The sequence below is a fragment of the Oryctolagus cuniculus genome, chromosome 1 (assembly GCF_051225735.1).
Source record: "Oryctolagus cuniculus isolate XC-2025 breed Fujian yellow rabbit chromosome 1, ASM5122573v1, whole genome shotgun sequence".
NCBI lineage: Eukaryota > Metazoa > Chordata > Mammalia > Lagomorpha > Leporidae > Oryctolagus > Oryctolagus cuniculus.
In genome coordinates this window covers 13291589-13351150 of record NC_142867.1, presented here as the reverse complement: position 1 = coordinate 13351150, position 59562 = coordinate 13291589, and the positions used below count along the sequence as shown (strand labels likewise).

Here is a 59562-nt window from a genome sequence, read left to right as displayed (position 1 = left end):
TTCCATCTGAATTCACTGATTCTGATCAACAAATTTATAAGGTCAACTAGTTTCTCCTTTAATTTAGATTGTGAGGCACCTGAGAATGAGGAATGTATTTTTGTTATAGAAGTATTCCTTGGCTTGCCAGGCTTTGGACACAGATAATATGGTCACCAAGTCCAGTAGTCTGTAACTCCAATTACAATCCATCACTGTTTTTATTGACCAAAACTCATTGTTTGGATTTTCACAGCAAATTTACTGAAAAATAAATGGATAGTGTCTTTGGTGGAATAATGGGGAGTATATAATCAACAAAATATATTCTGAGTATAGCCAATGTACTGACTATGGAACTTGAGCTCTGGGGAGAGGTGCAAGTCAACCAAATATTAAAATGTAGGCCCTAAACTAACAGTCTTGGTTTGGATTTTCTTCATCTACCCAATGAAGGTGATAATGAGATCTATCTACCTTAAGGTATTATTGTAGGAGTTAAATGAGACAACACATTAGAAAAACAGACTGGATGTTTAACATGTCCTGTCGGAGGATAATTATACTACTGTTATTAATATGGCAGGATGGTCCATAAGCAGTTAGAAAGATAAATGGCAACATGTAGGATTTAAGGTGTGCTTGAGGTTCAAATCTGAACCCTCAATCTTCAGTTGCATTTTTTTTGCACACAAAGTCCAATGATATTTTATGTGCCCTCTAATAATTCATGCTCTGTGTTCTTTCCATATGACAGACTGTTCTTTCCACCCTATGTGCTACTCTTTTGAGAAGACTTTCCTTGAAATGTGGATTTTAGCTTGCCTTCAAAGGATATCTTGATTTTTTTCATCCCATTATGTTATCACACATATCAAGAGTTAAAATTCCAGTTTTGGGTTCCCTTTAGCCTACAGATCTGTTTTGTGGGAAATCCAGAGTTGAAAATTTTTTACTTGAATCCCTCTAGTGTCAGAATAGTACTTTAAATTATTTTTATTTTAATATTTTGTTACCTCTGGGAGCATGTCTATCCTCTACTGACTGCTCTTTGTTCTACAACATGTGATATGAACACTATACATTAATAGTTATGTGATTGTATGTGTGCCTGTCTTTGTATGAGATGGATATTATTATTTCTTATTATCATTAAGACAAATTGATGATATGTGCAGTTCAGTGATAGTCTACAATTCCTCACAGCTGTATGTGGAAGCGAAAGACTCAGTATTTAAGCCCAGTTCCATTCTAATCTGAAGTGTGTGCTTTTGAATACATTACTGCTTACCTGTACGTGTATATCAATAATAAAAAAGATGAGATTATGGGATCTGAGGGGAAATATTGAAGTGTAATTCAGAACTTTAGGTACTTTTCTAGTTTAAAGAATGGTGACTAAAAATCCTGTTTGTGTGTGTGTAGACACACACAATGGAATATTATTCAACTACTAACAACACAAATTCTTCCATTTTCATCAAAATGGATGCAACTGTAGGACATCATGTTAAGTGAAATAAGCTGGACACAGAAAGAAATAGTCTAGTTTTTAAATCTTTGACTAGAAGCTAACAGACAAGGAATAAAATGAAAACATCACCTGGTCAATAAGGCCTCACTTATGACATCTTTCTGTCAATATTTTTAGGAGAAAACATGATGATGTTTCATAATCATGACCAAACACTCTACTGATGTGATTTTAATAGTTATTATTCTACTTCGCTTCAGTGTTTTATAACAATGTTGCAAATTTATGTTTCTGTTCTCAAATTGTAGTAAGCATGCTGCCTCACTATTCTAGCATCAATTACACATTTCACTAAAATGTATCTTCAATAATACACTTACCTTGGTCTTTGAAAACAAATGACAGTCAATCCTGAATAGTAAGTCAGATATTCATTAAGGGAATAAAGCATAAATATTCCAGAGAAATTCTCCTGCAGGTAGTGGTTAAAAGATTCTGAAGTGTCTAAGGCAATAAGTATGAAGGTAAAGACACTATTAGGAATTCATGTCATGAATTATTTTGGTATCCCTAGAGTAGTCTTTTGCCTTCTCATTATTAAAATTAAAAATTATAAGATTTTCTCTCCTACTTAGTTCACAGAACTGAGTTTTAAAATAGCAAAGAAAAGAAGGTATACAAAACAACTTGCTAGCAGATTACTACTTTAAGACACTCAATAGTTTCTGGCTTAGATATTTTCCCTGACTATGGTTGTAGACACCTAGAAAATCTTTGAGATGAAGGCCTGTGTTCAATAACAAATATTAAGATTAATAGGAAGAAATGATGACCAAAAGGCCCAGCGTGCAGTCTGGTCCTTCTAAAATGAAATCACCTAGAATCATGTTGGGCTTCAAAAAGTAATGCATGTGAACCATTAGGGAATTGTAGAGACATGGAGCTCTCTGGGGACGTCTCCTGTGAGGACATCTACAGCTTCTCATACCACTTTTCTAGGAAAGAAGCAATTAAACTACCTGTTGTATCTACAATCAGTATATCAAGTGTGCAAGCATATGTTTGTGTTATTTATATTATTTCTTATTCTTTTATTTCTAATTAACATATATTTTACTTATTTAGTAATATACATCCTTTTTAGTGCATAGCTCCTAAAATTTGGTCAAATATATTTTTATGTTGCTGCCATGACCACCAGTAATTAATGTCTTTAAACTTCTTTGTTATCAACCTCTTCTTTCACCCATTGCTCTTGAAAAACACTAAATTCATTTTATTCATATAATTTTGTCTTTGCAAGAATGTCCTGAACCAGAATTCTAGAACATACAGTCTGATTCTGGTTATTTTACTCAGCATAGTGTATTTGAGGTCCATTGCCACTTTTCCTCCATCAACAGTAATACATTTTTATTTTTAAGCTTTATTTCTTTACATGAACTTCACCTGTTGTTTCTTTCCATCCCCCAGCTGAGAAATATTTATGTTGTTTCCTCTGTTTATTGATAACAAATAACACTGATTTCGTTACACTTTTCTCCAAAGTTCTTTGTGTGAATGTAGACTTACATTTCATTTGGCTAACTGCTTATGAAATATTTCTTAGCATATTTTGCAAAGCCAAAACTATGTATACTGAAAGTTAAATAAAAACATTAAGGAAGGAAAACCATAGACCAGTATCCAACTTGAATATGCCAAAAACTGCTAACAAAGCAAATCAGTTGAACACATTAGCACACCTGTAAACCATGAATGTGGATAACTTATTCCAAGTGTGTAAAGGCACTTCAATAAGAGAAAGCAACCAATGTAATAAAACAAATTAATATGATGAAGGAAAACACTAATACCAAAAAATGTGTTGTATATGAACAAAGTTGACATTCTGAGATTTGATTATTGTTCACAGCTCTTTTCTATACTGTTGAGGTATAGTGTTTTTTTTCTCATTATTATTTCTTGAAATTTTTACTTAGTGGAGGGTTAAGCTTATGATTATAAAATAATCTGAAAGTACATCATTGTAAAAATTAAAATAAAAATAAGAAAGGAAGCAAGTTCAGATAAAAATTAAAATAAAAATAAGAAAGGAAGCAAGAGGGAGAGTGGGAGCATGGTGGGAGGAGAGTAGGATAGGAAATATCACTATGCTCTTAAACCTGCACATATTAAATAAATGAAATTTGTTTATCTCATATAAAGAAAAAATGGAAAAATGTAAACTGGAAACAATTATAAAGCTATTTAAAAATTTTAAAAATGGACAAAGGATTCAAGTAGATGCTTCTTGAAGAATATTTACAAAAATTCATTAGGCATATGAAAAGATGCACTACATCATTGAAAATTATGGAAATTCAAATAAAAACACAATAATCTAATACTTTACAATTACTAAAATGGCTATAATGAAAAACACTGAAGTCTATTGATAAAGATATGAAATTAGAAATCTGGTAGGAATGTAAAATGGTAAAGCACCTGTGAAAAATGGTTTGGCTTTTTTTTTATTTAGTTAAATTAACATGATTCAGACATACCAGTATTAATTATATACTCAAAGATTTGAAAGCAAGTACTCAAATATTTGTATATGATTTTCATAGAAATATTATTTACAACTGCCAAAAGTATAAGTAATCCGAAATTGTTAATAATGAATGAATAAAATATGGTGTATTCATCCAATGGAGCATGACTCAGCCATAAAAGAAATACAATGCTGATTTGTTCTACACTATTGGTGAGACTTGAAATCATTATAAATAAAGGTAGCCAGGCAAAGAAAGCCACATCTTTTTACAACAATTTTTATAAAAAATATTTAGAAGAGGTAAATTGACAGATATGAGCAAATCAGTGAAGACTGGGGATACGAAGCGGGGGAAATGGAGAGTTACTGTGTAGTGTTTAAAGATCTCTTTGAGGTAGGTGGTGACATAATTTTTCACACGTGTTGTGTATGCACTTCTTTAACTCATGTATTTGCTTCTCAGTGCTTTTGAGTAATCATTGTTTTGAATTACCTTTCAGGCATTTCATCACCTCTCCATCTTCACACTCTAATACTGAAGTGCTGTTGTGCTCCATTTGGGGAGTCATATTTTCTTCCTAGTTCATGTTTCTTGCATTTCTGCATTTTTAAGGCATTTATTTTTAGGCATTTGTGAAGACAACTGTTTGTTTTCTCCTCTGATGATTTTCATATTTGAACTATGCCTCTGTAGCTTAATGGAGTGTCTGCTCCTTCAGTGGACATACAGAGGCATGTGCTGGTTGGGGCCAGAGAGCTGCAGTCAGTGCTCAAGGGTGTTGGCAAGTGTCCAGTGTGACACACAAATTGGTCATGGTAAATCTCTATTGTCAGCAGGGGGATGTTATGATCACATTGGCTGTGTGATCACGGTCTCACCTAATCTCTGCGAAGACGATCAGTGTCTGGGGAGAGTTCACAGTGGCTACACATGCCACCTATGCAGGCCCTTGAACCATGCAAAGGATCTGTGCAGTCCTCACTGTGAACACAGACCCCTCTGCAATGGCGCACCCTAGCCACTCAGAGAACTCTGAGCCTCTAAAGCCAGACACAATAATTACCCAGAGACCCAGCTACACACTATGCCTTATCCTGCAGTCACAGAATTCCCAAAATTGTAGCACACAGGGCTCCCACAGTCACAGAGAGCAGGGGCTTCATTCTCAGCTCCATGACCCTGCTCCACCGATGGAGAGAGCCTCCACAGCAATCTCAATGTTAGTGGGGTCCTTAGATTTATACTGATAAAATCCTGTAGTTGCACATCCTCCAGTCACAGCAGTCTGTGCCTTATTAAGATGGCATTTCCTCCTTGTTAATCTCTGGGTGTCCTTGTTGGGAAGAAACAATATGCTCTCCCTTCACAGGCTTAGGGGAGCACTCTGTGCCTCCCTGGCACTCCAGACTGGGTTCAAAGTCAGTGTGGTCTGCAAGGTTCTCCCTCCAGCAATATCACCAGTGAAACAGGCTGCCACAGACTCCTCTCAGCTCACTGCAAGATGGCATTTCCCCCAGCCCTGAAACACATGTGGCTCCATGGCATCTCTCTTCTTTCCATAGAATTTCCACTGCAAACTTCTCTCCAACTCTCTCCTGGGAATGCAGTTATTCTATTTTTCTTCTGTTATCCCCCTGTGGTCAAATCAGCACGTGTTTTCCTTGTTCAGCCATCTTAGATACCTTAAAATTTATCTTTAATTAAAAACCGACCACACTCCTCTTACTTCTGACAAATTCCTCACATTCATGTGCTCTCTCCATGGGATTGTTTGTGTCCTTGTTTTATGCAAATGTCTGCATTGGCACATCACAGGAAAAATGTAGTGGGACAAATGAATAAAAGTATGCAATTTAAAAGATTTTGAGACAAAGGACCCAAAACTTTCTATACAGTTATCTTCATTCATGTATTACATTTCTGGACTCATTTTCATCTTACTAGCTAGCTGACTGTTGTAATGGTAAGACTGTGCTATGCTCTGGCCTCAGAATCAGCCCTTAAGGCATTTGGATCTGGCTAAAAAGCCATGAGTTTTTCAGGCATGGAAAGCCAAGACACTGTGGCAAAAAAAAAAAAATGTCCTAAATGAAAGATTTCTGTTCGTGAGATCCCAGCAGAAAGAATGGGCCATCAAAGAAGGAGGTACCTTTCTCTGAAGAAAGGAGAGAATTTCCACTTTGACTATGCCCTTGTCTAAATAAGGTCGGAGTTGGTGAACTCAACAGGCTTCCGTAGCCTTGGCAGCTCATGACAAGAGCCTCAGGTGATTACTGATGCCATAAATAAGAAAGTCAGTTGTTAAAACAACAACAGGAGTCACTGTGCACTTGCTCCCCATGTAGGATCTCTGTCCTTAATGTGTTGTATTATGCGAATTAACAGTAAAACTAGTATTCAAACAGTGCTTTATACTTTGTGTGTCTGTGTGGGTGCAAACTGTTGAAATTTTCTGTATATAAAATAATTAAAAATGAATCTTAATGAAGAATGGGATGGGAGAGGAGTAGGAGATGGGATGGTTTGTGGGTGGGAGGGAGGCTATGGGGGGAAGAACCACTATAATCCAAAAGTTGTACTTATGAAATTTATATTTATTAAATAAAAGAAAAAAATAGATTGTGCTATAAAAATTTAAATGCACTGTGAGTACATACTAGTACATTAAGATCACAATCCTAGAGACAATGTTTTTCCAGTGTTAAGAGAAATACTTAGGAAACTAAAGACACAGAAGCCTATAGCCAGACATGTCCACATACTTTTGAAAATGTTGGCAATGGAAGGGTTCATAAAGCAGTCACAGGCCATTGAGGTCAAGCAGTAACTTTAGACAGTGTCAGAGACTGGGAAAAACTCCTTTGCAGTACATGTATTTGAGAAGATGACATCTATACTCTATCAACAACCTAATACAACCATTGAAGTGATTGTTGAGGGATCAGAAAAGTCCATCAGTAATGGATTACTGAAGAAAAGTTCATGGGTTTGTGGAGACAAGATTCTAGCAAGCTCAAAATTCGCATTTCTAGGTTCTCGAATGATGTGTAGATAAGGAGAACCTGAAGTTCTGGCACTTCAGTTACTTCCAGCATGATGAGTGCACTCATCTATGAATAAGGAATCTTCAAAAAAATCAAGGAAAATTCAATTTATGAAAAAAAGCCACACAAGGAATTTAGTATTTTTACAACAAAATAAACTTGCTCTAACTTGATATTATATGTCTGAGCAGGATGTAATTTGAGGCACTAAGAACAATAAGACACCACTTTGAAAAGAGATCCCATCAGAGCAATATGAATGCTGCTAAAACTGAAGAACAAACATCAGATTTGTAGTGAAACTTGAAAGGGAGAATGGCAAAATCCTTAATGCTTTAGAAGTTATTGAGAACAACGCCTCCAGAGAAATCAATAATTAACACATGGATAACTTGTTTTAACAATTGATGAAAGGATATTAAAGATGAAGCTAACAGAAGCTGACCACTCACACTAATTTACAAGGAAAAAATAGTTTTTTTCATGTCCAATGAATTAAATTAATATCAGAAACAAGTCAAACTGTAGACATCTCAATTGGTTCAGTTTACACAATTATGACTGAAAAATTTAAGTGGAGCAAACTTTCTCCTTGATAAGTGCCAAAACTCTTGTGCCTACTGCATCTGAGGGCCGAAGTTTCCATGGAAAATTTTTTTTTTTAACTTTTATTTAATGAATATACGTTTCCAAAGTACGAATAATGGATTACTATGGCTTCCCCCCCATACCGTCCCTCCCACCCACAACCCTCCCCTTTCCCACTCCCTCTCCCCTTCCATTCACATCAAGATTCATTTTCGATTATCTTAATATACAGAAGATCAGCTTAGTATACATTAAGTAAGGATTTCAACAGTTTGCTCCCACACAGAAACATAAAGTGAAAAATAATAGATGATTTTTTTTAATGATGATGAAATCAGATCAGACCTATTGTCATGTTTAATCCCAGTGAGAGTCAAGTTGGGAGTTGATAGTTTCTATTCTTTTCTTTTTTTTCTTTTCTTTCTTTTTTTTTTTTTTACAGAGGATCAGTTTAGTATGCATTAAGTAAAGATTTCAACAGTTTGCACCCCCATAGAAACACAAAGTGAAATATATTATTTGAGTACTCGTTATAGCATTAAATCTCAATGCACAGCACATTAATGACAGAGATCCTACATGAGGAGTAAGTGCACAGTGACTCCTGTTGTTGACTTTACCAATTGACACTCCTGTTTATGGCATCAGTAATCTCCCTATGCTCCAGTCATGAGTTTCCAAGGCTATGGAAGCCCCTTGAGTTCTCCGACTCTTATCTTGTTTAGACAAGGTCATAGTCAAAGTGGAGGTTCTCTCCTCCCTTCAGAGAAAGGTACCTCCTTCTTTGAAGACCTGTTCTTTTCACTGAGATCTCACTCACAGAGATCTTTTGCCAGAGTGTCTTGGCTTTCCATGCCTGAAATACTCTCATGGGCTTTTCAGCCAGATCTGAATGCCTTTAGGGCTGATTCTGAGGCCAGAGTGCTATTTAGGGCATCTGCCATTCTATGAGTCTGCTGAGTATCTCACTTCCCATGTTGGATCACTCTCCCCTTTATTTATTCTATCGGTTAGTGTTAGCAGGTACTAGACTTGCTTATGTGCTCCCTTTGACTCTTAGTCCTTTCATTATGATCAATTGCGAACTGAAATTGATCACTTGGACTAGTGAGATGGCATTGGTACATGCCACCTTGATGGGATTAAATTGGAGTCCCCTGGTATGTTTCTAACTCTACCATTTGGGGCAAGTCAGCTTGAGCATGTTCCAAATTATATATCTCTTCCCTCTCTTATTCCTACTCTTATGTTTAACAGGGATCACATTTCAGTTAAATTTCAACACTTAAGAATAACTGTGTATTAATTACAGAATTAAATCAGTCATATTAAGTAGAACAGACAAAAAAACTACTAAGAGGGATAATGTATTAAGTTGTTCATTAACAGTCAGGGCTATGCTGATCAAGTCACCGTTTCCCATAGTGTCCCTTTCACTTCAACAAGTTTCCTTTTTGGTGTTCAGTCAGTTGTCACCGATCAGGGAGAACATATGGTATTTGTCCCTTTGGGACTGGCTTATTTCACTCAGCATGATGTGTTCCAGATTCCTCCATTTTGTTGCAAATGACTGGATTTCGTTGTTTCTTACTGCAGTATAGTATTCTAAAGAGTGCATATCCCATAATTTCTTTATCCAGTCTACCGTTGATGGGCATTTAGGTTGGTTCCAGGTCTTAGCTATTGTGAATTGAGCTGCAATAAACATTAGGCTGCAGACCGCTTTTTTGTTTGCCAATTTAAATTCCTTTGGGTAAATTCCAAGGAGTGGGATGGCTGGGTCGAACGGTAGGGTTATCTTCAGGTTTCTGAGGAATCTCCAGACTGATTTCCATAGTGGCTTGACCAGTTTGCATTCCCACCAACAGTGGGTTAGTGTCCCTTTTTCCCCACATCCTCGCCAGCATCTGTTGTTGGTAGATTTCTGAATGTGAGCCATTCTAACCGGGGTGAGGTGGAACCTTATTGTGGTTTTGATTTGCATTTCTCTGATTGCTAATGACCTTGAACATTTTTTCATGTGCCTGTTGGCCATTTGGATTTCCTCTTTTGAAAAATGTCTATTGAGGTCCTTGGCCCATCTCTTAATTGGGTTGTTGGTTTTGTTTTTGTGGAGTTTCTTGATCTCTTTGTAGATTCTGGTTATTAACCCTTTATCTGTTGCATAGTTTGCAAATATTTTTTCCCATTCTGTCGGTTGTCTCTTCACTCTCCTGACTGTTTCTTTTGCAGTACAGAAACTTCTCAATTTGATGCAATCCCAATAGTTAATTTTGGCTTTGACTGCGTGTGCCTCCCGGGTCTTTTCCAGAAACTCTTTGCCTGTGCCAATATCTTGAAGGGTTTCTCCAATGTTCTCTAGTAACTTGATGGTGTCAGGTCGTAGATTTAGGTCTTTAATCCATGTTGAGTGGATTTTTGTGTAAGGTGTAAGGTAGGGGTCTTGCTTCATGATTCTGCACGTGGAAATCCAATTTTCCCAGCACCATTTATTGAATAGACTGTCCTTGCTCAAGGAATTAGTTTTAGATCCTTGATCAAATATAAGTTGGCTGTAGATGTTTGGGTTGATTTCTGGTATTTCAATTCTGTTCCATTGGTCTATCCTTCTGTTTCTGTACCAGTACCATGCTGTTTTGATTACAACTGCCCTGTAGTATGTCCTGAAATCTGGTATTGTGATGCCTCCGGCTTTGTTTTTGTTGTACAAGATTGCTTTAGCTATTCGAGGTCTCTTGTGCCTCCATATAAATTTCAGCACCAATTTTTCCAGATCTGAGAAGAAGGTCTTCGGTATCTTGATTGGTATTGCATTGAATCTATAAATTGCTTTTGGGAGAATGGACATTTTGATGATATTGATTCTTCCAATCCATGAGCATGGAAGATTTTTCCATTTCTTGGTATCCTCTTCTATTTCTTTCTTTAAGGTTTTGTAATTTTCATCGTAGAGATCTTTAACGTCCTTGGTTAAGTTTATTCCAAGGTATTTGATTGTTTTTGTAGCTATTGTGAATGGGATTGATCTTAGAATTTCTTCCTCAGCCATGGCATTGTCTGTGTATACAAAGGCTGTTGATTTTTGTGCATTGATTTTATACCCTGCTACTTTGCCAAACTCTTCTATGAGTTCCAATAGTCTCTTGGTAGAGTTCTTTGGGTCCCCTAAATAAAGAATCATGTCATCTGCAAAGAGGGATAGTTTGAGTTCTTCCTTCCCAATTTGTATCCCTTTAATTTCTTTTTCTTGCCTAATAGCTCTGGCTAGAACCTCCAGAACTATATTGAATAGCAGTGGTGAGAGTGGACATCCCTGTCTGGTCCCAGATCTCAGTGGAAATGCTTCCAACTTTTCCCCATTCAATAGGATGTTGGCTGTGGGTTTTTCATAGATTGCTTTGATTGTATTGAGGAATGTTCCTTCCAAACCCAGTTTGCTTAGAGTTTTCATCATGAAAGGGTGTTGTATTTTATCAAATGCTTTCTCGGCATCTATTGAGAGAATCATATGGTTTTTCTTCTGCAGTCTGTTAATGTGGTGTATCACATTGATTGTCTTGCGCACATTAAACCATCCCTGCATACCAGGGATAAATCCCACTTGGTCTGGGTGGATGATCTTTCTGATGTGTTGTTGCATTCTATTGGTGAGAATTTTATTGAGGATTTTTGCATCTATGTTCATCAGGGATATTGGTCTGTAATTCTCTTTCAGTGCTGCATCTTTTCCCGGCTTAGGAATTAAGGTGATGCTGGCTTCATAGAAAGAATTTGGGAGGATTCCCTCTTCTTCAATTGTTCTGAATAGTTTGAGAAGAATTGGAGTTAGTTCTTCTTTAAATGTCTGGTAGAATTCGGCAGTGAATCCATCTGGTCCTGGGCTTTTCTTTGTTGGGAGGGCCTTTATTACTGTTTCAATTTCTGTCTCAGTTATGGGTCTGTTTAGGTTTTCGATGTCTTCCTGGTTCAATTTAGGTAGGTTGCATGTGTCCAGGAATCTATCCATTTCTGATAGGTTTCCCTGTTTGCTGGCATACAAGTCCTTGTAGTAATTTCTGATGATTCTTTTTATTTCTGTGGTGTCTGTTGTTACATTTCCTTTTTCATCTCTGATTTTATTGATTTGGGTCTTTTCTCTTCTTTTTTTAGTTAGTTGGGCCAATGGGGTGTCAATTTTGTTTATTTTTTCAAAAAACCAGCTCCTCGTTTGGCTGATTTTTTGTAATGTTTTTCTTGATTCAATCCTGTTGATTTCTTCTCTGATTTTAATTATTTCTCTTCTCCTACTAGATTTGGGTCTGGTTTGCTGTAGGTTTTCTAGATCCTTGAGGTGAATAGAAAGCTCATCTATTTGGTGCCTTTCCAATTTCTTGATGTAGGCACCTATTGATATAAACTTTCCTCTTAACACTGCTTTTGCTGCGTCCCATAAGTTTTGGTATGTTGTGCTGTTATCCTCATTTACTTCCAGAAAGTTTTTGATTTCTCTTTTGATTTCTTCTATGACCCATTGTTCATTCAGGAGCATGTTGTTCAATCTCCATGTGTTTGCGTATGCTCTAGGGATTCCTGAGTTGTTCATTTCCAACTTCATTCCTTTATGGTCTGAGAAGCTGCATGGTATGATTCTAATTCTTTTGAATTTGCTGAGACTTGCTTTATGGCCTAGTATGTGGTCAATCCTAGAGAAGGTTCCATGTACTGCTGAGAAGAATGTATAATCTTTAGCTGTAGGATTGAAAGTTCTGTATATATCTGTTAGATCCATTTGGGCTATAGTGTCGTTTAAATCTACTGTATCCTTGTTGATCTTCTGTCCTGTTGATCTGTCTATTTCTGAGAGTGGAGTATTGAAGTCCCCCAGTACTATTGTATTGGGGTCTAAGTCTCCCTTTAAGTCCGTTAACAAATCTTTTAGATAAACCGGTGCCCTGTAGTTAGGTGCATATACATTGATAATTGTTATATCTTCCTGTTGAATTGATCCCTTAATCATTATGTAGTGTCCCTCTTTGTCTCTCTTAATGGTTTTTGTGGTAAAGTTTATGGTGTCTGATATTAAGATGGCTACGCCTGCTCTTTTTTCATTTCTGTTGGCATGGTATATCTTTTTCCAGCCTTTCACTTTCAGTCTGTATGGATCTTTGTTGGAAAGATGTGTTTCTTGTAAGCAGCAAATAGATGGGTTTTGTTTTTTAACCCAATCAGCCAAACGGTGTCTTTTAACTGGACAGTTCAGGCCATTCACGTTCAATGTGACTAATGATAAGTGGTAACTTTGCCCTGCCATTTGCCAAAGATAAGTTCTAATATATGCTTTGAATTCCCTGTGATCTTTAGCTGTGAGCTTTCCTTCCTTGGTTTCCTTCCTTTACCTTCTTTCATATTGATGACCATGTTTCTTTGTTTCTGTGTGTAACACATCTTTAAGCATCTTTTGCAGGGCTGGACGAGTGGCAACAAATTCTTTCAATTTCTGTTTGTTATGAAAAGTCTTTATTTCACCTTCATTCACAAATGAGAGCTTGGCAGGATATAATATTCTGGGCTGGCAGTTGTTCTCTCTTAGTACCTGGGCTATATCTTGCCATTCCCTCCTAGCTTGTAGAGTTTCTGATGAGAAGTCAGCTGTGAGTCTGATTGGAGATCCTCTGAGAGTAATCTGACGTTTCTCTCTTGCACATTTTAGGATCTTTTCTTTATGTTTCACTGTGGAGAGTTTAATTACAACGTGCCGTGGTGAGGGTCTCTTTTGGTCGTGTTTATTAGGGGTTCTGTGAGCTTCCTGTACTAGGATTTCTCTGTCCTTCTGTAAACCTGGGAAATTTTCTGCTAATATCTCACTAAAAAGGCCTTCTAATCCTTTCTCCCTCTCCATGCCTTCAGGAACTCCTAGAACCCGAATGTTGGGTTTTTTAATAGTATCCTGAAGATTCCCGACAATATGTTTTAGATTCCTAATTTCCTCTTCTTTTCTTTGGTCTGACTGTATCCTTTCCTGTTCTCTGTCTTCTAAGTCCGATATTCTCTCTTCTGCTTCTCCCATTCTGTTTGTAAGGCTCTCTATTGTGTTTTTCATTTGATCTATTGAATTCTTCACTTCAGTCACTATCCCAGTTTCCTGTTGTACTAGTTGTTTCGTTTCATTTTGATTCCTCCTTAATATTTCATTTTCACGAGAGAGATTTTCTATCTTGTCCATTAAGGATTTCTGTAGTTCAAGAATTTGTTTTTGAGAACTTCTTAATGTTCTTATCAATTTTTTGAGATCTGCTTCTTGCATTTCTTCTATGTCATCATCCTCATAATCTTGAATTGGGGTGTCTTTTTCATTTGAGGGCTTCATGGTGACTTCCTTGTTTTTATTACCTTGGTTTTTGCGTTTGTTATTTGTCATATTGGAGATATTTGGTTTCTTCACTGTGGTGCTTTTTCTTGTTATACTACGACTCTAGATTAAGTGGACTATCTGTTTTTGAGGGAGCCTTAGGGCTTGAGATGGGTGTGGCCTGAGAGCTCTGTTTGGTGTGCCTAAGGTGACACTCCCAGGTTAGGCGTGGTAAACCTCTCTCTCTCTCTCTCTCTCTCTCTCTTTTTTTTTTTGATTCAACAGGGAAGTTATTCTGCACAGCTGAACAAAGTTGGAGGTAGTTAGCAGGCGAATGATATACCCACAGGAGCCAGAGATCAGAAGCTCTTTCCCAAGGACCACACAGGGAATCTGTTCGGCCCTTAGAGTGGGCTCAAATTCTCCTTCAGTCTCCCACTGGGTTGCCAAAGTTACGGAATTGTAGCGTCTCTGGAGAGTGCTCACATGAATTCCGTGAGTTCTCTCCCCCACCGTCTCTTTTTTCACAGTCTCAGTTCAGTAGCACCATAAATTTACTAAGTCCTAATCTCCTGTTAATTCGCCCCACCCAGAGTCAGGTTTTTCTGCTAGGCTCAGGGCCGGTGCAGACCTGAGGTCGCTCTGCTTATGACGTATGTCCAAGATGGCGCCTGCTCTTTGTCTTGCGAGCCCTTGAGAGGTGAGCGGAGAGAGAGAAACCCGTGTCCATACCAGTCACCTTTTTTTTTTCCCCCTCTCTCTCTTCCAGTTAGCTTGGTGAAGTCCCCCCCGCCCCGGGGGTCGTTCCCTCTAGTCTCCTCTCTCCGCTTGCCTGCCGGTGTCTCGGGTTATTGAGGTTCGGCTCACCTCGCGTTCCAGCGCTGGTGTGTTGAGTCTGCCGCTGATGTCCCGAACTGTGGGCTCCCACGCTCTCCACGCAGGTCTGCTCCCCTTCCAGCGCCGATGTGTGGACTTGGAGCCCTGGACTTCCCAAGTCTCCCCGCTGTTGCACTCCCCTTCGAGCACTTGCGGGCAGACCCTGCAGCTTGCGCAGCTCAGTCCCGCTGCTCGGCTTCCGCGGCTCAGTCCCGCGGCTCGGTCCTGCGGTTCGGCTTTCGCGCGCGGTGGGCGACCTTGTTCTCCCAGTAGGTCCTCCGATTCACGCCCACTGGATCCAGAAGAGTTTTGTCTGCAATATTTTCCTGGTTCTTTTTTCTGAGGCTACCGTAACTCCCCTTTTATTAAACTAAATTTTCCCGGACTATCGGTGCGCGCCCTCACTATTCCGCCATCTTGGCTCCGCCCCCGACCATGGAAATTTTTAACAAGTGGGATCAAAAAACATTTATTCAGAGAACTTGTAGAAAGAGATGAAACAAGGCTTTACCACTATAATCCCGCAGAAAAAGTGCAAAGTACTGCCTACCAAGAGGTAAAGTGAATGCAAAAGAGTCAAAGCAAAAGTGGATTTGTCAAGAGCAAAGGCGATGGCAACAATTTGGGGGAATATGAGTACATTTTACTGGTTGACATTCTGGAGGGCCAAAGATTTAGCAAAATAACAAAAACTACAGAAGCTTCATCCTACAGCCCTCCACAACAGCAAAACTCCCGCTCACTCCTGTCATCAAACAAGGACAATTTTGTGAGAATTTCAATGGGAAATCATTAGAAATCCACCTGCTTTTCCAAGCCCATCAGCAGAGAGCTGGATCAGAAGAGAAGCAATCAGGACTCAAACTGCTGCCCATATGGAATGCTGGCACTACAGGCAGAGGCTTAGCCTACTATGCCACAGTGCTGGCCCCTAAAAATATTCTTATCAGAAAAAAAATTGACACAAAAATTGTATATTATTTCACATAACATAATGATCTCAGGTTCCATCCATATTGTTGTGAATAACAAAACTTTGTTCTTTTTTGTGACACCGAGTACATATACCACATTTTCTTCATCCATTCTTCAGCTGATGGACACTTAGCTTGTTTCTGTTTTTTGACTGGTTCTAACCATATTTGGTTAGAACTGCAATAAATGTTGGAGTACACATATTTCTCTACAGACTGATTTTTTTGCCTCGGATATCAATCTAGTTGTGAGATTGCAGGATCATATGGTAGCTCTATTTTTTGTTTTCTAAGAAAATTCCCTGATGTTTTCTACATTGGCCTGCTACCTGCTTTATATTCCCACTAACAGTGTGAAAAGTGTTTTCTACATTGGCCTGCTACCTGCTTTATATCCCACTAACAGTGTGAAGAGTTTCGCTATTCTCCACGATTTCACCAGTATTTGTTACTTTTTGACACTTTGTGAAGAGGTGAATATAATCCTTCCCATTTGCTACTGGACATCATGTTGAGTGAAATAAGCCAGACCCAGAAAGAAAAATACAGCATGTTTTCCTTTATATGTGGGAGCTAAATTTAAAAAAAAAAAAAAGAAGAAGAAGAAAGAAAAAAGAAAAAAATAAACCAAGCTCCTTGAGCCTCATCATGAGTCTTAAATAATGCATAACAAACAGCATATAATAGGTTTTTAGCACAATCATGATGAGTGCTAGCTATGATATTATTATTAGGATGAAATGATGGTCCTTTGTATTATTTTCCACAGATGCTATTTTAACACAATATGCCCTAAAGCAAAGATAGATAAAGGAACAGGGTAATAAGCAAGAAAGGGTTGCACAGAAATTGAAATGTATTATCATAATGGCAACTTGTTTTCAGTGTTCTCTAGATCTACAATGTGGGTATGAGGATACAATTTAATATATAACTTAGATATATTGCAGCAGACTTCTGTATGTGGGGAGATCTTCATGGATCCCTTTTCCAGCTTCTAAATTTTGTTTATGAGTTAACTGAGACACCAAGAGTGAATGAGTTGTGTAAGGTCATATTACTGGAAAGAATTAATCTACCAATTAATATCTTTTGAATTCACAGCATGCTGGAACAGTTTGTCTTTTTTATTCTTTCACGTTATATAAAATATTTATGTATGCACATTAGTCAAATTGTAGAATTAATCTCAATTTTTAAAAATTACTTTCTTATGTATTGGTTTTATTTTTCCCAATTACCAAATTTATATTATGTGTTTCTAGCAAAAATAACACATTAGCAACATTGTTTCTTTGTCAAGGATTCACATCTACAGATACACTATACCTCCCATTACTGGTAATGTTAATTTTTATCACCTGTTTAAGAGGGCATTTTTACTCTAATGTAGTGCACATAAAAATGCAAAAGCCATATGAAATCTCCAAATTTCAAATGGCTATAACTTTTAATATCCTTAAGGTTTGCAATTTTCCTCAGTTATAAAATTCTCCAAATTCCTTCAAGTCCAAAAGTCTCCAGATATATAGTTTTGTATTTGAAAACTCTAAAACAGAAGAATCCAAGAATTGATCAACCAGCAAAGAAGCTATAGACTTTTTTTTTTTTTTGGACAGGCAGAGTGGACAGTGAGAGAGAGAGACAGAGAGAAAGGTCTTCCTTTTGCCGTTGGTTCACCCTCCAATGGCCGCCACGGCTGGCGCACCGCGCTGATCCGATGGCAGGAGCCAGGTGCTTCTCCTGGTCTCCCATGGGGTGCAGGGCCCAAGCACTTGGGCCATCCTCCACCGCCTTCCCTGACCACAGCAGAGAGCTGGCCTGGAAGAGGGGCAACCGGGACAGAATCCGGTGCCCCCACCGGGACTAGAACCCGGTGTGCCAGCGCCACAAGGCGGAGGATTAGCCCAGTGAGCTGCGGCGCCGGCAGAAGCTATGGACTTTTATGAGGAGACAGAAAAATTAAGACATGAATATAGCTCAAAGTCAAGGAAATGGGCTAAAATATCTTTCTTCCTTTGAAGCTATGAAATTATTCAGGTAACATTAAAAATGTTGTTTAAGGGGTGGGCATTTTAACTAGCAGTTAATGACACTGACACCAACATCCCACACAGAGTATCTGGGTTTGATATGTGATTCCAGCTCCTGACTCCAGTTTCCTGTTAATGCAGACCTTGGGAGACACTGGTGCTTCCTGTCACCCATATGGGACACCTAGATCTAATCCCCAGCTCATGTTTTGACTTACCCACTCCAGGCCATTGCAGGCATGGGAGGAGTGAACCACTGGACCAGGCTCTCATTCTCTTCCTTTGTCTCTCTCTTGTACTGCATGTGTGTGTGTGTGCACATGTGTGTGTGTTCCTCTCAAATAAACAAATACAGCCTTTAAATATGCTATAAATAAAATAACAGAATATGTAAATTGAATCTGAATTTAAAGCACAGATACAATCCATACTTTTTTTTTTAACCAACCTTTGTGTTTCACCTGCACCATAACCTGCATCATCCAAGGAACACTAAATGAAAATGTCAGAGTCTGTGATGACTGCATGGATTTGTGGGATTAACAGCCTTATGGTATAGCAATGTCAGCAGCAGGAAGACCTTCTTCCCTACCCTTTATGATTTCCACCTCCCTCAAGAGCTCCTTGCTACAGTAATAGTAAGCAAGACCAACTGTAGAAAACATGTATAATTTAATGCACAATGTATACAAATAAATGTGCAGGTTGTATCTATAACAAGAAGGAATTTTATGAGGGAATCAGCAATTCTGTAATCAATTCACACTACATCTCTGTAGTATGGAGATAAAGTGATTCAAGAAATCGGGGTATAACAAATATCTTTTTTTCTTTGAAATGTTTATAATGGTGCACCCTTGTGAAGTCTATTTGAAGTCAGTTGATTTATGAGTACTAAGTGCATTCTCTTCCCCGATGAAAGTTACAATGTCTCTTCTGTCCTGATGACGTCCAGGTACATTTCCAGTCCCCAAAGCATGAAATTGCCTTTTCTTTTTGAGGTTTCAAACATTCTTCACTGCTGATCACAGAAATTTCTTATGGAAGGGTAGAGGAGGGTCTTAACTTGTACTCAAAAAGACTTAACAGTCTGTTATTTTGATGTTTTAAGGGACAGGACTGGGAACACTCAGTCTCCACATAGTTATTAACACTCCAGTATTTCCTTTCTGCAGTGCAGCCTTTTTAAAAAGATTTATTTATTTATTTAAGAGTTGAGGGAGAGAGAGAGAGAGAGAGGTCTTCCATCCTCTGGCCGACTCCTCAGATAGCCGCAGCAGCTAAGGCTGGACTAGTGGCTTCATCTGGGTCTCCTAAGTGGGTGGCAGGAGCACAAGCACTTGGGCCACCTTCCACTGCTTTTCCCAGGCCATTAGCAGGAAGATGTATTGGAAATGAAGCAGCCGAGACATGAACCAACACCCATATGGGATGCTAGCATTGAGGTGGCACCTTACCCACTGCCAACATACCCAATACAGTTGTTTTAAATGTCTAAGTCTTAAGTGCTGAATAAACTTGGTTTTTTTTCCAACCGACAATATTAATAGGGCTGTTTATTCATGTGGATAGTATATCGAACTAAAACACAGGGAATGTAAAGATGCATGCAATTGTAACAAGATTCTATAAAGGCAGAATACATTGATGACAACTTTCACATACTCAGTTCTCAAAGAACTTTGGTGAATATCAGCTGTAGGTGGAACTGTTGAGGAATGATGTGAAGGAGGCTCCAGATGGGAAGTGGGGGAAACACAGGACCAGAAGCATCAGCATCACCTGGAAATGAATTGTAAATGTACATTCTTGGGTTGTTAATTAGTTCTATTGACTCAGATAAACTAGGGAGAAGACGTCACATCTGTCTTATCAAGCCTTCCTGATGATTCTGATGTGTGTTCAAGTGTGAAAACCACACCTCTAAACCAATTGTTCTAAATGAGCAGTGAGTTTGCCTCCAAGGGCTTTTGTCAAAATCTGGAGACATTTTTTCAATTATCAAAACTAGGATGACAGGTGCTACTGACATCTAGAGGGAGAGTCCAGATCGTGGTAGAATCCCACAATGCACAGAACAACAACACAACCAAGAATTATCTAGTTAAAAAAAAGTCCATGCCATCATATGAACCAGCCATCCCACTCCTGGGAATTTACCCAAGGGAAATGAAATCAGTAAACAAAAGAGCTATCTGCACCTCCATGGTTACTGAAACTCAATTCACAGTAGCTAATACATGGAATCAACCTAAATGCCCATCAACCAATGACTAGATAAAGAAATTATGAAATATGTACACTATGGAATACTACACAGCAGTAAAAAAAAATAAATCCAATCATTTGCAACAAAATGGATGAATCTGGAAAACTTCATACTTAGTGAAATAAGCCAGTCCCAAAGAGACGAATACTATATGTTCTCCCTGATCTGTGAGAACTAATAGCACACCTAAAATGAAAGCTGTAGAAGTGAAATTGACACTTTGAAAAGCAACGACATGAACAGCCCTCATCTCAACTGTCACGGGACAGTTTTTTATTTTTATTTATCTTTTTCTCTTCATACTATATGTTGAACTCTACTTAACATAGCATAAATCATGTGTATATATAAGTTAATTGAAAATAGATCTCAGTAAAAAATAAAAGGGGGAATAACAGAGGGAGGATGGAGTTTTTGTAACTGTAAAGCTGTATAGTTATACGTACAGTTCTATGAACTTATTTCTAAGAGTACAGTTCAAAAACTTTTCATGAGACTCCAAATCCCATTAAAATTGGTGGTAAAAATGCCATCTTATTGTTAAAGTGATCATATTAAGTGTCAAAGTGAGCATATAGATAAGATTAAATATTTAAAGAGCATCAAGTGCCTGGTAATAATAATAGACAGAATTAAAAAGGAGGGAATGTTCAACATGGGAAGCAATCCACACAGCAGGCTCATAGAACGACAATCACTTCAAGTAACACTCTGACCTCAGAATCAGCCCTTCAGGCAGTGGGGTGTGGCTGAAAAGTCTATGAGAGCATTTCAGGCATTGAAACCCAAGACACTGTGGCAAAAAATATCCTACATGAAGGATCTCTGTGGGTGAGATCCCACTGGAAAGAAGGGGTCATCAAAGAAGGATGTGCTTTTTTTCTGAAGGGAGGAGAGAACGTCCACTTTGCTTATGGCCTTGTCTAAATACTGATAGTTTGTGGTCACAAAAGGCTTCCATAGCCTTGGCAGCTCATGGCAAGAGCCTTGGATGATCAGTGAGGTCATGAATAAGAGTGTTGATTGTTAAATTGTTAAATTAACAACACTTACTCCCCATGTAGGACGTCTGCCCTTAATAAGTTGTACTATGAGATTTAACTGCAAAACTTGTTCTCAAACAGTAGTTTATAGGTTGTGTGTGTGTCGGTGCAAATTGTTGACATCTTTACTTAGTATAGAGTTGGTTTTCTATATATAAAGTTAATTAAAATGAATCTTAAATAAAAATGGGATGGAAGAGGAAGTAGGAGGTGGGACAGGAGTGGGGGATGGATGGTGGGTATGGGGGGAAGAACCAATACATTCCTAAAGTTGTACCTATGAAAATTGTATCCATTAAATAAAAGCTTTAAAAAAAGTCCATGGTGCCAGGATTGAGGAATTCTGATCTAAACTGAGCCTCCAATATTTTGAGTGTCCAAGAAATTAAATGTCAGTAATTATTGTTTGTGGTGGTGGTGTATGTGTGGAGGGGATGGTTCATCTCTAATTCTAGTTTCAGGTGGGCCAGAAGAAAACAGACTTTGATTTAAAGTGATCACTTTCATTTAAAAAATCTCTTTGTTGGTGGCAAGTGCTGTTTCTTTTGAAGTGCAGTGTCAGGTAACACTTCTGGCTAACCTGTCTCAAACTAAAAGAATGCCTGTTCTGAAATTCCAAACACCAGTTGACTCTCTCATGAGCCAACTATCAACATTATAATGAGCTCAGTATCTTAAAGTAATGTGCCCAAGGTCAAGTGTAGTAGTAGGTATCCGTGGCATAGTCCCCTCCTCTTCAAATCCTACCTCATCTCATTAAAAGTCTACCACCCTGAGTCTGAACATTCCCACTTCCCCCCTAAATACTTTTATCCCATGTTCTTTCCATAATGAACCACTTAGCTTAAACTTATACAAGCAAAACAAAACAAAACAAAACAAAACTCCTCTATTATTTGGTTTTTGTGATGGATTTAGGAATCTTAGAATTTGAAAGCAATATTGGATCATTTCCCCTGGAATGAGAGGTGGAAAGGACAGACTAATGGAAGTTAGTATTTTTCCTAATAACTTTCTTTGCTATTTCACATATATTGTGTTTAATCTAATATCACTTATAATTTGTGCACAGTATATTTAATGTATCTATAACAAAACAATTATAGTAGAAGACATACTCTAAAGTCCTGTAATACAGACTTCCTGATAACTAAGGGAGAGGTCATAGGAATAAAGGGGAGAAGGTCACACACAATGTCCAGAATATATCACCTCCCCTGCCCCAGCGAGAGACTGTCACAACCTGTGCACTCGGAGTCCCAGGAGAAGCATTTTGGAGAAATATGTATCTGATAAATGAGTATCCCAAAGATTCAGGAAGTGTGAGAAACTAAAGTACCTGGATCCAACCCAGGAGAACCTGAGCCTGCTTTACATCAAGAAATCTAAGGGAAGTCCATGGCAGTCCTGTTGACCATTCATACTTTTTCATGAGAATCCAAACAGCACTCACTCCATTTACTGATTGTTATGATTTATTTATTCTTTTCACTGACTATCCACTCCTCCAGTTGAATGTCTACAACCACCCAAATCTTGAGTTCAGGGCTGACTTCACACAGGCATGCAGATCCACTGGTTCCAGTCACAGGGCATGGTGAGATGGTGCAGAGTGTCACTCATTCTTTGCATAGCTATGTTAGTCTTGTCTGTATGAGAATAGACGGGAAAGCCGAGTTTCTCCATAGTCACCTCCTGGGCGTGGACAACATAGGAGACGAGGCCTTGGCCCCGGTACTCAGGTAGGGTGCCTGCCATTCGTGTTTCTCCAGTCTGGTCCATCAGGTTCCAGGACACAAGGTTTCCCTCAGGCCCCAGTAGACCACTGGTGGGGAAGGTCCGGATGCAGCGCTCAATGAATCTCTGGCTCCTCTCATTACCACCATAATACCAGAATTTGTTCACCAAGGAAGCATGGGCAACATCCAAGGATAAGGGTTTGAATTTCTCTTGGTTGCTATGGAGAGTCAAGAAAGAAAGCACACTCCATGAGTATAAGGATTTATATTTGTTCTGACCTCTACTATCTTAAAGAGACAGAGTACACAGTCAGGAAATAGAAAACACAAAGTCCTCAAGGATGGGTAGGCTTTGATGATAGAGCAAAGAAAGACTAGTATTGATGGAGGAAGGGGTCAAGAAAAGCCAGAAATGTTGAAATGGTATACAGAGGCTGGATCTATTCCAGGTGCAATGGGAGATGGTGGTATTTTTTAAAGCAAGGAATAAGCATGGTTGAATTACTTTTTTTGAAAAAAAAAAAAAAAATTCTTGACTACTTTTTAGAGCATTGACTGTGGGAGCCAGGAAGAAAGCAGGGAGAGAAACTGGGAAGCTACTTCATCAATGACACGTGTGAGTAGTACAGAGTGATTTTTATCAAACTCACATGGCCTTGGGCTTGCCACCACTGGGTGATAAATTCTTTCCTTCTAGCAGGGAAGGAATCAGTTTCTTGACAGTCCCAGATGACATATACAGAAAGCTTTCTGAACGCTTGATTTTGAAAGATTTAATGGCTGAAAGATTTTGTATCACCTCATTCAGGCTGGCCTGTGAGCCTAGAGGGATAAAAGGAGATGGGTAATGGTCTAAGTACATTCTAGAGAGATGTTTTCCAGAAGAGTAGAAAGCACTGGGATTTAGAATCAAGAAACCTTGGAGCTGGTGCTGTGGTATAGTAAGTTAAGCATCTGCCTATGGGGTTGACATCCCAGATGGGCACCAGTTCAAGTCCAGGTTGCTCTACTTCTGATCCAGCTCCCTGCTGAAGGCCTGGAAAAGCAGTGGAAGATGACCCAAGTGCTTGGGACCCTGCATCTGCATAGGAGACCTGGAAGAAGTCCCTGGCTCCTGGCTTTGGATCAGCCCAGCTTTGGGTCGGCTTTTGCAGCCAGTTTGAGAGTGAATCAGTGGACAGAAGACCTCTCTCTCTGTCTTTCCTTCTCTCTGTCTGTAACACTGCCTCTCAAGTAAATAAATGAATATTTAAAAAACAATCAATTTGTTAAGTCAACAACAGGAGTCACTGTGCACTTACTCCTCATGTAGGATCTTTGTCCTTAGTGTGCTGTACATTGTGATTTAATGCTATAACTAGTACTCAAACAGTATTTTACACTTTATGTTTCTGTGTGGGAGCAAACTGTTGAAATCTTTACTTAATGTATGCTAAACTGATCATCTGTATATAAAGAGAATCGAAAATGAATCTTGATGTGAATGGAAGGGGAGAGGGAGTGGATAAGGGGAGGGTTGCGGGTTGGAGGGACATTATGGGGGGGAAGCCATTGTAATCCATATTCTGTACTTTGGAAATTTATATTCATTAAATAAAAGTTAAAAAAACAATCAGGAAAACTTTTGCTCTGACATTAGTACTACTAGGAGTCAGGGATTGTGCAATTTTTCCTGTTATGCATAACTGAAAACATGGCCAGAGATGGATTAAGTTATGGACAAGTTATTAGTGGCAGTAATGAGACTGGAACTGCATGTTCTGGGTTATATAATCATGTCATTTTGATAATCAAAGGCGATGATTTATTTTAAAGAGGTAGCTAATATTTATTGAACTCTGTTCTCTGTTGCAGTTGACCACAATTTGCTCATCATATCTCCTTCAATTTTTATCATGGGATTGTATTCTCTTACACTGTGTTTGACCTTTGCTATGTGACTCAATTTCACCAAAGGAAAGTGAAATTTAACATAAAGAAAGAATTAAAAATACTTGTAGCTTTGGGCTTTCCCTCTCATTTTGCTCCTGGTGGCCTTGAAAACCAACCCCATAAAAATATTCTAAACCAGTCTAGTGAACACACATGTGTTATTATGGTGTTATCCCAATCAACATCTGGCACTGCAGCCAGAGCTATCATTCAGCCCACTGCCAATCCATCAACTGATTTCACCAGCATAATAAATTCAGATAAGAACAGCAGAAGATCTATCTTGCAAAGCCTAACCTAAATTGTTGGTTCACAGCATCGTGAGGTTTGCCATGAAGTAAAAGTTAACTGACACCTCCTGATATTGTTTTAAGTTCTTCCTAACTCCAAATTTTTAAAAATTTGCTCTAGGGTCTATTATTATTCTCAGGTCTCTATATGAATAACATGATCTCAGAGATGGTAGTTCAACTGGCTAAAATCACAAAAGCAACTCATAGGCAGATATTATTCCTGGGAGTCTGATAACAGGGTGTATGCTCAAAATCACAGTAGTCTTAAGTGACCTTGGAGGTGTTCTATGGCACAATGAACTCCTCTTATTCTAGTAATGGGAGGTCAGAGATAAGTTCTGCTGTGACATCCAATCATCCTAAGGGTCATGGATACAGCTACAAAACACGCCTTAAAACCTTGGTAGCAAGAATTATATTATGGCTGTCTATATGTAGTCCATTTTTCCAAAAATTTGATATAGTTCCACTTCTGTGGATGAAGAAACAGCTGAGTTAAAAAGTCAGCCTCAGGCTGAGGATCTGGAGCTTGAAGGAAGGAGATTTGAGTCCTATGATGACTTGCTTAGCAAACAGAAATAATTCCCCACACATAACATTCCTCTTGCTTACTTTGAATCTGCAGGTGCTGTTTCCAGTTGATGACGTCTGGAGAATCAAGGAATTCTTGACAGTTTTTTGGGTCCCTGGTGTAGATGTGGTATGTATTGGTATAGTGGTCAAGGTCATCTCTCATATTCTGTTATCATTGAGAAAGGGACAATGAGACACATTCCTTATGGTTTGTGATTCCAATGCCATTTTTTCAAAATTCCACTATACTGCACTATTTTTAGGCAAAAAAGAATAATGTTCTAATTGGGGCATTATAATTATTTCTGACTAAATGAAACCAAGAACAAAGATTAAAATATTCAATTCATGACCTAAAATTTCAGAATAATATTGTTCTCTATCTCTGAATCACATTAAAACTTCTAATTAAACAGACACAATGATTTAGAGAGCGTTCTTTTATATCTCCATTCTCAAGAAGAAGAGGAAAACAACTGACAAATGAAATCTTCTGTTGCAAGAAAAACTTTCCTCGGTTAAAATATTTGCACATGATGAACATGACCATGTTGAAATGGACATGGTGAGGTGTTGAGTGCAGTGGTTAATACTGCTGGGATGCCTGAGTGCTTAGGGCCCCATTCCTACATTCCCAAAGCTGACTTCCAGATAATGAGCACCCAGGAAGGCAGTGTTAATGGCTGGAGTGCTTGGATCCCCACCACTCACATAGGGGAACTGAATTAATTTTTGGCTCCCAGTTTATGCATGGCCCAGCCTCAGCTCTTGAGGGTATTTGGGGAGTGGACAGCAGATGGAGATTCTCTCTCTCTCTCTCTCTCTCTCTCTCTCTATATATATATATATATATATCCTACTTCCCTGTATTTCAGACAAATGAAATTTTTAAAAAATTTCAAGGGACCAGCATTGTGATTCTAAGGGTTAAGCTACCTCCTGCTACACTGACATCCTATATGGGCCCTTATTCAAGTCCTGTCTGCTCTACTTCAGATCCAGCTCCCTGCTAACAGACCTAGGAAAACAGAAGATGGCCTAAATCCTTGGGTCCTGCACATGCAAGGGTGAACTGGATGGAGTTCTTGGCTCCTTACTTCAGCTTGTCCCAGCTCTGGCCATTGTGGCCTTTTGGGAATGAACAAACAGATTGAAAATCAATCTCTGTCTGTCTGTCTTTCTCTCTTTCAAGTAAGTAAATAATTCTTTAAAAAATGATAATGATAATTCTGGATTAAAATCTCCATCTCTGTGTAATGAAACCAAAGAGGACAAAAAATAAATTACTTTTTAAAAATTATTATGGTAAAATAAATTATAGTTCAGAAAAACAAACAAAAACAAAAACCCCACATATTCTCAAGATGAAATTATTTGGAAGAAGGAGGCGGAAGAAAAGATTGCCACAACTAGTGTACTATTAGAAACTGTTTTTTAAATACTTGAATATTACACAAGAATGCACATTCAAATCAGCAATAATACTATTGACATATTTTGTGGCTTAGGATCACAGAAAAATCTATATTTAACAATTGTAAAATATCTAATAATTGTATGGCTGCTCAATTTTTATTATTATTGCAAATTTCTTGATTTATATATAATGTTTAGTAATTTTAAAATAACTTTATATACAGTTATACTGGTATTTTTGATATTTTATTAATTTGTATGTACTTTTCACTTTTTAAATTGACTTTTACATTTTATTTACTTATTTGAAAGATAAGAACAGAGAGACAGACAGGCAGAAAGAGCGGCATCTCATATCTGCTGGTTCACTTCCAGAATGCCTGCAATAGCCAAGTCTTGGATAGGCCAAAGCAACAAACATGGGACTCGATTCCAGTCTCCCATCACTCACTGCCTCCCAAGGGTACTAATTAGCAGAAGCAGAGCTGGGACTTGGATCCAGGCACTCCAGTATGGAATGCAACCATCCCAATCAGTGTCTTGACCACTGTGCCAAACAGCCACCTTTTAACAGACTTATATTCCAATTTTAAATGACAATTGAATTTCAATTACAGCATGGTTTTTTTAAAGAATTGTTTATTTTACTTGAAAGTCACAGTTACACAGAGAGAGAAGGAGAGGCAGATAGCGAGAGAGGTCATTAACCACTGGCTCACTCCCAATTGGCTGCAACGGCCGGAGCTGTGCCAATCCGAAGCCAGGAGCCAGGAGCTTCCTCCAGGTCTCTCACGTGGGTGCAGGGGCCCAAGGACCTTGGCCATCTTCTACTGCTTTCCTAGACCATAGCAGAGAGCTGGATCGGAAGTGGAGCAGCTGGGACTCGAACTGGTGCCCATATGGGATGCCAGCTCTGCAGGCAGCGGCTTTACCTGCTGCACCACAGTGTCAGCCCCACAACATGATATCTTGAAGTATAAGTATTTCAAAAAGTTTGTAGAAAATTAAAAGGTATGTTTATTTTGTTGCCAAAAAAAAATGAAATTTGGGGACTAGTGTTGTGGCACTGTGGATCATGCTGCTGCCAGCGATGCTGCCATCCCACATGGTATCTGATTCTTGTATCAGCTGCACCATTTCCAATCCAGCTCCTTGCTAGTGACCTGTGAAAAGCAGAGAAGGATGATCCAAGGGCTTGTGCTCCTGCCACCCACATAGGAGTCCTGCATGAAGCTCCTGGCTCCCGGCTTCGGCCTGGCCCAGTCCTGGCCACTGTGGCCATTTGGCGAGTGAAAATAAAGATGGAAGACTTCTCTCTCACCTATCTCTCCCTCTGTCTGTTACTCTGCCTTTCAAGTGAATACATAAACCTTTTAAAACAAATGAAATCCATATATAAGGGATCTTCAAAAAATCATGAAAAATGTATTTTTTAAAATAAAACCTGGATGAAATCACAAAGACTCAGATGGCCTCTATGTTAACATCTCAGTGCTGGCCTCTATAATCAGAGCTTCACAGAAACTTGCTGGCACTGATCTAGCAAAGTTTAACATCCAAATTGCCCACAGGCTAGACAGAGAGGTACCCATCTTTCTCCACTATCATTGACCAATTAAAGGAAGGTCATCAACACTGTGGCCTCTCCAGAGGCCCACAAGGGAGCTGACAACTCACTGCTCAAGCCCCAGTTTAATCTGCTAAATTCACTGCCTGTAATCCCTTGGGGAGTCAAGAGAGTGACCAGTAGCTTTGTGACTCTTTGCTGTGTGCATTGCAAGTAGACTGCTACTTTCTTCCACCAAAAGAAATACAGTCAACCAAAATTATGCATGGATTTCAAAATTTTTTAATTCTTTTAAGTATTTTTCCATGAAGTATCCTTGTATATATACAATGTGGAGTGACTAAATGTAGCTAATCAATATTTGTATTACTTCAGATGGATTTTTGTGGTGAGAACACTTATATATACTCTCAGCAGTTTTCAAGAACATGATGTATTATTATAAATCTTAGTAACTATATAGTCAAAAAGATCTCTTGAACTTATTTTTTTCATGTAATGGAAATTTTGTATCCAACATATTTACCAACATCTCCCCAAACACCCAAAATATTTTTTTACATAATACTGCTGGCCATCTCTGTATCTTCTTTGGAAAGCATTTATTTAAGTCCTTTGACATTCTAAAATCAGGTGATTCATTTTCATGCCTTTAGTTGAGTTCCTCATATATTTTTGGTATTAGTCTATTATCAGATGCATAATTGGAAATTTATTCCCTCAATCTGTAAATTTCTGTGCTACAAGAGTTACAGTGAACTTGTAAAGGTTTTTTTCTTCAAGAGTAGTTGTTCAAACAGATATTTCTATGGGAAAGCAATTCCCAGAGAATTCTGTTCTGTCACCTTCCTTGGGCCTTCTGCCTTGTTTTTTTAATGTTTGAAAATAAACTCACCTTTGAATTGTATTATCTATTTAGCTTCACTAGCTTTTAAGTTGTTCTCCAAATTGCATATGGAAATTCTAACAATGTAATTTTAGTCTTTATAGTCATCCTAACTTATTATACACTTCCATATCTTTGTTCTTGCTATTTACTCTAGCTATAATGTCCGCTTTTCCTTATCAGCTTGACAAAAATATACTGAACTGCAAAATCCAGTTCAGATGAAATCTCCACCAGGCAGTGTCCCTAACCACATCTTGTAAACTCTACCTCTGACCTGCGTAGTTAATCCATCAGCTTTTACTTGGACTAGTTCTGAACCTCATGTGTATGTCCTCGTATACTTGTGACCAAGTTTAATTTATCTGTCTCTCTTTTCCTCCAGTCTGTGAGCTTCTTGAAGACAAACACTTATTCATCATCACTTTGATTCATTTCATGATCTATGGGGTCTACCACGTTTACTGGTGCATGATAGGCACACAGCAAATATGAACATAGGAGTTTCTCTGTATCACAAACCAACAACTTACCTCCTCCTGAGGACGGACAACCACTGTATTAAAATCAGGCCACTTGTCCACCAGGGCCTTAAGGTTGAATGGGTTTCCATGATTTATGTGGAAGACAGTCCCAAAAACCTACAAAATCCCAAGAAGATAGGAAGGTCAGCTTTTTGGAAAGGAAAAGAAAATTCCTTATTCACCAGGACAAATATTATTTCTATAAAATTATGACAAGATTTTAAATTATCTTTTTTGTAGGTTCTTTTCTAGTCATGCACATACACAAACAATATACTCAACTTTCCCCAAGTTATTATCATTGTCATGAATCCTTCACTTTGTGATATTAATATCACTTTTCCCAAGAAAAAATAGTCTATATGTGCATGTATATAATGTCTATATATGAAGTGCAAGTGGGAAAATGTCAAAAATTACATCTTAAAAATTAAAATATTTTTCTAAAAATGTAAGCATAAGGATGTTCAATTTTTAAAAAAGATTTATTTATATAGTTGAAAGGCAGAGTTACAGAGAAGCAGAGGCAGAGAGAGAGTGAGAGAGGTCTTCCATCTACTGATTCACTCCCGAGATGACTGTAATGGCCAGAGCTGTGCAGATCCGAAGACAGGAGCCAGGAGCTTCTTCTGGGTCTCCCATGTGAGTGCAGGGGCCCAATGACTTGGGCCATCTTCTGCTGCTTTTCCAGGCAGTGGCAGGGAGCTGGCTTGGAAGCAGAGCAGCTAGGATACCATCCGGCACCCATATGGGATGCCGGCACTACGGGCAGCAGCTTTACCCTCTCCAACACAGCGCCAGCCCCTTAATTATTTTTAAAAGCTGAGTAATATTCCACTAGATGAATGGATCACAGGAAATATATTCATTTACTAGTTTGTGATCCTTTCAGTTTGGTAATTTTCCACAAATAATTCTTCCTAAAATATGTCTACAAGTTGACATGAGTGTGAAACTCTTTCAAAGGACGTTCAGAAAGGAAATTACTGTGTATGTTCAAACCTCTTTAACATAAATTTCCACTCTACCCTTTGGAGAGATTAAAGCAAGTTTGACAAACCAAAAGTGCCTATAGCCTAGGGCTCAAGAGAATGTGTTTTTGAGTACCATAGTCTGTACAAATCCCTGGATCCCCGTACCTGCCATATTGGACAAGCTGGTGAAACACAGGGGTGGAAGGGAGAGGGTGAGGATCTAAGAAAGCAAACCTGTTGGCCGGCGCCGCGGCTCACTAGGCTAATCCTCCACCTAGCGGCGCCGGCACACCGGGTTCTAGTCCCGGTTGGGGCTCCGGATTCTGTCCCGGTTGCCCCTCTTCCAGGCCAGCCCTCTGCTGTGGCCAGGGAGTGCAGTGGAGGATGGCCCAGGTGCTTGGGTCCTGCACCCCATGGGAGACCAGGAAAAGCACCTGGCTCCTGGCTCCTGCCATCGGATCAGCGCGGTGCGCCGGCCGCAGCGCGCTGGCCGCGGCGGCCATTGGAGGGTGAACCAACGGCAAAAAGGAAGACCTTTCTCTCTGTCTCTCTCTCTCTCACTGTCCACTCTGCCTGTCAAAAAAAAATAAAAAAAAAAAAAAAAGAAAGCAAACCTGTTGACAGGAGATGTTCTTATGATTTTGGAGTAGGTAATGCAGTAGTGAATACACCCATAGACCTTATGACACCTACGACCAGGAAGCCTCAAAAAATACTGACTGGGAAATACAACAATGACCAGAAATCAAAACAATGCATGTACATACAAATGGTGATCAAACACTCTACCAGTATCCTTCTCTCCTGCATCCCCTAACCCCACATGAACTATTGATGTTAGACGGGGGGAAGAGAAAAGAATAAAATCTTTTTAAGCTGACTGACTTTAACAGAATTTATTCTGTGTTCAGTCATCAGTGGAGGTTGGATATAGCTTCAGTACAGACTGGGAAAAACACAGAATCTGTCTTTTTACAAATTTGTGTTGGGGTTGTCTACAAAATGTATTTATACTATTATATCATCAAAATATGAAAATACGGGGACATCACTGTGTCATAGTGAGTAAAGCCACCTCCTGTGGTGCCTACATCCCATATGGGCACCAGTTCAATTCCTGACTGCTCCACTTCCACCCCAGCTTCCTGTTACTGTGTCAGGGAAAGCAGCGGAGGATGGCTCAAGTCCTTGGGCCTCTGCACGTACATAGGAGATGTGGAAGAAGCTCCTGGCTCCTGGCTTCAGAGAGGCCCAGCTCCAGCCATTGCAGCCATTTGGGGAGTGAACCAGCAGATGGAAGATCTCACTTTCCCTCTCTCTCTCTGACTGTCCCTCTAACTCTCTATAACTTTGCCTTTCAAATGAATCTTTAAAAAATGTGAAAATATGTGAAACTATTATTCTTTCTTGTCATGGCCTAATTACTTAAAACTCTGTTTCTCCTGTTGAACTCAGAACATATCAAACAGAAATAAAAGTCAACTACTGTACATTGAACCAACTGAAGCTGACACCTGCAATTAACTGTATTTAAAGTCTAATGTTTAGTTAGAATAGTGGGTGAACATTTTTTCAACTGGTCCTCAAGTAAGTGTTCAGTAACAGTAAGTTCCAGTTTATACTTCCATTAAAATTACCTGGCTTACAACTATTCTGGATTTCTCTCCAAGGAAAACATGGATCTTACTGCAAAACCAGAGAAGAGAGTCTATTCCTTCTTGAAAGCTGAGGAGCCAAGAGTGCTACTTCTACACCGAAAGGCTCCAAGAAAGGACCATTTGGAAATAACAAAAGTTTAGTTTAAATGTTCAAATCCACTGAACACAAGGAATAAAGGGAATTTTTAATCACAAAATTCTTCATCCTTAATAAGAAAGGTTTAAGCCTGAAGAACTTTTAAAAGGAGTCACCACAAGGGTATTTCAGACAAGTTTCCAGACAGTGTCTTACTGAAAGAACCACAAAGAAAAACTGGCTCTTTTAGGCAAGCTGCCTGCATGTTAAAGTGTGTCCAGTGAAGTATTAGGTACTATTTATTAATGTTACTGGGATTTATCAAAGTGAGTAATTTTGATTTTATCTTTCTTATTCTAATATTAGATTAGTTGATTTGAAGTACTTTTGTTTTAGTAGTGATTAAAGATTATGGTCAGTTGTCTCAATTCTAATAAGTAAAAATGAAACCACATGATCTACAAACAACAGAATGCTAATATTCTTATCCTTTATACAGAATCAAGGAAAAACAAATTTGTTGTGGAGGAGCAGTGTTTTGGTACAGCAGGACAAGCACAGCTTACAACGCTTGCATCCTACAGTGTAACTCAGATTCAACTTCCATCTGCTCTGCTTCCAATCTACCTCCCTGCAAATACTCCTGTGAAAGCAGCAGGTGGTGGCCTAGTGGTTGGACTCCTGCCATCCATTTAGAAGACCTGGAGAGAGCTCCAATCTCTTGGCATTGTTGCTGCCATTCAGAAAATGAGCCAGCAGATAGAAGGGGTGTGTGTGTGGGGGGGCTCATTGTCATTCTGCTTTTTAAATAAACAAATAAATCTTTTTTTTTTTTTTAACAGGCAGAGTGGACAGTGAGAGAGAGAGAGAGACAGAGAGAAAGGTCTTCCTTTTGCTGTTGGTTCACCCTCCAATGGCCGCCACGGCTGGCGCGCTGCGGCCGGCGCACCGTGCTCATCCGATGGCAGGAGCCAGGTACTTCTCCTGGTCTCCCATGGGGTGCAGGGCCCAAGCACCTGGGCCATCCTCCACTGCACTCCTGGGCCACAGCAGAGAGCTGGCCTGGAAGAGGGGCAACCGGGACAGGATCCGATGCCCCGACCGGGACTAGAACCCGGTGTGCCGGCGCCGCTAGGCGGAGGATTAGCCTATTGAGCCACGGCGCCGGCCTAAATAAATGTTTTTAAAGACTCTGTTAGGAGTGAGGAAACTAAATGTGCTAATCAAGTGTATGAATTTTATAGAAAGAAAAATAAAACAATACAAATCTAGAAAAGATTGTTCATCAGAGGACCATATTCTTTTCATTATTAAAGAAAAAATATAAACAAAATCTGAATCTAGAGCTGTTTTGGCTAGCTCTGGGTTTAAGCACTCACATGTGTATGTTTTATTTAATCCTGAGAGTTTATTAGGTCAAGGAAGATATTAGGGTAAGCCCTGAATAGCTGATATTTATTAAGTTCAGAGCAATTGGGAAGTAGAAATTGATCTGCTGCTAATTGTAAAGGTTTGTGATGGTAAAGCTCTCACCTGGAAAATGCTCTTTTAGAGGGAACAAATAAACATTAATATGTAGTCTTAGCCAAATTTGGAGGGGAACTCTGGGAAAAATTTTTTTTTTAATCTTTTATTTAATGAATATAAATTTCCAAAGTACGACTCATGTGTTACAATGGCTTCCCCCCCATACCGTCCCTCCCACCCACAACCCTCCCCTTTCCCACTCCCTCTCCCCTTCCATTCACATCAAGATTCATTTTCGATTATCTTAATATACAGAAGAAAATTTTAAGTGTTACCTTCAAATGCTTTTTGGAAAGGAGCAAGGGAATAATTTTTGCAGTCAGAACAAAGACAGCGTTTGGACAAACATTGTTTGTCTAATTATAAATAGATATCTGTGGATATTACACAAACCTATTAATCTAGTCACGTGAGTGATAAGGACATGATAGCAAATATTTTGCCGGGACAGCATGAAAACAAAATGAGAGAAAACATGAAGCAGCACGTGGTCTAAAATCAATATTGCACGAATGTTAGTCTCCTTTCCTCCAACTTCAGGGCCCGTTTCTCTTCCTTACTCTCCTCAGAAGTCGCTATTGTCACCTTTAAGGATTCCGGGAGGCTCTTCCTCAAGGCGTTCTCCAGCATCTGCAGCATCTGTGCACCTTGCAGTAAGAACATTGCTCAGGAGGCCTTCACCTGGAGAGACAGCCAGGGACACCCAGGAATGAGGGGGGTTGCAGGAGACTCAGACACAAGAATAGCAAGTTCTGCGCTAATGGGCAGGACAGGCATCAGTGTCTCTCCATTGAAGTCCTCACAAGACTGACAAAGGGACAGGAGTCTTTTACTGAGTTCTTTTTTTTTTGGGGGGGGGAGGGGTCTCTTTTTTGCTTTTTGATGAAATAAGCCCTTAGTTGCACTTTCGGTGAACAAGCACATTTAAAAATAAATATAACATTTTAAAATTGCAATTGCTATCAGTAATTCTCGTGGACCTTGTAACAAGCTATCTAACCTTGGAGAAATTACTTAGGTTCATTGTGCCTGAATTTCCTCAAATGTAGATGAGCTAACAGCACGGTTTAAGTCACAGTAATTTTTTTAGGATTAAATAAGTGAATACCTACGGTGTGCATTGAAGAGTCCTGGTCATATATATGTTGCTTATTTATTTATCATGTTCCTACCACCTCTTCCCTCCTCCCTACATGAATGAAAGTGCTATGTAGCACATGATGTTTTGAAGTGCCCTTTTTAATACAGGGCATTTTGACAAGGTCTAAAAATAAACAATTGGCTTTTAGAGTCTCATTGCCAAGTCATATTCAAGGCTGATAATGTCACCCTATGACTGACCTCACTCAAGTTTTAGTTTAACTCCATCTGTAAGCCTTACCCTTGGATCTGTGACACACACTGTAGAAAAGACTAGGTAATAAAAAACACCGTTTTCACATATTTGACTCTGCATCAAATTGAGATTACCTAAGCATTCTTTAACATCCCAACTACACACAAAAGGAAGAAAAGAGGATAAGTCACTGAATTAGTTTTTAAACTGTGACATTTGGCGTAAAGTAACTTTTTTTTTTTTTTTTGACAGGCAGAGTGGACAGTGAGAGAGAGAGACAGAGAGAAAGGTCTTCCTTTTGCCGTTGGTTCACCCTCCAATGGCCGCCACGGCCGGCGCACCGCGTGGATCCGATGGCAGGAGCCAGGTGCTTTTCCTGGTCTCCCATGGGGTGCAGGGCCCAAGCACTTGGGCCATCCTCCACTGCACTCCCTGGCCACAGCAGAGAGCTGGCCTGGAAGAGGGGCAACTGGGACAGAATCCGGTGCCCCGACCGGGACTAGAACCTGGAGTGCCGGCGCCGCAAGGCGGAGGATTAGCCTAGTGAGCCGCGGTGCCAGCCAAGTAAAGTAACTTCTAAGTGAAGGGACCCAGGAAGTGCTCTTTGAGGATGTTGCCTTAAACTGTCTGTGTGTGAGTTGTCACACTACAGACCAGAACTGGGTACCACGTGATGTCAGGACAGAAAGGAGACTTTCACTTCTCACCAGGGTAGACCTGCATTTATCTTCACACCTGCAACAGTGGCAATTTTTACATAGTGGATATCAGACCACACAGCTATGATCCACAAGAAAAGAGAAACAAATGAGATGGGCCCTGGGATTGCATCAGGTTATTATTGAAAGGACTTTCCAGGCTACAATTCAGGAACGTGGAGTCTAAGAGAGCATAGTGTCTCACTGACTTGAGCATACAGAGACTGGAGGAGGTCAAGGTGGAGTTTCAGAAAAAGCGGTAAGTCAGAGTCAGAGAGAGAGAGAATGAGAGGAAGTGGCTAAGGGAGAGTGAACGGGAGGGGAAAAGGGAAAAGAGAAGGGGGAAGAAGGAGGAGAAGCAGGGGGAGAATTTCTGAAGATTTGAGAGTCCCCTAGAGTCTTTGGTTCATTATTGATCTGCACACATACAAAAAGAAATTGCCTTAGCCTGAGAAAGAACCACTGGGAAAAACAAGGAAGAAAACCTCCTATAGCTCACACCGACTGAGAACAGTTTATGTTCTCACAGCCTAGAGCAGAAAGACAGCGTAATACAAGAGCAGGCTTTGTCTATTCTAGATCCAACCTAACAACTAATTAAAAGCAAGCCTTGAAATGATTCAACAGATCCTGACAACTTAACTGCATGTGAGAACAAAATACAACATTATAAGTAAGTGCAACAAAATCTATAAGCCAACAATGAGTAAGTCATATTGTCCAACATTCAACAAAAATGTTACGCATAAAAAGAAGTTTGAAACCTTAATCCAAAGTCAGTAGGCAAAATATGGTAAGCATAGATTGAAAAAAGATGCTTGCAGTTGTGTTCAAAATGCTTTTTATATTACAACAGTGCCTAACCAAAAGATCCTGTTCCCCATCATCTTGCAAATGAAATTTTTTATTATCCAAAAAATAAAAATTATGATAAAATGAACAAACTCAGAGATGTTGGAACTAGCAAACAAGCATATTGACTGCCTATAATAACTTTTCTCCTCATGTTTAGGACACAGAACACATGCTCATGTTGAGAAAACAATGGAAAATAATAAATGACCAAGATGAAACTGACAGAAATGGAAAATAAAACATCTAATCAGTGAGACTACATCCAGGAAAAATATATAAGATGTGAGTAACAGCAGATTAGATGTTATGGAAGACAAGAGCAGCGAAGCTAAAGACACAGCATTTGAAAGCATTCATAATGATACCCAGAGGGGGAAGAATCATTACATATCTGCTCATTCAAATAAGTCACAAAAAACCTCAGGTTTTACCTGTAGAGTGACAAAGTGATTACAAAATTTATGTGATATTTAGGGCTTACTAACTAGAAAGCTACAGTAATCAAGATGGAGTGGTATTGGCGTAAGATTGTACAAATACATGAAGACCAATGGAGGCCATAGAAAGCCAAAGAATTGGTTTTCCACAAAGATGTCTTAGATAATTCAATGGGAGATAGACTAAAAGTCTTGTGAACAAATGGTATTGATTTTTATTTTTAAGCAGTCAAGATGACTTGTTGGTAGACTCAAAGAATTGCAAATTAGAAGAAATTCATAGATTGTCTTCATTTGCCTCGCATCTGCTTTCTGTTTCCCAACTCACTTTTCCAAAATAGCTCTCTATTCCATTTTAGGTCATTTTTGAACCTGAGTAAATAAAACAGTAGCATTTAAAGCATAGTATTTTTTAAAAGATTTGTTTATTTATTTGAAAGAGTTACACAGAGAGGAGAAACAGAGAGAGAGAGAGAGAGAGAGAGAGAGAGAGAGGTCTTCCATCTGCTGGTTCACTCCCCAAATGGCTGCAATGGACAGAGCTGGGCCGATCTGAGGCCAGGGGCCAGGAGCTTCTTCTGGGTCTCCCATACAGGTGTGGGGGCCCAAGGACTTGGACCATCTTCCATTGCTTTCCCAGGCTATAATAGAGAGCTGAATTGGAAGTGGAGCAGCTGGGACTTGAACTGGTGCCCATATGGGATGCCAGCATGTGCAGGCAGTGGCTTCACTGCTACTCCACAGCATCAGCCCCTGATCTGCTTTCTAAGTACAGATTCCAGTCATCCTTCAAAGTCCAACTTTAAGGGTCTGTCATCTTTAGTGACTTCTGCTATCTTTAATTTCTGGCAGAATAAATAAAACCTTTTTGTATGTTCCCATAAGTGTTGCGCATGTCTCAATTACAAAAATTGTTACATTGGGTTAATGTTTTTTTTTCTTGACAAATACCTATTGCATGCACGTGCAACATGTTTTTAAATTGGCTTATAGCTTTCTTTTCTAGACTGAATTTCTCTGAGTCAGTCAAGTGACCCATTTTATTTATTCACCTGTTATTAATGCTTATCACAGTATTTGGCACATATATATATATATATATATATATCAGGTGCTCAATAAGTGTGAGATGAATGATTGAACATATGAAATGCCTGCATTAACTTGTGTGTCTAGTCACTCCACTTTCCAAAGGTATAAACATGTTAATCGATTCTTTCAAATCACAAATATGTATTAAGTGCATAATATATATTGGACATAATAAAGGGTTTTCAGCTGCTTTATTCTGTCTTGTATCTAAGGGTCTTAGAATGGTAAATGTATAATATTCCTGAAGACTAATACTGTCTTATCTACAAACAACACACAAGGAAGTTACATGAATATAAGATACAATATAGAGGGCCGGCACCGCGGCTCACTAGGCTAATCCTCTGCCTGCGGCGCTGGCACACCGGGTTCTAGTCCCGGCTGGGGTGCCAGATTCCGTCCTTGTTGCTCCTCTTCCAGTCCAGCTCTCTGCTGTGGCCCGGGAGTGCAGTGGAGGATGGCCCAGGTCCTTGGGCCCTGCACCCCATGAGAGACCAGGAGGAAGCACCTGACTCCTGGCTTTGGAATGGCACAGTGCGCTGGCTGTAGCAGCCATTTGGGGGGTGAACCAACGGAAGGAAGACCTTTCTCTGTCTCTCTCTCTCTCTCTCACTGTCTAACTCTGCCTGTAAAAAAAAAAAAGATGCAATATAGAGTTTCACGTCAAATTTGTGGGGTATAATATTACTGTACTTCTTGATATGTCGAGTTTGGAACCATCCCCTGAGGGTCTACACAGAAACTGACAACCAAGCGTGACATCCAATAAATAATGTACACTAAAATGCACTAATACTGGGAGATCCCAGAAAATCCCAAACACTCACTGTACCAGGCAGCGCTGGGCAATGGGCAATGTCCTTGTGTGTGAACTTCAGAATCTTTGAACTTGACATTTCAGAAGTGGAAATTAATCCAAAGAAAACAATTAGGAGGAAGAAACAGCTCTCAAAAGAATTTTTTAAAGCCACACAAACATAAGCAGGCACTGAACAAACTCTCAGTGTCCCGCAACAGAGGGAAGTAATGTAAAATATGACCCAGCAGTGTGATAAAACTCTAAGGCATTAACATAATACATAATAAATGTAGACATATGGGAAGGTGTTCAAATAGAATGAGAAATTTAGAATATACAACAGCTCATATGCAATGAATATAATCATAAATTTAAGACAGAATACCAAAATAAAAAAAACTTTGTATTAGTTGCATTAAAAGCAAAAACTTTTAAAATTTGTCCTCCAAATGATATAAATAGATAGCAAATCTGATCCGTATTCCCATCCTTATTAACCTGCTTAATCTCTGACTGTGAGTGCAGCAAGCTTCTTATCAGCCGTGCAAGGAAAACACTCCACTTCCTGGCTGATACGTGAACAGGGTTAAATACAGTAACACTTGCAGTGTCTCTATACAGTGAGTGTTCTATTCAGTTACCCACTTCCAGAAGGGAAACCAAATTGCCTCTTGTTCATTTACTACATTAGAGCAAAAGTCTCTAAGAATTTTTCATGATCTTGACAAAATGCCCTTTACAGAGTAGATATCAGATATATGCTTCTTATGTTGAAATTACGCCTCTCCTTGAACATACTTGCCTGCATATATTCTAAGCATAACCTAGCCTGAGTATTTCAATCTGACTTGCTTAAGTGTAGGAGCTGTCACAAAACAACAATTACCTTCTTTATAATTAATTTTGTTTTCTTATTTATGACATATAGTACATTATGGGGTAGATATAGACCATAGAAATGCAATCATAGTAAAACAAGTTAACATGTCCATCATCTCCCAGAGTTACCCGTTTTTTGTTTTTGTGGCAAGAGTAGTTAAAATCTGCCCATTTAGCATGAATCCCACATACATAACCATTTGTTATTTATAGTACTCATGTTGCATGTTAGTCTACAGACTCGATCTACTGCTTCGAAATGAGGCCTCACCTTAAAAGCCGGCTTCACGTCACCCTCCACAGGTATCCCTAGGAACAACTGGCGAGCAGCAGATTCAACTGCAACCTCTCTGATGCAGTCAGCTCAGCGGCCTTGCCTGTCTTCTGATTATGCCTCTTCCGGAAACTGCTGAGCTGAGGCTTGTAATTTGAACCTTGCACTAAACTGGTGAATAATTCTAAGTGCCAGCCCTTGTGAAATCCAACCCCACCCTCGTGGTCTCATGTTAGAGGAGCTGGCTCTGCAAGGCTGCCAGGCTGGCACTGTGCCCCCTGAGCTGCTCCTTCCAATAGGCTACACTTATTTGTTTGTATCAGCCTGCCAGCACTGTGTAAACCAAAGCTATGTGAAACCAATAGGCCAGATACTGAATGGAGTAGCTCATTCTTTTTTTTTTTTTTTTTTTTTTTTTTTTTTTTTTTTTTTTTGACAGGCAGAGTGGACAGTGAAAGAGAGAGACAGAGAGAAAGGTCTTCCTTTGCCATTGGTTCACCCTCCAATGGCCGCCGCGGCCGGCGCGCTGCGGCCGGCGCACCGCGCTGATCCGATGGCAGGAGCCAGGAGCCAGGTGCTTTTCCTGGTCTCCCATGGGGTGCAGGGCCCAAGCACCTGGGCCATCCTCCACTGCACTCCCTGGCCACAGCAGAGGGCTGGCCTGGAAGAGGGGCAACCGGGACAGAATCCGGCGCCCCGACCGGGACTAGAACCCGGTGTGCCGGCGCCGCTAGGCGGAGGATTAGCCTAGTGAGCCGCGGCGCCGGCCCGGAGTAGCTCATTCTTAAGCATCTGCAGCAGAAGCATAACAGTGGGAAAGATGGATGAAATTTGATTTGCAGAATTCATTCTCACACATATGCAGAAGGGAAAAGGACTTGTACAGAACAAATTAAGCTAGTTGGGTCCTCCTTTTTTAGAGTAAGTTGTGTTCTCTCCCTTGCCTCTTTTGAGGCTATATCTAAACATCTCAACAATGATTCAACATGGGAGGTTCTTCATCTCACTTTACAAAGAAGCAAACTGAGCCTCAGTGTGGCTGAGGTAGACAAGGGTTAAGTCCAGAGTCTTTGCACACCAGAGTGACCACTCCACGTTAGCACTTGCTCTTCCATTCTCAGAAAACAAAGATGAGTTTCTTGAGAAATATATTTTCAACTCCACAGTGTGAAATAACAAAGGATGGGAGTTTGTCATCAGCTAGGCCTCTGTCTTCATCATTTTGTTCCTGTGTTAGCAAACAATTTTGTAATGAAGGGAAGAACAGACACTCTAATCAGAGGATTGGGGAGAGAGAGGAATGGTATCTAGAGAGAAAGTTGAAAGAGCTTTTGTGGCAGACTGGCACTGTGGTGTAGTAGGTTCAGCTGCTGTCTGCGGCACCAGCATCCCACATGGGTGCCAGTTCAAGTCCCGGCTGCTCCACTTCCGATCTAGTTCTCTGCAATGACCTGGGAAAGCAGTAGAAGTTGTCCCAAGTGCTTAAGCCCCTGCACCCATGTGGGAGACCTTAAGAATCTTCTGGATCTTAACTTTGGTCTGGCATAGCTCTGGCCATTGCAGCCATTTGCAGAGTGAACCTATGGATGGAAGACCTCTCTCTCTCTCTCTCTCTCTCTGACTCTAACTCTCTCTGTCTTAACTCTGCCTCTCAAACAAATAAGTCACTCTTTAAAAAAAAAAAAAAAAGAGCTAATATGTCCCCTCAATCAATGCAACAACAGAGGCCTGATTTGCTCATATTTTTCTCTGACCTCTCCAGGAGCCCTGTTTCTCCTAGAATATTAATTCTCAATCTTATTTCCTGGAGTTGGAGTCATTTTAATTATCCATTACTCTGCCCCCAGGGCCTAGTCCATTCAGACTGCTCTGTTCTCTTAAACAGAGTGAAACACAAAGCTCACATCTCTGAGAGGCTAACTGCAGCAAAGAGTAGGATCCTCCTTTACTCCTATCCCAGAAACCAGACCCCTACCTTTTTGCATCCTTTAGCTACCACGCACATTCAGTCACACATCCAACCAGTTAAAAGACCAGGACTCACAGACCACTGCTGCCCTTAATTCTGGTCTGGGACTAGTCTTTTAACCTCTTTGGGTTTTTACCCCAGCTATAAAAACTATGTGCTCTTCTAGGTAACACAGGATTTTTGCTGTTCTACTTTAACTCTGGAGCTCTTATTCTTGCTTTGTTACATAACAGAAATAAATCTCAGTGCTTTGGGATCAGATGTAAGGGGGAGGGTTCAGGAGCACCAGCGTCAGTCTTCACTGTAAGTTCTCTGAGGACCAGGTAAGGTGCTGGCAATGGTGATGGAAGCAGCATATCTTAATGGCTCACGGTGAGGATGACAGGCTCAGACTAACAGGGTTAGGTTACTGACAGTACTACTGACTTACTGTGCGACACTGGGCAAATTATTTTATCTTTCCTTGCTTCCATTTCTGAATTGATATCAGGAAATAATAAAATATTTATTTATTTATCTGAAAAGCAGGATTAAGAGAGAGAGAGGAGAGATCTTTTATCCACTGACTCACTCCTCAAATTGCCACAGTGGCCAGTGCTGGGCCAGGCAGAAGCCAGGAGCCAAGAGCTTCATCTGAGTCTCTTACATGATTGGGAATGGTCCCAACACTTGTGCCATCCTCTGCTGCTTCTCCTAGCCCATCAACAGAGAGCTGGATTGGAAGTGGAGCATTTGGGACATTAACCAGTGCCCATATGGGATGCTGGTATTGCAAGCAGCAGCTTAACCCACTATACCATGATGCCAGCTCCAAAAATATATTTCAAAAAATGTAATATGAGGCAATTTCATTGATGCATGAATATTATAGGTACTTACATAAACCTAAATGACATAGCCCAAGACATCCCTAAGCCATATGATATAGCCTATTGCTCCTAGGTTGTAAACCTGTATAGTGTATTACTATACTGAATATTGTAGGAAATTGTAGCACAATGGTAAATATTTGTGTATCCAAACATATCTAAATATAGAAAAGGATCAGTAAAAGCATGGTATAGAAGATCTTTAAATGGCAAAATTGTACAGGCACTTACTATGAAGCGAGCCTGAAGGAAATGAAGCCACTCTGGGTGGTCAGTGAGTGGTGAGTGAATGTGAATACCTGAGACATTACTGTGCGTGACTATAATCTTTTTAAACACTATAGGAGTAGGCAACACTAGTTATTTTTAAAATTCCTTTCTATATAATAATTAGTGTAACTTTTTTGGCTTTTAAATTTTAAATTTTCTGGTTTGTGGTAGTTAATATATAGAAAGGGTATGAAAACGGTGACATATTGAGGACAGGGACACATTGTTGACTTGCTATCAACTCACTCAGTTGCTGGACTTGAGGCACAAAATCCAAACTACAGGTACCCCTTAGCTGCAGCCTCAGTTGACAAAACTGCTACTGTGCCTGAAGGCATTCATTCTGGGCTACAACCCACCTGCCACTGCTCCTGTGAGTGAAATATGACTCAAGAATCTGCACTCCCTACATCTGCAGTCACACTCAGCCTGGATTCAGCCCTAGTTGTCACTAGGCCTGCGTGTGTCTTAATGTTACTCACAGCTGGTACAACCCCAAGGGCTTGCACTCTGTACTGCATTCTCCCCACAGCCATAGTCAGCCCAGAGACCACCCAAGCTACAGCTAGGCCTCCCACCACTACCATGAGGAGACTCATGGACCATGCTTCTGCTCAGCAAGACATGCATGTTTCATGTCTGTTGTCATCACTGCTCAGAAAAAAAATGTGTTTTCAGTGCCACCAGTCCCTTTGCTGGAGTGATCAGGTACCCTACCACCACTACTATGTTTACTACACCCATATAAGCCACTGGAGTATCCCCATCCCAGTGGCTCTTAGAGTGAGAAAGGGACTACAACATCACCACCACACTTAACCCAAAACCTTTGATTAAAGCTGAAGAATTGTGGAACAGTGGATTAAGCCACAGCCCAGGTACTGGTATCCATATAGGTTCCAGTTTGAACCCTGGCTGCACCACTTCCCATCCAGTTCCTTGCTAATAGGCTGGGAGAAGCAACAGCAGATGGCCCACGTGTTTGGACCCTTAACACCCATGTGGAAGACCCAGCTGAAGCTCCTGGCTCTTGGTTTCAGCCTAGCATAGTGCTGGCCATTGTGGCCATCTGGGGACTCAACCAGCAGATGGAAGATCTCTCTCCCTCTCTCTCTATAACTCTAAATTTCAAATAAATAGATAAACCTTTAAAAGGGACCAGATACTGGAAGTAAAGAATTCAGTAAGTCAAAAAATATTGCTGATAAACCTCTCCCTTTTGTTTAAGAGATTTACTAAGCTATCACAAAAGAGGTACTCTTGCCTGTATCTTTGCAAACTTGGATTCCTAAGAAGGTACTTGCTTTTTTAAAAAAAGATTTATTTCTTTATTTGAAAGTCACAGTTACGCAGAGAGAGAATTAGAGGCAGAAAGAGAGAGAGGAGAGAGAAAGGTCTTCCATCCGTTGGTTCATTCTCCAACTGACCACTATGGCTGGACCTGCCCTGGTCTGAAGCCAGGAGATAGGAGCTTCTTCCAGGTCTCCTACGCGGGTGTAGGGGCTCAGGGACTTGGGCCATCTTCTGCTGCTTTCCCAGGCCATGGTGAAGAGCTGGATTGAAGATGGGGCAGCCAGGACTTGAACTGGTGCCCATGTGGGATGCCAGCACTGCAGGCGGTGGCTTTACCTGCTGCACCACAGTGCTGGCCTCAAGGGACTTGCTTTCTTAAACAATCTAGGCCTCACCTTGGACTTGCTGAGTAGTGCCACACATATGCAGTTCATGTCAGGATGTCCAGTGTGTTTACTGAGTGAGGTGACACCAGCATGTATTAGCTCCTCTTGGTTTTTCATAATTCCTGAAAAATTAACACCATGTAACTCCAATGATGGCATATTTCTAGAGGCATATATACTTAAGTGCATTGAACCACTCCACCAAATAAACAAGGAAAAGTGTGAAATAGGATGATGTATGGGGGGAATGATCACGTTTAATCAAACATTTGTAATGGGAGGGACAGAGAGCCAGAATTGAGCAGAAACATTGAAGGATCAGATTCCTTCAATTAACTTTGTGAAAAGTTATATAGCAAGCACCACATTTATAATTCTGCAGAATTATTTTAGGAGCTGCTGCCAATAGCATTGTATCTTATAATATAGAGGCAATATATTAAGAAAATATACTCACACATTGTGAGTTTCTACCATTAAAAGCCAGAAGAGAGAAAGAGAGGGAGAGAAGGAAGAAGAAAGGTATCATTCTTAGAGTTGTATCTAGAAATTACATTGAATCTGTTCTCTTTGTTTAATACCACATTAACATGAGGATTATGTTGTAGTGTTATCATGCATTTGCTATGACTCTGAGGTCTAATATGTTAATAAATTCCTTTAAAAATTTTTTTTAAATTGCTGAAAGCCTTAGTAATGATTGATTAGATCAAGCAGAAGAAAGGATACCTGAACTTGAAGACAGATCTTTTGAAATATTACAGACAAAAAAGGAAACAAATAATCATGAAGATAGACTCTGAGACATTTGGGACATCATTACAGAACACATATTTGAGTTTTGGGGATCCCTGAATATGAGGAAAAGGAGAAAAGAATGGAAAGTTTATTCAATGAAATAACAGCTGAAACTATTCCTAATCCTAGAAAACATTACATTCAAGTAAAGAAGGCCCACAAGACCCCAAATGACATGACTAGAAAAGGCCCTTACCACAGAATATTATAATCAAAACATGAAAGTCACAACCCATGGAGAGAATTGTAAAAATATCAAAAGAAAAGGAATAAGAAATTAGCCTCCAATAGACTATCAGCAATTTCTCAGCAGAAACCTTATTGCCCAGAGAGACATCTCTGAAAGAAAGTAACTGCTAACCAAAAATATTATACCCAGCAATGTGTCCTTCAACAATAGAGAAAGACTTTCTAAGACAAGCAAAAACAGGAATTTATCACCACCAGACCAACCTTACAAAGGATGTTTCAGGAAGTCAGGTATAGAAGCAAAAGAAAATTAACAAAAGTCATGAAAACTTATGAAAGTACAAAATCCAGTGGCTGAACAAATGCACAAAATAAAGTTAGAACATAGCCAACTCTTACCAGTACAGTAAACTGCCAAATCAACAAAAGAGAACAAGAGTAAAAATACCACAAAAGGTATTCAAAACAAGCAGAAGAAACTTCACAAATGATAGGAGTGTGTCTTTACTTGTCAATAATAAGCTCAAATGTAAATTAACTAAGTTATCCAATGAAAATACACAGAATAGTTGAATGGACTAAAAAAAAAATCAAGACCCAACAATACACTGCATACAAAAAGCTTACTTCATCAACAAAGACACACACAGCCTGAAAGTGAACGCATGGAAAAAGGATGTTCCATGTAAATGGAAACCAAAGTGAGCAGGAGTAGCTCTATTTTTATCAACAAAATGGACGGTAAGACAAAAAAAGAAGAGAGACCAAGAAGGTCACTATACAATAATAGAGTGATCAATAACAAGAGGAAATAATAATTATAAACACATTCACCTAATCCTGGAGCACCAATTTTACAACACAAATTTAATTAGATCTAAAAGGAGATTCAGGCTTCTATACAAGAATTGTGGGTGAATTCAACACCCCACCTTCTTTAATGGACAGGTCATCCACACAAGAAATCAACAAAAAATACACCATAGAACCTAAAAAACATTCACAGATCATTTCATCCAGTTGCTGCAGATTGTACATTTACTTAGCACATGGAGCATACTCTAGAACAGACATGTATTAGCTTACAAAACAAAGCTCAACAGATTAAAAAAAAATCAAAATCGTAGCATTTTTCTGACCACAATGGAATTAAACTAGAAATCAACAACAAAGAAATATCAGGAATTATACAAATATACATAAACTCCAAAACTTGCAATTGAATGAACAGTGAATCAATATAAAATAAAAAGGAAAATTAAAAATATCCTTGAAATAAATGAAAGCATAAATGATACAACAAAAGCAGCACTAAGAGCTAAGTTTACTGCCTAAATCAAGAAAAAAGGGAGAAAGAAAGATCTCATATAAACAACCTAACAGTACATTATAAGAAACTAAAAAAGCAAGAAGAAAGAAAACCCAAAAGTAGTGAAGCAAAGTAAATGACAATAATCAGAGTATAAATAAATGAAAGATAGACATGAAGAGCAATACAAAGATCTGTGAAATGAAGAGTTCGTTTTTTGAAAAGGTTTTTTTTAAATCAATAAAATTTATGCTAGACAAATCAACATAAAGAAAACCCATTGGAGTAACTAACCAGAGAAAGAGAGAGAGAGAAAGAGAGAGAGAGAGAGAGAGAGAGAGAGAGAGAGAGAGAGAGAGGGAGAGGGAGAAGACTCAAAGTAATAAAATCAAAGGTGAAAAAGGGAATGTAACAAGCGATACCACAGAAATAAAAAGAATCACCAGAAATTACTACAAAGCGCTGTATGCCAACAAATTGGAAAACCTAGAATTGGGTAGATTCCTAGAAACAATCTAAAAAAACTGAGTCATGAGGATGTAGAAAAGCCCAGGTCAGGCAGCTTCACCTCTGAATTCTACCAAACACTTAAAGAACTAATTCCAATTCTTCTCAAGCTATTCAAAACAATTGAAAAGGAGGGAATTCTCTCAAACTCCTTCTATTAAGCTCGCATCACCTTAATACCTAAACCTGAGAAAATGCAACAAAGAGAACTATAGCAATATTATAGTATATATATATAGATATATATATCTATAGTATATAGAATATATAACAATATTCCTGATGAACATAGATGCAAAAATTTTCAAAAAATATTAGCTAATCGAATCCAATGCCACATCAGAAAGATTATCCACCCAGACCAAGGGGGATTTATTCCCAGTATGCAGGGATGGTTCAACATTTGCAAATAAATCAATATTGATACATCACATTAATAAACTGAAGAACAAAACCATATGGATATCCCAATAGATGCAGAGAAAGCATTTGATAAAATACATCATTTCACAATGAAAACCTTAAGCAAATTGGGAATAGAAGGAGCATTTGTTAATACAACCAAGGTAATATATGACAAACTCACAGCCAGCATCTTATCGAATGAGGAAAAGCTGCAAACATTCCCTCTAAGATCTGGAACCAGACAAGGATGCCCACTTTCACCATTGCTATTTAATATAGTCCTAGAAGTTTTAGCCAGAGCCATTAGGCAAAAAAAGAAAACAAAGGAATACAAATAGGAAAGTAGGAAATTAAACTATCCCTATTTAAAGATGACATGATCCTATATATAGGGAATCCAAAAGACTCCACTGAGAAACTATTAGAACTCATAAAACTGTTTGGTAAGTGGCAGAATATAAAATCAACACAGAAAAATCAGTAGCTTTGTATAGAAAGACAATGTCATGGCTGAGAAGAGCTTTTAAGATCAATCCCATTCATAATAGCTACAAAAAGAATCAAGTACCTTGGAAAAAATTTAACCAAAGATGTCAAAGACCTCTACATTGAAAATTACAAATTACTAGAGAAAGAAATAGAAGAAGACATTTAAAAATGAAAAAATTTTCCACGTTCATGGATTAGAAGAATCAATATCATCAAAATGTCCATTCTTCTGAAAGCAATTTACAGATTCAATGGAATACCAATCAAAATACCATGACATTCTTCACAGATCTAGAAAAAAAAAATGATGCTTAAATTCATATGGAAACACAAGAGACCCTGAATAGCTAAAGTAATCTTATGCAGCTGGCGCTGCGGCTCAATAGGCTAATCCTCCACCTGAGGCGCCAGCACACCAGGTTCTAGTCCCGGTCGGGGTGCCAGAATCTGAACCAGTTGCCCCTCTTTCATGCCAGCTCTCTGCTGTGGCCCGGGAGTGCAGTGGAGGATGGCCCAAGTACTTGGGCTCTGCATCCCATGGGAGACCAGGATAAGCACCTGTCTCCCACCTTCAGATCAGTGCGGTGCGCCGGTCGCAGCATGCTGGCTGCAGTGGCCATTGGAGGGTGAACCAACTGCAAAAAGGAAGACCTTTCTCTTTGTCTCTCTCTCACTGTCCACTCTGCCTGTCAAAAAAAATTTTTTTTAATTTAAAAACTTAAAAAATAAAAAAAAAATCTTATGCAACAAAAACAAAACTGGAGCCATCACAATACCAGATTTCAAGGCATGCTATTCAAGGCAGTTTCATCAAAACAGCCGGGTACTGGTACAAAAACAAACTTGTAGACCAATGGAACCGAATAGAAACTCCAGAAATCAATCCACACATCTACAACCAACTTATCTTTGATAAAAGAGGTAAAATCAATCCCTGGAACAAGGACTGTCTCTTTAACAAATGCTGTTGGGGAAACTGGATCTCCATGTGCAGAAATATGGAACTAGACCCCTACCATAGGCTTATACAAAATATCACTCAAAATGGATCAAAGACATAAATCTATGACCTAATAGCATCAAATCACTAGAGAACATTAGGTAAACTCTACAAGACAATGGCATAGGCAAAGACTTCCCAGAAGAGACCCCTGAAGCGCAGGCAATCAAAGCCAAAATTGACAAATGGAATTACATCAAGCTGAGAAGCTTCTGTACTGTAAAAGAAACACTTAGCAAAATGAAAAAGCAAGCAACAGAATGGGAGAAGATATTTTCAGACTAAACACTACACAACTGATAAAGAGTTAACATCCAGAATCTATAAAGAGCACAAGAAATTCAACAACAACAAAACAAATAATCCAGTTGAAAAATGGGCAAAGGACTTGAACAAGAGAGAAAATTCAAGTGGCCAACAGACACTTGAGAAAATGCTCAAGATCACTAGTCATCGGAAACAGTATTTTGTTTTGTTTTGTTTTTCTTCATACTATTTTTTGAACTTTTTTTGCTTAGAGTAGGATTAATTGTAAGATCATTAAGTACACTGAAAATAGATCACTGTAAAAATTAAGAGTGGGGGCCGGTGCCGTGGCTCACTAGGCTAATCCTCCATCTTGTGGCCCTGGCACACCGGGTTCTAGTCCTGGTTGGGGCACCGGATTCTGTCTCGGTTGCCCCTCTTCCAGGCCAGCTCTCTGCTATGGCCCAGGAGTGCAGTGGCGGATGGCCCAAGTCCTTGGGCCCTGCACCTGCATGGGAGACCAGCATAAGCACCTGGCTCCTGGCTTCGGATCAGCATGATGCGCCAGCCGCAGCGCGCCAGCCATGGCGGCCATTAGAGGGTGAACCAACAGCAAAAGGAAGACCTTTCTGTCTCTCTCTCACTGTCCACTCTGCCTGTCAAAAATTAAGAGTGGGGATCCAAGGTAGAGGAAGGGTTGGAGTGAGGGTATAAGCTTGAGGGGGTGCCACTATATTACTAAATCTGTATATATGAAATATATAAAACTTGTATAACTTAAATATTAAAAAAAGAAAAAGGGGGCCGGTGCCATGGCTCACTTGGTTAATCCTCCACCTGCAGCGCCAGCATCCCATATGGGCACTGGGATCTATTCCCGGTTACTCCTCTTCCAGTCCAGCTCTCTGCTGTGGCCCAGGAAGGCGGTGGAGGGTGGCCCAAGTGTTTGGGCACCTGCACCCGCGTGGGAGACCAGGATAAAGCACCTGGCTCCTGGCTTCAAGTCGGCATAGCTCTGGCCACAGTGGCCATTTGCGGGGGGGTGAACCAACGGAAGGAAGTCCTTTCTCTCTGTCTCTCTCCCTCACTGTCTATCTGTCAAAAAAAAAAAAAAGACTCAAATAACTAAATCAGAGGTGAAAAAGGAGACATTACAATTGATATAATAGAAATAAAAAGGGATCTTTGGTGACTACTATGAACAACAATATCCTCAACAAGTTGGAAAACCAAGAAAAAATGGATACATTTCTGTACAAATATAACCTTCCACAATTGAACCATGAAGAAATAGAAAACCTGAACTGATCAATGAGATTGAAGCAGTAAGTCTCTCCCATCAAAGAAAAATCTGAGATCGCGTGATTCACTGTGAATTCTACCAAACTTTTAAGAAAGAATTAATACCAATATTTCTCAAACTATTCCAAAAATATTGAAGGGAAGGGAACTCTTCCAAATTATTCCACAAGGCCAATATTACCCTGATACCAAAAGTGGGCAAGAATACGACAGAAAAAGAAAAGTGTAAATAAATTTCTCTGGTGAACATAGAAGCAAAAAAAAATTCCACAAAATAATACAAGAACATCAAAATAATAATTCATCATAATCAAGTAGGATTTATCTCAGCAATGCAAGGCTGTTCCAATATATGCATTCAATAAACATAGTATGCCATGTCAAAAGATGAAAGACAAAACTCAAAAAATTATCTCAAAAGAGGCTAAAAAGGCATTTGATAGAATTCAGTTTCTATTCATACCAAAAGAAAAACCTGGGCAGAAGCTTCTGGTGCAGTCTCTGAGTATTTTTGGGTAGGACTGGCCCATCTGCTACTGGGACTGAGCTCTCCTCATCCCTCAAGAGCTCTCCCTCCCTGTCTCCCTCTCTTCAGGGAAGCTCCACCTGGGTGGAATTGTGTTTGTTCTGAACAGTATCAACCTCAGATTTTTTTTTCCCCCACAGGAAACCACGAACATGACAGCTCTGTTGATTTTCTGACTTGGGTGCCTGGTAGATGTGATAGATTGAAAATGATTCAAACAGGAGAGAGAGAGACACACAGAGAGAGAGAGAGAGAGAGAGAGAGAGAGAGAAATAAAATAAAAGTGAAAACCTCAATGAAATCTATATCATCCTAGTTACATGGCTATTATCAAAAAGACAAAAAAAAAAAACAACAAATACTGGTGAGAATTTGGAGAAAAATGGAACTCTCATACACTAGTGATAGCAATGCAAATTAGTACAGTAATTAAGGAGAGCAATGTGGATGTTTCTCAAAAAAATTAAAAACAGATCTGTATATCCAGCTATCCCACTTCTTTGTATATAATCAAAGGAAATGAAATCAGCATATCAAAGAGATAATGCATTCTTATTTTTTTTTATCTTTTATTTAATGAATATAAATTTCCAAAGTATGTCTCATGGGTTACAATGGCTTTCCCCCCCATACCGTCCCTCCCACCCACCACCCTCCCCTTTCCCACTCCCTCTCCCCTTCCATTCACATCAAGATTCATTTTCGATTATCTTAGTATACAGAAGATCAGCTTAGTATACCTTAAGTAAGGATTTCAACAGTTTGTTCCCACACAGAAACATAAAGTGAAAAATAATAGATGATTTTTTTTTAAATGATGATGAAATCAGATCAGACCTATTGTCATGTTTAATCCCAGTGAGAGTCAAGTTGGGAATTGATAGTTTCTTTTTTTTTTTTTTTTTAACAGAAGATCAGTTTAGTGTACATTAAGTAAAGATTTCAATCGTTTGCACCCCCATAGAAAAACAAAGTGAAATATACTGTTTGAGTACTCGTTATAGCATTAAGCCTCAGTGTACAGCACATTAAGGACAGAGATCCTACATGAGGAGTAAGTGCACAGTGACTCCTGTTGTTGACTTTACAAATTGACACTCCTGTTTATGGCATCAGTAATCTCCCTATGCACCAGTCATGAGTTTCCAAGGCTATGGAAGCCCCTTGAGTTCTCCGACTCTTATCTTGTTTAGACAAGGTCATAGTCAAAGTGGAGGTTCTCTCCTCCCTTCAGAGAAAGGCACCTCCCTCTTTGAAGACCTGTTCTTTCCACTGGGATCTCACTCACAGAGATCTTTTTGCCAGAGTGTCTTGGCTTTCCATGCCTGAAATACTCTCATGGGCTTTTCAGCCAGATCCGAATGCCTTTAGGGCTGATTCTGAGGCCAGAGTGCTATTTAGGACATCCGCCATTCTATGAGTCTGCTGAGTATCTCACTTCCCATGTTGGATCACTCTCCCCTTTATTTATTCTATCGGTTAGTGTTAGCAGATACTAGACTTGTTTATGTGCTCCCTTTGACTCTTAGTCCTTTCATTATGATCAATTGTGAACTGAAATTGATCACTTGGAATAGTGAGATGGCATTGGCACATGCCACCTTGATGGGATTGAATTGGAATCCCCTAGTATGTTTCCAACTCTACCAATTGGGGCAAGTCAGCCCGAGCATGCCCCAAATTATACATCTCTTCCCTCTCTTATTCCCACTTTTATGTTTAACAGGGATCACATTTCAGTTAATTTTCAACACTTAAGAATAACTGTGTGATAATTACAGAATTAAACCAGTCATATTAAGTAGAACAGACAAAAAAAAATACTATGAGGGATAATGTATTAAGTTGTCCATTAGCAGTCAGGGCTATGCTGATCAAGTCACCATTTCTCATAGTGTCCATTTCACTTCAGGAGGTTTCCTTTTTGGTGTTCAGTCAGTTGTCACCGATCAGGGAGAACATATGGTATTTGTCCCTTTGGGACTGGCTTACTTCACTCAGCATGATGTGTTCCAGATTCCTCCATTTTGTTGCAAATGACTGGATTTCGTTGTTTCTTACTGCGGTATAGTATTCTAAAGAATACATATCCCATAATTTCTTTATCCAGTCTACCATTGATGGGCATTTAGGTTGGTTCCAGGTCTTGGCTATTGTGAATTGAGCTGCAATAAACATTAGGGTGCAGACCGCTTTTTTCTTTATCAATTTAAACTCCTTTGGGTAAATTCCAAGGAGTGGGATGGCTGGGTCGAACGGTAGGGTTATCTTCAGGTTTCTGAGGAATCTCCAGACTGATTTCCATAGTGGCTTGACCAGTTTGCATTCCCACCAACAGTGGGTTAGTGTCCCTTTTTCCCCACATCCTCGCCAGCATCTGTTGTTGGTAGATTTCTGTATGTGAGCCATTCTAACCGGGGTGAGGTGAAACCTCATTGTGGTTTTGATTTGCATTTCCCTGATTGCTAGTGACCTTGAACATTTTTTCATGTGCCTGTTGGCCATTTGGATTTCCTCTTTTGAAAAATGTCTATTGAAGTCCTTGGCCCATCTCTTAAGTGGGTTGTTGGTTTTGTTTTTGTGGAGTTTCTTGATCTCTTTGTAGATTCTGGTTATTAACCCTTTATCTGTTGCATAGTTTGCAAATATTTTTTCCCATTCTGTTGGTTGTCTCTTCACTCTCCTGACTGTTTCTTTTGCAGTACAGAAACTTCTCAATTTGATGCAATCCCAATAGTTGATTTTGGCTTTGACTGTCTGTGCCTCCCGGGTCTTTTCCAGAAATTCTTTGCCTGTGCCAATATCTTGAAGGGTTTCTCCAATGTTCTCTAATAATTTAATGGTGTCAGGACGTAGATTTAGGTCTTTAATCCACGTTGAGTGGATTTTTGTGTAAGGTGTAAGGTAGGGGTCTTGCTTCATGCTTCTGCACGTGGAAATCCAGTTTTCCCAGCACCATTTATTGAATAGACTCTCCTTGCTCCAGGAATTAGTTTTAGATCCTTGATCAAATATAAGTTGGCTGTAGATGTTTGGATTGATTTCTGGTGTTTCAATTCTGTTCCATTGGTCTATCCATCTGTTTCTGTACCAGTACCATGCTGTTTTGATTACAACTGCCCTGTAGTATGTCCTGAAATCTGGTATTGTGATGCCTCCGGCTTTGTTTTTGTTGTACAAGATTGCTTTAGCTATTCGAGGTCTCTTGTGCCTCCATATGAATTTCAGCATCATTTTTTCTAGATCTGCGAAGAATGTCTTTGGTATCTTGATTGGGATTGCATTGAATCTATAAATTGCTTTTGGGAGAATGGACATTTTGATGATGTTGATTCTTCCAATCCATGAGCATGGAAGATTTTTCCATTTTTTGGTATCCTCTTCTATTTCTTTCTTTAAGGTTTTGTAATTTTCATCGTAGAGATCTTTAACGTCCTTGGTTAAGTTTATTCCAAGGTATTTGATTGTTTTTGTAGCTATTGTGAATGGGATTGATCTTAGCAGTTCTTTCTCAGTCATGGCATTACTTGTGTATACAAAGGCTGTTGATTTTTGTGCATTGATTTTATATCCTGCCACTTTGCCAAACTCCTCTATGAGTTCCAATAGTCTCTTAGTAGAGTTCTTTGGATCCTCTAAGTACAGAATCATATCGTCTGCAAAGAGGGATAGTTTGACTTCTTCCTTCTTGATTTGTATTCCTTTGATTTCTTTTTCTTGTCTGATGGCTCTGGCTAAAACTTCCAGAACTATGTTAAATAGCAGTGGTGAGAGTGGGCATCCCTGCCTGGTGCCAGATTTCAGTGGAAATGCTTCCAACTTTTCCCCATTCAATAGGATGCTGGCTGTGGGTTTTTTATAAATTGCTTTGATTATATTGAGGAATGTTCCTTCTATACCCAATTTGCTTAGAGTTTTCATCATGAAAGGGTGTTGAATTTTATCAAATGCTTTCTCTGCATCAATTGAGATAATCATATGGTTTTTCTTCTGCAGTCTGTTAATGTGGTGAATCACATTGATTGATTTGCGAATGTTGAACCATCCCTGCATACCAGGGATGAATCCCACTTGGTCTGGGTGGATGATTTTCCTGATGTGTTGTTGTATTCTATTGGCCAGAATTTTATTGAGGATTTTTGCATCTATGTTCATCAGGGATATTGGTCTATAATTTTCTTTCAGTGCTGCATCTTTCTCTGGCTTAGGGATTAAGGTGATGCTGGCTTCATAGAAAGAATTTGGGAGGATTCCCTCTTCTTCGATTGTTCTGAATAGTTTGAGAAGAAATGGGATTAGTTCTTCTTTAAATGTCTGGTAGAATTCAGCAGTGAATCCATCTGGTCCTGGGCTTTTCTTTGTTGGGAGGGCCTTTATTACTGTTTCAATTTCTGTTTCAGTTATGGGTCTATTTAGGTTTTCGATGTCTTCATGGTTCAATTTTGGTAGATTGCATGTGTCCAGGAACCTATCCATTTCTGATAGGTTTTCCTGTTTGCTGGCATACAGGTCCTTGTAGTAATTTCTGATGATTCTTTTTATTTCTGTGGTGTCTGTTGTTACGTTTCCTTTTTCATCTCTGATTTTATTGATTTGGGTCTTTTCTCTTCTTTTTTTAGTTAGTTGGGCCAATGGGGTGTCAATTTTGTTTATTTTTTCAAAAAACCAGCTTCTCGCTTGGCTGATTTTTTGTAATGTTTTTTTGGATTCAATCCTGTTAATTTCTTCTCTGGTTTTAATTATTTCTCTTCTCCTACTAGATTTGGGTTTGGTTTGCTGCAGTTTTTCTAGGTCCTTGAGGTGCGCTGAAAGCTCATTTATTTGGTATCTTTCCAATTTCTTGATATAGGCACCTATTGCTATAAATTTGCCTCTCAATACTGCTTTTGCTGTATCCCATAAGTTTTGATATGTTGTGTTGTTGTCTTCATTTACTTCCAGAAAGTTTTTGATTTCTCTTTTGATTTCTTGAATGACCCAGTGTTCATTCAGGAGCATGTTGTTCAGTCTCCAAGTGTTTGCATACTTTCTGGGGTTTCCTGAGTTGCTAATTTCCAGCTTCATCCCGCTGTGGTCTGAGAAGCTGCATGGTATGATTCTAATTCTTTTAAATTTGCTGAGACTTGCTTTATGGCCTAGTATGTGATCAATCCTAGAGAAGGTTCCATGCGCTGCTGAGAAGAATGTGAAGTCTGTAGATGTAGGGTTGAAAGTTCTGTAGATATCTGTTAGATCCATTTGGGCAATAGTGTCAATTAAATCTGCTGTTTCCTTGTTGATCTTCTGTCCGGATGATCTGTCTATTTCTGAGAGTGGAGTATTGAAGTCCCCCAGTACTATTGTATTGGAATCTAAATCTCCCTTTAAGTCCCTTAACATATCTTTTAAATAGACCGGTGCCCTGTAATTAGGTGCATATACATTTATAATAGTTACATCTTCCTGTTGAATTGAACCCTTAATCATTATATAGTGTCCCTCTTTGTCTCTCTTAACAGTTTTTGTATTAAAGTTTATTTTGTCTGATATTAATATGGCTACACCTGCTTTTTTTTGGTTTCTGTTGGCATGGAATATCTTTTTCCAACCTTTCACTTTCAGTCTGCATGCCTCTTTGTTAGAGAGATGTGTTTCTTGTAGGCAACAAATAGTTGGGTTGTGTTCTGTGAGCCAGTCAGCCAAACTGTGTCTTTTAACTGAAGAATTCAGACCATTAATGTTCAATGTGACAATTGATACGTAGTGACTTTGCCCTGCCATTTTCCCGGAAATATTTTCTAGTATATGCTTTGAGCTTCCCATGCTCTTTTACTGGTAGGTGTTCTTCCTTTCCCTTCTTTCATATTGATGGCCGTGTTTCTGTGTTTCTGAGTGTAGCACATCTTTAAGTATCTTTTGCAGGGCCGGACGAGTGGCCACAAAGTCTTTCAATTTCTGTTTGCTATGAAAGGTCTTTATTTCACCTTCATTCACAAATGAGAGCTTGGCAGGATATAATATTCTGGGCTGGCAATTTTTCTCTCTTAGCACCTGTGCTATGTCTCGCCATTCCCTCCTAGCTTGTAGGGTTTCTGATGAGAAGTCAGCTGTGAGTCTGATTGGAGATCCTCTGAGAGTAATCTGACATTTCTCTCTTGCACATTTTAGGATCTTTTCTTTATGTTTCACTGTGGTAAGTTTAATTACCACGTGTCGTGGTGAGGATCTCTTTTGGTCATGTTTATTGGGGGTTCTATGAGCTTCCTGTACTAGGATATCTCTGTCCTTCTCCAAACCTGGAAAGTTCTCTGCTAGTATCTCACTAAAAAGGCCTTCCAATCCTTTCTCTCTCTCCATGCCTTCAGGAACTCCTAGAACTCGAATGTTGGTTTTTTTAATAGTATCCTGTAGATTCCCAACAATATTTTTCAGGTTTCTAATTTCCTCTTCTTTTCTTTGGTTTGACTGTATGTTTTCCTGTGCTCTATCTTCTAAGTCCGATATTCTCTCTTCTGCTTCACCCATTCTGTTTTTAAGGCTTTCTAATGTGTTTGTCATTTGATCTATTGAGCTCTTCATTTCATTTTGATTTCTCTTCACTATAACACTTTCCTGTTCTACTAGTGTCTGAGTTTCATTTTGACTCTTCCTTAAAATTTCGTTTTCACGAGAGAGATTTTCAATCTTGTCCATTAAGGATTTCTGTAGTTCAAGGATTTGCTTTTGAAAACTTCTAAATGTTCTTATCATAAATTTTTTGAAATCCGTATCTTGCATTTCTTCTATCTCATCATCCTCATACTCTTGGCTTGGGGTGTTTTGCTTATTTGGAGGCATCATAGTGTCATCGTTGATCTTGCTCCCTCTATTTCTGTGTTTGTTACTCGGCATAGTTAATTCTTCTTGCGTCACTGTGCGCTTTTTTTTTTTTCTTTTCTTTTTTTTTTATACTGTGTCCGTGTTAAGTGGACTGCCTGCTGTTGGAGGAGCCTTGGAGGCTTGAGATGGGTGCGGCCTGAGAGCTCTGCCTGGTTCTTCCTGGTTAAGGGTGTGCAAAGGTGACACCCTCAGGTTATGCGTGGTAAATCTCTCTCTTTTTATTTATTTATTTATTTTATTTATTCAGGGGGTAAGTAACACTGCAGGGCAGGGCTGTGCAGAATTGATGGTATTTAGCTTCCAGTCTTTGGCTCCTCTGGACTCCCACTGGGTTGCCTAGGCTACTGAATTGTAGTGACTCAGTTCCTTAACTCTCCCCCATTGATATGTAAATCCAAAGAGGAGGCCTGCTCTTTGTCTCTTGGGAATTCTTCAAGCCTTGCAGCCTTGTAACCTTTGCAAG

The 59562-nt window shown here is 39.4% G+C and overlaps 1 protein-coding gene across 2 annotated transcripts; it reads right to left on the bottom strand.

The window, feature by feature from the left end:
• Positions 1-22605: 22605 nt before the first annotated feature.
• On the bottom strand, positions 22606-40810 carry GLYAT (glycine-N-acyltransferase). Of its 2 annotated transcripts, none has more exons than XM_089308660.1 (6): positions 40681-40810; positions 34874-34994; positions 30088-30195; positions 25725-25851; positions 23538-23709; positions 22606-23105 (listed from the first exon to the last, which is right to left on the bottom strand). In XM_089308660.1, exons 4-6 carry the CDS (start codon positions 25846-25848, stop codon positions 22703-22705), a joined length of 699 nt encoding a protein of 232 aa, XP_089164786.1. In that variant the 5' UTR covers positions 25849-25851; positions 30088-30195; positions 34874-34994; positions 40681-40810; the 3' UTR covers positions 22606-22702. The 2 variants fall into 2 exon arrangements, with proteins under 2 accessions (XP_089164786.1, XP_051710283.1); XM_051854323.3 differs by having other exon boundaries at positions 34899-34994.
• Positions 40811-59562: the final 18752 nt, after the last annotated feature.

Bases quoted from the DNA above. Each gene is read 5' to 3' on its own strand.
- GLYAT (XM_051854323.3), bottom strand. From the start codon at position 34,976: ATGTTCTTACTGCAAGGTGCACAGATGCTGCAGATGCTGGAGAACGCC. The intron at 30,196-34,898 runs GTGACAATAGCG...GGGATTTTGTAG, and splicing joins GCCTCCCGGAATCCTTAAAG to GTTTTTGGGACTGTCTTCCA. The intron at 25,852-30,087 runs GTAAGTTGTTGG...CAATGATAACAG, and splicing joins TTGTCCGTCCTCAGGAGGAG to AATATGAGAGATGACCTTGA.